This window comes from Rattus norvegicus (genome assembly GCF_036323735.1).
Source record: "Rattus norvegicus strain BN/NHsdMcwi chromosome 3 unlocalized genomic scaffold, GRCr8 chr3_unlocalized_1, whole genome shotgun sequence".
NCBI classification, from domain to species: domain Eukaryota; kingdom Metazoa; phylum Chordata; class Mammalia; order Rodentia; family Muridae; genus Rattus; species Rattus norvegicus.
Window position 1 is genome coordinate 1,336,654 of NW_026947362.1, and position 72,089 is coordinate 1,408,742.

Below are 72,089 nucleotides of genomic sequence, written 5' to 3' on the forward strand. Positions count from 1 at the left end.
GAACTGAGATGTTCTCGGCGCCTCGCAGTTTCCCTGACTCCCAACGAGGGCTGCTGAGAATAAGTATGCAAAAATAGACTCTAGGATAGCTGCATGTGACACTCTCCTTGATTGTATTCATCAATGACATGAAGTTTTGTTTCTCACAAAGAGAATAGATCATCAAGCGTCTATGCTGACCATGGCCACACCAGGTCCGTGTGAGGGTCCACGCCCTCTCCAGTCTCTGTGGATGGAGCCAAGAGAACCTTACAGGGCTCAGTGAAGCACTGACTCTAATTCACATGGCCCTGATATGAAGAGGGCACATATTGATTCTACTTGTTGTTGCTATGACAAAATACAAAGCAAAAAACTTAAAGAAGACAGGAGTGCTTGTCGACAGGAGTCTGATATGGATGTCTCCTGAGAGGCTCCGCCAGAGCCTGACTGATACAGATGAGGATGCTTACAGCTAATCATTCCACTGAGCACCTGGACCCCAATGGAGGAGGACTTAAAGAATGGACTGGAGGAGCTGAAGGGGGTTGCAACCCCATAGGAAGAGCAACAATATCAACCAAACAGACCCCCCCAGAGCTCCCAGAGACTAAACCACCAACATAAGAGTATACATGGAGGGTCCCACGGCTCCAGCCACATATATAGCAGAGGATGGCATTGTCTGTCATCAATAGGAGGAGAAGCCCTTGGTCTTCTGAAGGCTCATTTCCCCAAAGTGGGGGAGTGCCAGGGTGTTCAGATGGGAGTGGGTGGGAAGAAAAGCATCATCATTGAAGCAGGAGGAGAGAGAATGGGAGAGAGGGGATCCAGGAAAGGGGGTAACATTTGAAATTTAAATACATAAAATTCCAATAAAGAAGAGACAGGAAGTGTTTATTTTGACGCATTGTTTGAGCTGGTACCACCCATCATGATGGGGATAGCAGAGCAACTCGAGTGTGATGGTCATATTGCAGACCTGGAGGGTGTTCAGCTTTCTTTCTTTGTTTCTTTCTTTGTTCCTTTGTTTCTTTCTTTCTTTCTTTCTTTCCTTCTTTCTTTCTTTCTTTCTTTCTTTCTTTCTTTCTTTGTTTCTTTGTTCCTTTGTTTCTTGGTATCTTTGTTTCCTTGTTTCTTTCGTTCTTTGTTTCCTTGTTTTAAATTCCATATATGGGTGTTTCCCTTGCTTTTATGTATCTGTATAAAAGATACATATACAGAAGCCACAAGAAACTTAGGGGAGAAAAGCAGATATAGCTGTCAATAAGACATGGGAGGCCACAGGGCTCAAGTCGGTTTCCCTCAAGACCACATGTGTATTCATCAAGACAGGAGACAGGAGCAGGGCACAGAACTGAACAAGAGTAATCAATGCATGTGAGCCACCATGTTGGTGCCAGGGTCTGAACTCAGGTCCTCTGCAAGAGCAGTAACAGTTCTCAACTACCAAGCCACCTCTCCAGTCACACACAATCATTGTTTATACAGCCCCCCAAACACAGCACCACTTGATGTGTGTGAACATGCATACTAGACGTGCAGTGTGATTTATTTGTGTGAATGTTCAGTCAGTGTGATACAAACGCTCTTGTATTCATAAATTTTGGCATCGTCGTTTTCACTTGGAGGTTCTCTTCATTCTCAGCTTTGGTGTTTACATATATCATCAAGAGATGAACCGACCTGTCAGCCTACCGCCGCCTCCCCCCCATTTGCAGCTATGCCTGCCTTTCTTCAGTAAGTTAAACACCACATCACACTCTACTCTTTCATTTTTTTCCGTGTAATAGACTCTCCAAAACCATAAAATGGAAACCCAGATGCAGAGGAAAGAAGTTTTGCTGTTTGATAATTCGTTTGCTTTTAGTTGCTTTTTCCCACTTCCACTGGTTTGAACTTGCGTCCCATTCAGTGGCAGGTACTTAATTCAGCCAGCATTTTGAGAAGGGCTGAGGGTGGAGTGTGATAAAAGGAAAATTACTGGAGAGAACTCACTGGGATTTTGACGATTAATACAAAGTATTTATTGACTTGATTTTTCAGTTACACAGAACCCTGGACGGCACTGAGTCGAACTAAAACTTCACATCTGACAATTTGCTCCAAGGAACTAAAAAACCTTAAAGACAAAATTGATCCAACAAAAAAAGCCCTAAGTTGAAATGACTAACCCTCTATAAAGAGAAGCATTGAACTTTTTTTTTTAAAAAAATGGTGATTATGATGTTTTTGTTTAACAATTTCATATACTTATATAATGAGTTTTAGACCTTCCCTTTCTGTATTTCCCTTCCCAATTCCCCTCCCCCATCCCCCTCCCTCATTCTCCCATCCCATCCTTCAGGTCTTCCTTGCTTCCTCCCTCATCCTCCTCCGTCATCCCCTCGGTCAACCCCTTCTCTCACGCCATTCCCTCTCCAATTGGCACCGATATTCTGAATAAGTCCCCCCTCCTATTTCATGTCTCCTTTCTGCGTGTAATCCCTAAGTTTAATTAATTACGTGAGTACAGAGGTATTCGACAGAACAACTTATCTACGGGTACAGGAATGAAGAAGGGAGTGAAGCAGAAATTTCTGGTTTCTTTGGAGACTCAACTGTGTCATGGATGTTGTTCTGGAAACTGTCTTAGGAGAGGATGTTTTGCTGAGAATAAACACATGGCATTTCTGGTAGCTGCCTGGGAAAAGGGCAAGTGATGTTTAGAAAGGCTACGAGTATAACCCTGGACAAAAGTGGGCAACACCACGGCATTGGCTTGCCTTGACACTCTTCACTGATGCTCAATGGACTTTGATGACACTGGCCTTCATGGACCATGCTGGGGCATTGGTTCACCTTTACTTCTTCACTGACCACTGTTTGTCATGGCTTTGTAGAGAGAAAAGCACCAGATAACTTCTTGTGGTGACATTGTGGTGGCTTCTTGCTGCCTCCTCGAACCCAGGCCAATTGGAAGAGCTCAGCAATTTCTTCTGGGTTGAACTGTCCTTGGTGATTCGTGAATGGTGTTTGCAAGTAGATCGACCTACCTCTGCTGATTCATGTCAACTGAACATATATCCTGATTATGAAGATTGAAATCGCCCCAGAGAACTATTTCTAAGCATGTCCTCAACGTCCTTTGTTTGCCCTATTATCCTTTCCTTTCCACTACCTCTGGTGGGTGGTGGGCTAGAGGAAGTTTAAAGGGTTTAAGAACTCTTACTAAAGTAGGTCTTGAAAAATCTAAGCCTGCAGGATTGAACCCTCCTCCAATAAATGTTGATTGCCAAGGGAGGGGAGGGTCTTCATGGCCTCTCTCATCTGTGATGAAGTGTTGAGGGGCCCAGTCTTGTGCCCGTGACCATAGCCGCCATCAGTTTAAGAGTTCAATGACTAGGTCCAATCTAAAAGATATCCTTTTGCTGTCCACTTCCCCATCTTCTGGTTCTTACATTCCTTGCACCCACTCTTTCATGATGTTCTCTGAGCTGTGGAGGAGAAGACTTAGCTGTCCTATTTCCACCTGAACAGTCCAACACCACTGATTCCCAGCACTTTGTCCAGCTGTATGCCTCTGCTCATGGTAGTCAGAGTCATCATCTCTGATGAGAGCTGAGTGCAACCCTGATCTATTGATACAAATATGGATGTTTGGAAGGAAGTTCGACAATGTATTTAGCATTAGGTTCTTTCATAGGGCCTATATCACCCTAACCATAGGTTCTTGACCAGTTTGCAGAACCTGGTTTGTATTCCCTCGTGTGCAAAATGCCTTGTATCTGATTGGAAAGCCACTGGTTACTCCCATGGCTGCGATGCCACTAACACATTAGGGGCACATCTTTCCTGACGTATTAGCTTGAATGGTTCACCCCCGAGTAAGGTTGTAGATGATTTTCTCCCCTGGAAGCGTACATAGCACTTTCTTGAACCAGGAAGGCTAGCCATTATAGAGGATGCTTCCACCTCAACTTCAGATTGACCCTTCTGTGACATGTGACCAAAAGAATTCAGTGTCCTCAGTGATAGGGTGTTACCATCAGGTTCTGGAAGGCTACGAAGAACAATGGAAACAACCTGTAAAATTGTGAGGGCTTTTGGGATCTCGCTGGTCAACAACTTTCAGGAAGACATCCCACATCTGGCACTGTGATTTTTTGCTTAATTTTGGTTTTCTGTTGCTCTGATAAATACACTCACCAAAGCCAGCTTTTGAAGTGAAAATTTTATTTCATCTTCTCTGTTCCAGCCCATCATCAAGGAAAACCAGGACAGGATTGTGAAACTGAAAGTACAGAGACTGCTCACTGGCTTGCTTCTAAGCTCACATTCAACTATCTTTACAGAGTCCAGACCCACCTGCATAGGGCGGTGCTGCCCACAGTAGACCAGGCCCTCCAACATCAGTTAACAGTCAAGGAAATGCCACCTGGACATAGTCAAGGCCAACCTGATGGAGGAAGCTCCTCGAGGGAGGTTCTTTCCTCCAAGACTAGCCATCACAAGAAATCAATGAAAATAAAAAAAGAAAAGAAATAAATAGCTTCAGGGGGAGCATGGCTTACCCATGGAGGCTGCCTCCATTTGAACTCAACAGCTGATCTTGTAGATATATTCTGTAACATGTTTTATAACCCCTCTCACCAAACCCTGTTCTAACCTAATCACCTAAGGGGAGATGGAGTGGAAAGTAAGTTTTAAAAAAATAATTGGAGCAGAAAGAAATGCTTCTTGGAAATAAAGCAAAAAAGGTAGCATTTCTGCATCCTAGATGCTTTCCTTGCATCACCTGTGCAAAGATAATGATAACCGTTACGTTCCAGGTACCATAATATCCAATGTTACAAATCATATAAATAATACTGCTTATCATTCATAAAACACATTGGCACTAATCATTTTGATGTGTTTTTCTAACTCACTCCTAAAGTAGATCTGATGAACTGGAATTGTTCGCCTGCTCATTTATACATGAAGAAAGTGAGGTTTAAAGGTCGAGCCAATTTCCCAATACTCTAAGCTAATAAATGGCAGAGTAAGACAGCCGCACTTTCTCTGGCTTCATGGCGTGGCCTCCTGAGAAATGCAGGTCAGGGTACCTTGGCAGGGAATCCCAAGGATCAGTACATGGCAGCTGAAAGTTGTCTTGGATGCAAGACTGGGAGTGAGGCTCAAGTCAGCCGAGCCTCAGCTCTGGATTCCTGAAACAGAATACCAGAATATGTTAGAGAGCGAGGAGACTAAACTAAACATCTGGGAGTCCTCAGCAGATTGTACAGATCCAGGGCTGAGGGTTCATAAGTATGTTGGTCTTTGTGGGGGTGTAAAGGAACACTTATTTAGATCCACACCTCCTACTATGTGCTACTACGGTGGAGGCAATGCCTTAAGACCAAGGTTTTTTGTTTTGTTCCTGTGTGTGTGTGTGTGTGTGTGTGTGTGTGTGTGTGTGTGTGTGTGCATACATGCACGTGCAGTGTATAATGTAGGGACTAATCCATTTTCTCTTCTACCTTATTCATTGAGGCAGCATTTCTCAGGCAAACCCAGAGTTCACCAATATGACTAGTCTTGACAGCTATTTTGCTCTGGGGATCTTCCCTATCTCTACCTCCCTGGACTGGGATTCTATGTGGGCCACAAAGCCTACCCATCATTTACCTGAGACGTGTGAGCCATCTCCTCAACTGCTAAGGTTCAAGTCCTGGTGTTGGTCCCGTCTCCTTTACTTTTGTTTCCTTATTCTTTTTTTTTTTTAATCTTGGTCATAATATCAGAACCAGGTTAAGGTATGACTGGCTCACTCAAACAATCACTCAAATCCCTCCACACAAATGTGTTCTAATAAGGAGGAGGACCCTGCTGACTCTCTGTCCTGTAAAGTCTTACATTAACAGATGAGTTAAAGGATGGGATTGTCCTAGTGGGTGATTGTGGATGCTGTTGTTGATTTTGAGGGAGGCTGGCAAATGAGGGGCCACAGCTGAGTCACTTATAATAACAGATACAAAGCTGAGTGTGGTAGTGCATACCTATATTCTCAATACTCGCGAAGATCCCAAGTTCAAATCCAGCCTGGGCTACATAGTAAGTCCAAAGACAGCCTGGGCTACATCATAAATCAAGGCCAGCCTGGGCTGCAGAGTAATTCCAAGGCCATCCTGGGCTACATAGAATGTCCAAGGTCAGCTTGGCCTACTTACATGACTCTTCTCCAAACAACAACAGGTTTTTTTTTTCCTTTTTGGTTTCTGTCTCTCCAATTTCCTCTACACTGATACCAGTGCTGTCGTTTGGGGGTGTGTGGGAGAAGTTTCGTCATGTCTGATGGTCCAAGATCTCCCAAGCAGCACAGCAATCCAAACAGTGCAGCAAACAAGTCTGTTTCGACTTTTGAAGAAAAATATGACACATGGGAAGTGCTTTCTGAGGAAATGGCTCTAAGATGGGACAACGCCTCGGGAGACTGGGCTAGGATCTTGTGCTAGTTTCCTCGTTTGAAAAACAATGATGTTCTCAACCAGAGTCTTTATTGGGAATACAATGCTGTGCTTCCATTTCAACACTGCATAATTTCCATATGGCCACCCTGGAAATCTTGTCTGATATTAAACAGATTATAGGAGAGATAAGTTGAGTATATACACTGTCATTAAAAAGTGTTTAAATGATGAACATTTTTTTGTTAAAATTTTTGTCTGTGGTACCAGGTTCAGTGTTCTGCATAAACTCTAAAACACGGCAATTTCATTTTTTTTTAAATCGCCAAACAGAATGGACTTTATATTTTTCTATCTAGGTCTAATCGAGACGTAAAAATAAGATTCTTTGCTTTAAAAAAAAAACTAATTGTCTTTCATTGGCTTTTTTTTTGTTGTTAATTTCTTATTTTTAGTGTTTTGTGTTGTGGGGTTCATTTTAACAATAATTTTTTTCATTGAATTAATTACTTTCTTATTTTCTAGTGTAGATAAAAATTTAGGTTGCTGGTCTTTGTTTCTAATTAAGAATTAGTGTTGTAAATAAAGTTTCCTCTTAGCACCGTCACAGTTATGTCTCACACATTTTGACAGTATGTTTCCTATCTTCTTCTTTTTTTCTTACTGTTACATAGTGTCATTATTTCTTGACATATGTATTACTTGGGAATGTGTGATTTAATGTTTCTGGACTGGGAGACTCCTGTTGTCTCTCACTGAAGACATCTATTTTAGTTTTGTTGTATTAGCAGAACACATCCCGAGGGGCTGGAGATGCAGCTCAGTGGACAGTGTGCTCACTTGGCTCTAACACAGCTCTGGGCTCCACCTACAGTACCTCATCAGCCTGGTGTGGTGGTCCATGCCCATACTCCCATTACCAGGAGGAGAACCAGGAGTTCAAAATCATCCTCGGGTGCATAGTGTGTTTGAGGCCAGCCTGGGCTACATGAAACCTGTATAAACAAATATGTCCCACAATAAATCTTTTCTTAGGCATTTGCCACCTTTTGTTCTGTGGTTTCTGAGTGTCTGAAAAGTCCCGGGTACTTGAAGGTAAAGAACATCTTGGTGCTACTAGGGACTGTCAGTCAGAGACATTGGCTGGTGACGCCATCTCATCCCAGCTGGTTTTCCACCTGCTTCTGTTGCTGATGGGCTGATGCGTGTCCACAGCTTTACTCATGATCTTCCTGCTCCCTTTTTAGCTGTACCCATTCTTGCTTCCTGCTGAGACTGTGATGGAGTTAGTGACACAGAGAATTGGGGTCTCCTTCCAGCCCACTGATTCTCTCAACAATACATTCTTTCTCTGTAGAAATAGTTTCTCTGTTGCCTACATTATCAGACATAAATATAACACTCTTTTGTGTTTTATTTTGAAACTGGGTTTCATGATGTAGGTAGGGCTGGCCTGAAACTCACTCTATAAACCAGGTAGGCATTGAACTCACAGAGATCAGCTTGCTTCTGAGTGCTGGGATTAAAGGGGCATACCTGGCTCCTTCTTTTTTTAAATTTTTTTTTAAAATTTATCTCTATGGTGTGTGTGTGAGTGTGTGTGTGTGTGTGTGTGTGTGTGTGTGTGTGTGTGTGTGTGTGTCGGCTGTCCAGGCTTAAAAAAAATCCCCAAGGCTGTAAATCTCAGCAGGTGCCTAGGAAGGAAGATGAAGGGGAGAAAAGGGGGGAAAATCACGTCCTTTGAGTTAACCCCTCATTGAGGTCAGCCACATAGTCGACAACAGTCACATAATGGCAGAGGAGTCATAAGAGCAGAGAGAGAGGAAAACTCAAAGTGTGAAGGAAAATGTGCTTAAAACTACGATAGAAGATAGAAAAAGAAGACGGTGCACTTAGAAAAGAGGACAGATTTTAAAAAGTTGCCATAAGTTGTTAAGCTCTAAGTACATTTAAAAAAAATTATAATGTAAAAGTGTAAGGGAATTACTGGGAAGAGGGAAGGGAGGGTCAGAGTGTGGTGGGGACAGGGGAGGGTTCTGAAAAGAATCCTTTTGAAGATCTGAAGATCTATGTGACACAAACAATTAAAGTGCCCTGTAATTTAAAGGTAAATTCCAAACTTACCTGCATCCAGTATTCTGTCTACCCATATTTCAAAAATAAAATTAGCTCATCTATTTCATCCTGTTTTGCTGCATTTGATCTAATAAATTTCTTGTAACCAGAAGTGCTGGTAAATTTTAAAGACATTTAAAATATGACGGGTCGATATCGGGTTTGTCGTCAGTTTATCCCGACTTTGGAAGCAGGTCCAGGAGCTAATTTTTCCTCGCTCTTTGCAAAGAATCCATAATTCAGGATTGCCATTGACTTCAATACAAGGTATTTAATCCTGTCAAATTACAGCTTTGTGTGAATAAAAATGTCCCTCCTCTAATTGTTGGTTTGATAAAGCTAATTTTGGGGTGCTATCCAGCGGGCTGCCTCGGAGGGAGAGACTACCAATATTTCCGATACGGAGAATTGCTTAAAGATAACCAAAGGAAAGATAGGAGCTGGGAAAATAACCACCAAGGATGTTGGTGACTCAGAAACCAAAGACTTTTTCAGAAAAAAAAATGCATGAAAAGAGCTACATGGGCAGATTGTGACTCCAGTCATCAGAATATTTGGGTGGGGACTTTATTTTTGGTCTCCAGGAGGCTACATGAGAAGTTAAAACCTAGATTCTGGAAGTTTCTAAGCGTAACTAGGGAAGGAACTGGGCTGAGAGGACTTCTATGACGTAAGCAGAGCCTGGATTATGTCACAGAGCACTGGGCGGAGGTTGCGCTTCTCTTCCACTTGGGGGCGCTAGACTCCCTTGAAGGTGGGTTCACTATCTTCCCAGCGGGGTGTGAAAGCCAGTTCAGCTCCTGAACCCCACAATTGTTCAACAGGCTTTTGGTGCCTGACCGGTTTCCGAAGACAGAATCTGGACGACTAGGACATTTTCTCTCGGTAAATACGTTTATGAAGATAACTGGGACCCTTGTAGCCCAGAAAGCTAAAAGATTTCCCTCCTACAGTGCGTAACCGTATGTTCTGATGTCTTCCACGTTTGAGAGCTCGGCGGCTGGTCTAGGCTAGTCAGTCTAAGAGTTTATTATCCTTTGCTAACAATATCTAATTCATAATCCTACTAAAATGCCAAAGCTCCTCTCTGTGCCTGTGCTTTTTAGGAGATAATGTTTGTTTGTTTGTTTGTTTGTTTGTTTGTTTGTTTGTTTGTTTGTTTTTTCGGAGCTGAGGACCGAACCCAGGGCCCTGTGCTTGCTAGGCAAGTGCTCTAGCACTGAGTTAAATCCCAACCCCAGGAGATATTATTTCTAAATGGTTGTTGTTGCCTACACAAAAGACTCTAGTTGCGGTCGAAGATGCAGCAGCGTCGCGGAATAAACCTGGGGCTGGGTCAGCATGCACAGTACAGAAAGCCAGTGAACTGGTGTGCTGTGTCTCTTTGCAGACAGTTGTGGATGTTGCCACATAGCTCATAGTTAGAGGGTAGAAGAGGGGTGTGACCACCCTTCTGGCTCCTTTGCTATCCTTTCTCTGTTCTGCTTGCTTAAAGTGGGGACAGGGATACTTAATACCACACTGACCTCGCCATTCAAGGAGAGGTTCCTCAGCAGAGGCAAAGTGCCTCGGGCTGAAGAAATGTGTCTGAATATGTTATTCTGAGCTGTAGAGAACCATTTGTTCATTTCCCTTTGAACTTTAGATTTTGATTTTTGAGACAGGGTTTTTCTGTGTGTAGCTTTGGCTATCCTGGAACTAACTCTGTAGACCAGGCTGGCCTTGATCTCACAGAGGTCTGCCTCCCTCTGCCTCTTGAGTGCTGGAATTAAATTGTGCTCCACCATTGCCCAGCCCTCCTATGAACTTCTGATTACAACAGAATTAGATTCAGATGCTGATCCCTGTCTACCATCGCCTTCCTCACCTGCACCAAAGTTCTCTTAGACAAGAGCCCTGGTCCAGCGCCCTCCCCCACCCCACCCCCATTGTTCTTGCAGGCACTCACATGACAGAGGCAACAGCATTGTGTCTGGTTTAAGCAGGCGAGCTCCTCAAACCCAGGCCATGGGCAAGTATGAAGCCTGAACACAGAACGATACTCACAAGACAGTTGACCAGGATGTCGTGGCCTACCACACTAGGTCTAAAGCCAAGAAGAAGAGGATGTCTCTGAGGAGGATGAGCACACCATCCTTCCAGAAGTGGAGGAGGAGGAGGCCTTCTTCCCAGGCCCTGGGGAACATTGTGGGCTGCAGAATTTCTCACAGATGGAAGGAAGGTGATGAGCCCGTCACCCAATGGAAGGCCATCGTTCTAGACCAACTGCCAACAAATCCCTCTCTCTATCTGGTGAAGTATGACGGAATTGACTGTGTCTATGGACTGGAACTTCACAGCGATGAGAGGATTTTAAAGCTTAAGGTCTTGCCTCACAAAGTAGTGTTTCCTCAAGTGAAAGACGCCCATCTCGCAAGTGCCATGGTTGGCCGAGCTGTGGAGCATAAATTTGAGGGCAAACATGGCTCTAAGTACAACTGGAGGGGGGTGGTCCTAGCCCAGGTGCCGATCATGAAAGACTGGTTTTACATCACCTACGAGAAAGATCCAGCTTTTTACATCCACGAGCTCCTGGATGATTACACAGAAGGTAACCTCCGTATCATTCCAGAGATTCCCCCAGCAGAGGTGAAGTCAGACGTTGACAGCGACATCTTAACAGGTCAATGTGTGCAGTTCACCAGAGACAACGGGTCCAAAAAGATCGGCAAAGTCATTTACCAAGTCCCAGCTAAGCCTTCCATGTACTTCATCAAGTTTGATGGCGACGTCCACATCCACGTCTATAATCTGATGGAAAAGATCTGTTAAGGTGAAATTCACAAAGTGAGGGGGACATAGATGGGGAATTTATAGGATTGGGAGGAAATGTTTGTTTTTCTGTGTTTCAGATACCCACGGGCATTTGACAACCCCAGTATCTTTTCCAGTGGAATTTTGTTTTTGCTCTAAATATTAAAATGTGCGATGTGACGTGTTGTGTGTGAACACTTTGGTGGAGGAGACGGGCTGTGGTGCATGGAACATGGAGAGGTAGCAAGAAAGGTCAAGGCTGTGAACAGTAAGTCTGATGTCACATAGACTAAAACAAACAGGACTGAGCTGGTCTGGTCTTTAGGGAGAGAAAAGAACTGGAGATGAGGCTTAGAGGAGCAGGGATGGCACGGAAAAAAAAGATGGATGTTTAGGAAGCAGAGGAGAGGGGCCAGACATAGATAGACTCTCTGAGGTGAAGTTTGAGGGAGAAACAGACTGTTGGGGAAAGAGTGGCAGGTAACAGGGAGGTGATCTTGGAACTCAAGGGGAAACCCAGTAAACTGATCCAAGCAGAATCAGAATCAGAGAAGATCAGGTTTTCTTTGACTAACGGAACCTAATGAAAACTGTTTCTTATCTGTAGATGTATTATTTTTAATTATGTGGGTGGGGGCAGGGCATGAATACAAGAGACCACAGAGAAAAGAATAGTCAGTTCCCCTGGAGCTGGAATTAAAGGTGATTTGGAGCCACTGGACATGAGCTCAAAGAACCAAATCTAGGTCCTCTTTCAAAGCAGACAAGCTCTTGATCCATTGGTCATCTCTCCAGGCCCCTAAAGTCATCTTTTCCTGTAAAACCAATCTTCACATGAAGAGAAGAGACCAGGATGAGGGTAAGAAAGAATAAATTGACGGTGATGTGGAAAAAAGACTAAAGAACACATGAGGGAGTAGAGGACACTGAGGGAGGAAGGAATTCCAAATGGAGTTCTCAAAAAGTGAAGCAGGAGATTCAGGAAGAGTAGAAAGGGTTTAGAATGAGTTGAAATTGGGCCGCATCCATATTGGTCTCTTTGATTCCTTAAAGTACAGCCAAGCCATCACTACAGAAGGTGGATGTGAGGTGCAGGCTTCCCCGGAGGACATTTTGTCGAGGATAACTCAAGAGTAGTGAATGCCAAACCAATTTATATCTATTGATTCCTGAAAGTATCATAAAGCCCATTATTTTGTATGATCAGTAAAAAGTAATTTAAATGGGAAGATGCGGATGCCGTGAGCTTCTGTCAGGTGTTACGTGGATCCTGTTTTTAGTTTCCCTGACAACTGTTTGCCTCTGTTGCATCCTGTAGTATTTTTTAGGTCTCTGCTCAATGCACCTAGATGACCACAAAGAGCTCCTGCACTGGCTTGTCTTGCCTGGCTCTCCAAAGCCTGGATGGCTTCCCCCATACCTGTGGGCCCTGTTATGGTATCTAGCCCCAGAAAGTTCCCGTCTTTTACTCACATGTGAGGTTATCCTCAGAAAACTCTTGACGGTGACTCCAATGCAGAGGTGCTGCATTGAGCTCTTTCCTATGCCGTTTGCAATTACTTTAAAATCCTTTGTGGTTCCTGAACATGTAGCTCTCTTCTCCTGAGAAGCCCCTGTGCACTCCATGGCGTCTCGCTGAGCCACATCTACACTCCAAGAATGTCTTTGGAGGCAACCTTATCATGGACTCATTCATTACTGTTTCTTCTCTCAAGAATAAGTTTCTCACTGCAGGACTTGAAAATATTTTCTATCGTTGAAGAATTCTGCTCTTTGGGGGTTTTTATACTGGCTGGTTGTCTGACGGTTTCATTGCTGCAAAAAACATCATGACCAAGGCAACTTATAAGGGACAACATTTAATTAGGGCAGGCTTTCAGGTTCAGAAGTTCAGTCTACTTTCATCAAGGCAGGAATCATGGAAGTGCCTAGGCAGACATGGTGTTGGAGAAGAAGTATATCACCCCCACAGTGATATGCTGCCTCTAACAATGCCACACCTACTCCCACAAGGCCACACCTCCTACTTGTGCCACACTTCCCATGGGACAATCACATTCTAACCACCTCCCTGATTTTATGCCAACTGGACACAAGCTAGAGTCATCAGAGAAGAGGGCGCCTCAGTTGAGAAAATGCGTCCGTAAGATCCAGCTGTAGGGCATTTTCTTAGTGATTGGTGGGGAGGGCCCAGCCCACTGTGAGCGGCACCATTCCTAGGCTGGTGGTCCTGGGTTCTATAAGAAAGCAAGCTAAGCAAGACATGAGGAGCAAGACGGTAAGCAGTGCCCATCCATAGCCTCTGCCTCAGTTCCTGCCTCCAGGATCCTGTCCTGTTTGAGTTCCTGTCCCAACTTCCTTTGCTGATGAGCAGCAACGTAGAAGTGTAAGCTGAATAAACCTTTTCTCCCTAACTTGCTCTTTGGTCACCGTGTTTCCTTACAACAATAGGAACCCTAAGTAAGACAATTTCTTATAGAAACGGTAAGTCTAGTAGAGCCACAGACGCTTACCTCATAACCACAAATAGAGACATATAGACACTTTGTTTTAATTTAAAGGTAAGAGTTGCTCATGTTCTGACCTGTGACTTTCTAGTTTGCTTCCTTCTTGTCGTGATGAATGCCATGATCAAAACTAACTTTGGGAGGAAAGGGGTATTTGCCTTACAGGTTACAGACTATCACTGAGGGAAACCACAACAGGAGCTTGAAGCAGTAACAAGGGGCACTGGTTGTTGGCCTGCTCCCTGTCTCAGTCATTGTTCTTTGCCATGAAGATACACCGTGGTCAAGGCAACTACTATAAATGAAAGCATGTAATTGGAGGCTAGCTTATAGTTTCAGAAGTCTGGTCCATCATCATGGCTGGGAGCATAACACTGGACCAATAGAGGGCTACTGCTCTGTAAGCAGAAAGAGAGGAGAGAGAGAGAGAGAGAGAGAGAGAGAGAGAGAGAGAGAGAGAGAGAGAGAGAGAATTCTGGCAAAGCATGGGGCTTTTGAAAACTGAAACCCCATTCTTGTCAACACACACACTTCCTCCAATGAGGCCACACCTCTTAATCCTTCTAATCCTTGAAAATACTGTCACTCCCTGTTAACTAAATATACAAATATATGACTGTGGGAGCCTTTCTTATTCAAACCGCCATACTCCCCATAGCTTGCTTCCTTACTACTTCTTACAGCCTTAAGCGCTATTCTTTTTATACATGACTACTGATGAACTTGCCCAAAATGGTGGGCCCTCCCACAACAATCATTAATCAAGAAAATGTTCCATAGACTTACCCAAAGACTAATCTAATGGAGGCAGTCCTTGAATTGTTCTCTCTTCTCAGTTGGATCCAGATTGTCAAGTTGGGAAAAAAAAAAGAAAAGAGAGACCCAGCACCATAATAATTCTCTTACTCCATGTTACATACTCACCACCAGCCACTCTCTTCTCTCAGTGTATAGACCCACTTCCGTGTATGGCAGAACTGAAGAGTAACTACTGTCACCAACATGAATTCTCGTGGATATGTGACAAGAAATGAATACATTCTACAGCTCCCAACGCCAAGCAAAAGCATTTTAGTATGTGCTACACGTACTGGGAGACTGTCAGTCACTGGCCATTTAATGGGTCACAGTAGACCACAGAACCCCAAAGTCACAACCTACATTCCATCTCCTCTCAGCGGGAGACATAGCCCTTTCTCAAAAGCCATGAATCTATCTGTACGCTTAGATTTTTTCAAAACCTACTTTTTTTAGGGTTCTTACACACTTCAACCACCCTTCTAGCCCACCAACCAGAGGTAGCAGAGAGAGAAAGTTAATAGGAAAAGGGAGAGAGTTGTGGACCTATTTAGAAGTAATTCTTTGGGGCAACTCCAATCATCATTGTGCAGTACGGTCCAATAGCAAACGCAAAACACGAATCAGTAGCAGTGCCTTGACTTGCAGAGATCAGAAGGATCTAACCAACAAGATGCAGCAGAAGCAGCCAGAAGCAGCCCAAATAGCACAGTCTCTTTCGTACATTTCTCACTATGGAACGAAGACCAGCAAAGATCATCGAAGCCTTGCAAGGTGTAACAATGTAAAAATGTCCTCTCCCTCTCTGTGGGATTACATTTATGTTCTCTGTAAACATCCTGTCCCCCTTCAAGCATGTGCTCCAGCGAAATATCACATGCCTTCTCATGTGTCAGCTTCAGCAAAACATCCTCTCCTAATATAGCTTCCAGATAAAGATCCTGTTTTACAAGTGAGTTTCCAAAGAAACAAAAATTTTTCTACTTCATCTAGCCTTGTCTCACACTTGGCCGTGACATCACAAAACATATAATCGCCATCTTTCAAGGGTGCTAGCATCAGCTCCACCAGTCGCTGGAGCTTCTGCAATTGCATTCCGTGAGTCTCAGACCCTTTTGTGAGCACAACCTTCAGTTATCCCTGTAAACATTGGGCTCTCTACATCTTTGCTCTCAGCCAGTAGCTGTCCAACTTCCAGCCCACTAAGATGTTACCAGAAAAATTCTAATTAAGGATGCCAATGAATTTGACTTGATTTATTTTCCCTGACAGAACAGAGTGTTTTCTCTGCATGGGTACACTGGTGTCTGCATCATCTGTAATAAAACCCACTACTATTAAGATAAAAATCAAAGGAACTATGGACAAATAGCAAATCACATGACAAGCATCACAGATGGCCAAGCCTTTTCTGCAGCTTTATTGAAGTATAATTTACATACTTAAAAAATCCATTTATTTTAAGTGTATAATTTAATGATTTTAAAGCAAAATTTATAGCTTCCTTCCCTTTTTTCATACTCATTTCCCACTAGTTCATATGCTATTGAAGTCTATTAAAAACATAGAAGTGAAGTCAGGAGAAGGACCAGAGCGGGAAGCAGCAAGATTCTTGATTTGCTAATACAACAGATACATTGGCAGAATCTTCTTCATAAAACCACTTGGGACACATTGGGTCTTCTCTTAGCATGTAGCCTCCAGACAAAATGTTTAAAGGATTAAGTCATGGGTCCACCTACATCGAATCCGGACCTGACCTGGTATGGTCAGCATCACTTTTGGCCACTTTCATGTTAATCACATTCATCACTCTTACAAGTTGCCTAGCAACTGACATAGTAAAGAAACTTCTTTTGGTTCATGATTTCATATGCTTCGGTCCATGGTCACATGACCATGAAAGGGGCATGATAGAGCTCAACTGCTAACCTCACTGTCATCCAAGAAGCATCAACACAGGAAGAGACCAAGGACAAAAAAACACCCTCCAAGACATGTCCCAAATGACCAAGTCCCTTAATTTCCTATCTCCTAGTTTCCTGCCACCTTCATACACATCCATCAACAGATGAACTCATTGATTACAGCCCACAGGGTCCAATTGATTTTCATAGTCCACCTTTGAACATTGCACTGGGACAATGTGTATATTAAACCCATAGGGCAGGGCCAGAAGGTTGTGTCAGAGGTCTAACCTTCACCTCACACTAGAAACAGCTGGGTAGGTTTCTCAACATCCCCTATTTCTTTCTGGGACTGAGCTACACCATGTCTGCATTGCAGCATTTTGTCTGGGGTGAGATACTGTCAGCAGTCAATTGTAAAGACGCCACCCACCATGTGTGTGCTTGAATGTAAAATGGGACATCTATAATATAGTCACACACGCATATACACAGACTTGTAGAGAGAGGCAAAAAGGGAAGGAGTTGAGTCTTAGGAACCCTAAAGGAAGAGGGTGTGGAAATATAAGATACAGCTCTCAGCGAGAACCAGAACAAAGCAGTGTCTTCTATACACGACAGGACCACAATCCCTCTGCCCTAGCTGACAGGAAAGGGAGAGTCAGTTTTCTACAAAGATATAGCTGGTGATAAGCTGGCCAGGCTCCAGGGGCTTGCCCAAGGCCCATGAATTTATGGGCAGCATAAATGACTTGAGTGGGTTATTACAAAAGGCAGAAAGAGAGCTTGAAGTTGGGAGAAGTGATGGGGTGTGGGTGGATCTGAGAGGAGTTAGGAAGAGAAGTGAGAAGTAAATTCAATCAATATATAATGTACAAAGTTTTCAAGGAACTAATAAAAGTCGTTTATAAATACCATATCTGTACTGAACACATACAAACCATTTTTCTTGTCATCTCCTAAATAACAGCCCCTCATGATTTCATTTCATTAAGTACCAAAGTAATGCAGAGATTATTTAAAATGTAGGAGGGTCTGGGGAGACGGCAGAAGGTTAAAGCCAAGTGTGTGGTCACACATGCAAACACCAGTGCTTGGTATGGGAACAGGAGGATGACTGGGACTTCCTGACAGTGAGCCTCACCTCAGGTTCAGCAGGGGACCCTGTCACAAGGGAATACAGTAGGGAGTGAAGGAGCAGAACACGCTCTACACTCCCCCAGCCTCTGCACTTACATGTCTCTATGCACACACGCACACACACACACACATGTAAATATGACTAGAGTATACAAGAGGCTTGCATAGGTTATATGCAAATGCAGTGTTGCTTTATCCAAGGAACCTAAGGACTTTTAGATCATTGGGAGTCCTGGGGCCAACTCTCAGAGGCAAAGATATATCTCCTTATTGTGCAAACAAATCCTTTGGTGAGTGTGTGTCAGTGACTCCACACAGTTCTCCTCATCTAGTTTCCTGTGTATCACAGAGAATGATCTGGAAATACTGAAAAAAAACTAAACTAAAGGCTTTGTTGGGGTTTCTAGGCTTGCGTTAAAATCATATTTATCATGTTTTATTAAATGGAAGGGAAATCTTCATCTCCCAGCAACAATAGACTCAATCATGTTGGCTTCTGTTTTATCCCATTATGAATAGCAATTAATTGCACATCAATAACTCCCCATGCTTTGAACTAAATCAGGATGAAGGGATATGTTTCCGTAACCCCTATGTGGATAATCAAGTAGAAAGGGGGGAGGTATGATGCCTTTGGCTTATGGGAGAGTGATGGCTTGATTGGATACTTGTTATGCAAATAACCCTAACCTTTGAGAAATGAAATGTAATGATAAAATATACTACCAAATTGGATGGACACTCATTACTTGATTTCTTTTAAAAGAAAAAAAAAACATACTTTAGGATTTTGAAGAAGTGTGACCCTCAGAGGTTCAAATACTTGATTGTGTTTGGTTTCCAGTTGGTGGATTGTTTAGAAAGGATTGGGAGTTGTGTTTTTGTTAAAAGAGATATGTCAATGGGAGGTGGGGGCCTTGAGATTTCAAAAGCCCACCAGGCTACTCTCCCTCTCCCTCCCTCCCTCCCTCCCTCTCCCTCTCCCTCTCCCTCCCTCTCTCTCCCTCTCCCTCTCCCTCCCTCCCTCTACCTTCCTCCCTCCCTCTCCCTCCCTCCCTGTCCCTCTCTCCCTCTCTCTCTCTCTACCTCTCCCTCCCTCTCTATCCCTCTCCGTCTCCCTCCCTCCCTCTCCCTTCCTCCCTCCCTCTCCCTTCCTCCCTCCCTCTCCTCCCTCCCTGTCCCTCTCTCCCTCTCTCTCTTCCTCTACCTCTCTCTCTCCCTCTACCTCTCTCTCTCCCTCTCCCTCTCTCTCTCTCTCTACCTCTCTCTCTCCCTCTACCTCTCTCTCTCTCTCATCTGGGGAGCAGGATGTGGGCTCTCAGGAACTACTCAGCCAGGCCTGCCTGCCTGCCAGCCTGCTGTCAGGGTGTCTACCACGATGGTCCACGGACTCCCCCTCTGAAATTGTAAGACGGCAATTAAATGTTCCCTGTCATTAAGTGGTTTGGTCACGGTGTCTCTTCACAGCAATAGAACAGGAACTAAGGCACTCATCTTCCTGTCTATTTTTCTAATACTTCTGTATTTATTTCATTAAAGTTACCTGTTGTCCATGGAACAGTTTTATGAATAAGTTTCAAGTTTGAAGACAAATAGTGACAAATAGGAGTGGCACTGCTAGGGGGTGTGGCCTTGTTGGAGTGGGTGTGGCCTTATTGGGGTCGGTGTGTTACTGTGGGCGTGGGCGTTAAGACCCTCACCCTAGCTGCCTGGATCCCAGTCTTCTAGCAGCCTTCAGAGGAAGATGTAGAACGCTCAGCTCCTCCTGCACATGCCTGCCTAGATGCTGCCATGCTCCTGCCTTGATGATAATAGACTGAACCTATGAACCTACAAGCCAGCCCCAACTAAATGTCCTTGTAAGGCTTGCATTGGTCATGGTTTCTTTTCATAGCAGTAAAACCCTAAGACATACATACATATATATATATATATATATATATATATATATATATATATATATATATACAACTAGGTTTACACACACACACACACACACACACACACACAAACACACACACACACACACACACACCATTTATAGGGATTTTAGATCTAGCCAGGGCCCCTGCAGGTTCGTTGGTCCATCTGATACATGTGTTCATGGAATATGTCTCTCTCTGTTTCTTGTTCTAGGAAGTACGTGGACAACATCTGCAGACTCGCTTCATTTTACTTTATTCTCCTCTTCAGCCTTAGAAATCTCAACTTACAGAGAGGGGAAGATAGGAACTTGGTTCGATAGCTCTTTTTGTCTGTGGGGAGCTTACATCTCAAGTCACAAAGGAAAATAAATATAACAGGAAATAATAATACACATCCAAACCGTGATGGGAAGTTCATATCCGTTCCCCTTAATGAATGTCAACATTGGAAATTGGAATCCACAATGAGATGAGACTTTTGAAAAATCCTAATTCTCAGGCAGGCTTTGGTATTTCTCTTTCCCTGAAAAGGATCACCACTAGAAAAAGACAGACGGTGGGTTGCTTTTGTCCACAAATTGAATCAGAAGCATTTGATAATGAGCATAGAGGGGGCTCACCCCATGTTTACCAAAGAATAAAGTAATATGGCGGCGGGGAGACATCTAGAGAACAGTTTGTGCCTTATTGGTATTAAAAAAATAATCCTGAAGTCAAGAAATAATATTTCACAAGAGAAAAAAAACTAGGTTTTCATTAGGCAGAACTGTTTTTAAAATTGCCTTCATTTTAGTCATGGAAAGAGGGGGGTGGAGCAGGTCAGTCTGTAGATAACTAAAGTCATTCCCATCAAAAAATAAGAATAATGTGGATTGTTAATGGACTTGAATAAAATTAGAAATTTTAGCTTTCAAAGGGGAAAAATTGTGTTCCAGAGAGAGAGACAAAGGAGTGTCCAAACTCATACTTGATTCTTTCAATAAATCTACTGGTAACTCATGTGTTTGTTGATATTAGGATTAAAACGCAGGTTGGATATCTCGACTCAAGAGTGTAATGTGTGGGGCTGGGGATTTAGCTCAGTGGTTAGAGGGCTTGCCTAGGAAGCGCAAGGCCCTGGGTTCGGTGCCCAGCTCCGAAAAAAAGAACCAAAAAAAAAAAAAAAAAGAGTGTAACCTGTGTGAATAGCTGCCAGTGGAAAGACTTGTCCTCGGATTTCTCAAAAGGCATGAAAAAGCCGCCGTGGAGTTACTGGATTTTGTTTCAAAGACTTTAGCTCCTTGACTGCAGGGTTGCAGATCCTCAAAGGAAGGGCCCGAGACATCCTAAGAGGTAGCGTCCAACACCTGAGGCCTGCGCACAAAGGGAAGTGGCCTTTCTCAGAAAATGGAGCTACGAGAGCTAAAAAATTTAGGCGACACATCGATCAAATCACTGTAGTAGAACGACGGCAGCCAGTTCACAGAGCGAGGCAGCTGTCAGCGACTCGGCCAAGAACTAAGAGGATTTAAAAAGATAATAAAACACAGAGCTCACAGAAGCCACTATAGACTCATGGGGTCTGCGAATTTAATCCATGTGCTCTGGGCAGAGAAAACAATCCAAACCAGAGATACCTCTTGCTCAGCCTGACGGAACGCTGTGCGGTGCTGCGGATGTCCCATGTCAAGGACTCAACCTAGATGCTGGAATCCTGTGAGAAACCAGAACTACTTCATTTCAGTGCTGACACCGGAAATGGCTCAAGTCTGCACCTTCATTGGAAGGAGAAAAAAATAAGTCACACAGCACCGGAAGTAATCCTTGTCAGGGTCTGTGTAAGGTCGGAAGTGTACGGCGCCATGATCAATCAGTAAGCACTGCCTACACGTGTTGGGTGAGCCCACACAAATGAGGAAATGATTTTTAAATTTAAAGACAATGTCTAATAACTAGTAACTTTTAAAAGTCCAGTTTTTGCACAAGCTTTCAGATTATGTAGTTTCTCAGGCAGAAGAACGCACCACAAGAAGTGAGTTTGAAACTTCGGAGGTTCCCACTATATGACAGAAAACTAAGAAAAGCATGAAGGTGGGGTGTGGTAAAATGAACTAGAGGAAATGTGTAAAACCAAGGAAGGAGAATTCAAAAGACTTGTAAGGGAAAGGCCAGCAACAGGGAATGGACTTGGAAGACCATCATCGTTTTCAGTGTTTATTGCCAGAGACTGGTAGCAAAATTGCGACTTGTCCCTGAGGACAATCTCTGAACGTTCTCACACACACACACAAACACACACACACACACACAGAGAGAGAGAGAGAGAGAGAGAGAGAGAGAGAGAGAGATGGAGAGAGAGAAAGAGAGAGAGAGAGAATGAGAAGGGGAGGGGCAAGGGGAGGGGAAGGGGGAGAGATCCTTCTAGATCCAGGGTGTCTGCAGCAGGCCCTTTCAGCCACAGCAGCAAGAATAGTGACTTACACGGGACAGGGGCCACCACTAGAAAGCATGCAAAACCATTGCCTTTTTTGCTGAAGGGGAAACTGAGGCTCAGAGAGAGAGAGAGTGAGAGAGAGAGATGGAGAGAGAGAGAGAGAGAGAGAGAGAGAGAGAGAATGAGAAGGGGAGGGGTAAGGGGAGGGGAAGGGGGAGAGAGGGAGACAGAGACAGACACAGAAAGAGAGACAGACACAGAGACATACACACAGACACACACATGAAGATATATACAAAAAGACACACACAGTCAAATTGAGGATTTACAGAAAGATAGCCATCAAAGGACCCGAATATTTGGTGCTAAATTAGGTGAGCTTTGTGGAGGAATGAGTGCCAACCAAATTTTGCAAGTTCTGCAGCCACCTGCATGTTTCCGCACCCCCTTAGCTGTAGGGGTATTGCATACATGGCTGTCACTCCTGCTTTCTTCATTTGTATTTTACTGTGAATCTCCCTTCTCCCCTGTTCAATGTGGCCAGCGGTTTTCCATGTGGAAGGACCTTACACTGCACTGTGTCTAGGGTGGCAGGGAAAACAATTTGAAAAGAGGCTCAGTGCCAGGCAAACAGTACAAGCAATTCATACTTCACCTCCAAAGGAGGGGCTCAAAGAACACAGAGGCTCTGGCTGGCGCACAGGGCCGAGCTTACAAAGTTAGGCCCCACAGCATCCCTGGGACCCAACCAGCAGCTCTCATTCAGCCCTCCATGCTAATGACTCATTCTCATCTCTTGAGACCAGAGGAAGAAGCATTTGGAAGATCCTCTCCCTAAAAATGAAGCTTGTGTGGAAACTCTTACAAAACTTAAGAACAATTTTCAATAGGAAAGCCCACACACAGTAAAAAAATAAATGGCAGATTCGACAGCCTTCTCTGTGATACCATCATGTACACACACACACACACACACACACACACACACACACACACACACACAAACACACGGGCTTAAATCATCACTATGGTACAAGGGTATATTTGTGACAAAACACAGTCACAAATACCCAAGTGAATCTCATAACACACATACCAGCCCAAGAACAGACAAAACTTTCTGCATGTACACCATTAGATCAAGTACCACTGCAAGTTTCAGAAGAGGCTCTTGAGAGGTCCACACCCATGCAAGATGTGGTAGAAAATTCTGAGTCTACCCAAGGGATTCTTGGGCCTTCTGCACATAAAAATTGTGATCTAGCACCCTCACCATGTACCCCAGGGCTTCCAATGTCCGTATACAAGAGAGAAATATTCAAATATCCTCTACCATCATCAAAAGAGCCAAGTTTTTCACAACACACAGTAAATGAGCCATGTAGACTCCATATCTTTACAATGTGTAGAGAAGATAAAACATCCTCTATCTCCTCAGGGGACCCTACCCCATTCTGTCCTGAAAGGAGAGTCTCCAAATTTCCACATATACATCAGAGATGCTAGAATTTCCCAAAACTGAGATGGATTCTCTGAGTAGTACTCTATTTCATAAAGAGGCTGTAGGACAAGAAACATCTACAAAAGGACTTCTACCCACAGCCACATCTATAGAGATGGCTTGAGGATGTGTTACATGTACAAAAGATGTTCTAGGACATATTCCATATGTAGAGAAGTTTACAGATACAGCCATTTGTGAACGAGGAGTAGGGGTACATGATATGCAAACACCAGTGTCTGTACCATCCTCGACATCTGAGGAAAGGGATTCCTTAGATTCCATTTGTGTAAAAGAATGAATGTGACCTCCGGAAACTTAATAGGAGACTATAGAAACTTCCTTATCTCCTCAAGATCAGCCATCATCCCCAACTACAGAAGATGCTACACACTCTTCCAAATATGCACAAATGGTTGCCAGTCCTTCTTTATACACACAATCTGACCCAGAACGTCTGCCAAATTCATCAAAGTCTCTGGATTTAACCTTATCTCCTGAAGGGGCCTTGGAACCTGTTTTGCCTATCAAGCAGGCTAGGGAACCTGACACTTTTATACGAAAGTCTGTTTCCACTTCTCCAGCAGAAGAAATTTTTCTTGGAACTTCCACAATTACACAATGATATCTAGAAACATCCTTATCTGGTCATGAGGCTCCCAGACCTCTCACATATGTCCATGATGCTCTAGGAGAGGTCACATCTTCAGAGGTAGCTCTAATACCTACTCCCGTTTCTGACGTCACAGTCAGGATTTCTACACATATACACGGTACATTAAGACCTTCCTCATCTGAGAAGGATGTCTTAGGATCTACTGCATCTGAACAGCATGCTTTACAACTATCCCCATCTACCCAAGTAGATTTATTTCACATCTCCACTCTGGGGAGAAATAGTCGACATTCTCCCTCTACCAAAATGGACCACAGGCATCCAGTTTCTAGAAACACAGGGTTAAGATTTGATCCTCCTGATGGAGTCTTGAGAAATTTCTCCTATAAGGAAGACAGTTTCAACCTTCCACCTTCTGCCAAAAGGGATCTTGTGCCATCTTCTGCTGCCAAAGAGACATCAAAAGCTACAACTACTCCTCAGGTGAGGCCCACCCCTTCTTCATCTGTACAAAGGGCCTTGGAATCTTCCAAAAATGATGAAGGGTTTGTGGAAAGTTGCCAAACTTTACAAGGGCATGCTGGATATTCCATATTGTCCCAAGATGCTCAAGTATCTCCTTCTTCTACCACTTGGCTTTTGGAATAAAGAAATGAATGGTATAAGCTCTCTGATTTCCAGGAACCATAAAAACAGAGAAGTCCAGATGCTTCTGAGAGGCTCCCAGCTCCTGATTCCCATATGTGGAAGGCTCAGATCAATGCTTTCTGTTGAGCAATACCACTCAACCCTACCAAGGAGTCAGTGAGCTTTCCCAAGAACACATATTTCTTCGTTTTTTTAGACGAAGACAGAAGGTCATCTTCCTTCTCCCCATTTCTGATCTCTTCATCCTCATTGTTCTCACTCCCAAATTGCTGTTTACTCTGAATTAGATGCCAATTACTAGACCTTATAGGTATTGAAGGAATACCTGAGAGGCAGATGCAGTCATAACAACACTTGGGACATCACAGAGATAAAGCTATCAAGGTTATAAGAGATCAGAAAGGGCCTGATGATGACTTCACTGAGAACTACCATGGCCTAGCTGCTAAGCAGCTTTCCTTATATTTTGACCAGATTTGAGGGTGCTCTTTCCTGGTATGTGTCCTGTGATACAGTGAAATATAGTTCAATTTTGGAGTTTTTCTCAGTTTCCCAAAGGCCAGTATTTTCCCTATAGACCTTCAATGGAATGAATATTGTACTTCACTTTCTTATTGTACATTCCTCGATATGGGACTTAATAAATATTGCTGAATGTGTACTAAAAATTCTGTTTTCAATTCCATTTTCTGCAATGATTTTGGTAACAAAAGTGGCCAGGCTATAGAATGAGTATAACAGTGTTCATATTGTGAACATACTTGAAATGATAAATTCCCAAATCTTTATTTTATCCCAAAATTACCAGACATCCATAAAGCAAAGATAAATATGGACTATAGAATTCATTTCTCTAGCCCCATTTGATATCAGTTCTGCATTATCTACCTTAATGTGTTCCCAGAAAGAAACTTGAGTGTATTGGATGTTTTACCATGATTCTTTCTTCAGGCCAAACATAAGTTTCAGGAGGATGTGTAGGATGAGGAATGGCTTGAGGTCCAGTGAAACCTCAGCTTCATTAGGTGCATAAGAACAGGAGAGAGTCTATGTGGCACTGCCATTTGTGTATTCTACTTTCTTGACCATGATTCCCAGAAGCCTTGTTAAAATTCCAAATAATCTCATAGCTGTAGGATATATATATATATATATATATATATATATATATATATATATATATATGGCGATAGATAGGTAGATAGATAGGTAGATAGATAGATAGATAATCAGCTACCAAAACTAGATAAGATTGATTAACCTTGGAATTGCATGATTAGAAGAAACGTATATATTTCTTTCCTGAGAGACACAGCTAGAGCATGTCAAATACAGAAGTGAATGGTAGTGGCAAAGCAGTGTACTGAAAACAGACCTCTTGTTGGTAGATTTTGTGAAAGGATTAGAAGAGCTGAAGGAGCTTTCAATCCGATAAGAAGCAAACCAGAGTTTTTGGTCCTATACAAATATTCAAAGATTTTACATTATAAACCTATGGCTCCAACTGCATATGTAGCAGAGAATGGCCTTGTTGGGCACCTATAGAAGGAGATGACCTTGGGGGCTGGGGATTTAGCTCAGTGGTAGAGCGCTTGCCTAGGAAGTGCAAGGCACTGGGTTCGGTCCCCAGCTCCGAAAAAAAGAACCACGAAAAAAAAAAAAAGAATGAGATGACCTTGGTGTAAACTAGATTTTATTACCAATTGAAGGGAATGTAAAAGTGCAGTAAGGGGGATTATACAAGAAGTGTAGGGAGACCAGATAGCGATGTTATGTACAGGAAACAGAGAAAAGCCAAAATATTTGAAATGTAAATAGGGATAAATCAAATTAAAAAAGCCAAAAAAATGCTAAAAAATAAAAAAATTAATAAGTTAAAAATATGAAAACTGTCAGCTAATCAGACATATCGAATGAGAAATCTAAAGGGTAACTATCAGGCAATGGGAGTCAGAGTAATACTATTGGAAAGACTGATATGATGAACTAGAATTACATCTCTCTCCCAAATACCAGTATCAGACACAAACTGCACTATAGGTATCCAAATAATTGAGGAGTTTACTCTGAGCTGAGGACACAATACTTTTCTCTCACTTCTTCCTTAGGACCTGGGCAAAAAAATAAGAGCTATGAGCTCTAAGGAAAAGAATAGTGTCTTTCCCAACACCTGGATTTTAGGATGAAGATATTAATGATATAAACTCTCTGACTTACAGGAACCACTAGAAGGAGGGAAGTCCAGATATGGCTACCTTCCTGTGTTGACATGGCCAGACTTGATAGGTTTTATATGTTTTACCATGATTCTTTCTTAAGGCCAAATATAAGAAACAGGAGGACGGGCAGGGCAAAAAAAAGGCTTGAGGAACACTGAAACCTCAATTTCAATACCTTCATAAGTAGAGGAGGGAATCTATTTGATATTGTCATTTGTAAATTCTACATTCTTGACCTAGTTGCACAGAATCAATGTAAACATTCTACGTAACCTAATAGGTGTAGGAAGCATCAAAAGTGTATATATATATATATATATATATATATATATATATATATGTGTATGTAAATGTATATACATATATATATGTAAATATATATACATATATATGTATATATATTTGTAAATATATATATATATATATATATATATATATGTTTATATATTCAACCACCAAAACTGGATAAGATTGATGAAGCTAAGAAGTGTATTCTGCCAGGAAACGGATATAGATATTTCCTGAGAGACACAGCTAGAGCGTGTCAAACTAAAAAGTAAACTAAAAAGTAAACTGGAAATGGACTTCCTGTTGGTAGATTCTGAGAAAGGATAACAAGAGCTGAAAACTCTTTCAACCCATAAGAACAATGCCAATGAAACAGAGCTTTCTGGTACGCGACCAATATTCAAAGATGGAAAATGGAAATACCTATGGCTCCAACTGCATATGTAGTAGAGGATGGCCTTGTTGGGCACCAATGGAAGGAGAAGTCCTTGGTCCTCTCTTGGTTTGAGTTGCATTTAAAGGGAATGTGAAGGGAAAGTAAGGGTGGAGGATATAGAAGAATTGGAGAAGGACCTGTTAGGGATATTATGTTAGGAAATTCTTAAAGGAAACAATATTTTAAATGTACATATATAAATGTACATTTTTAAAAAATAAATACAATTTGTAAAAAATTGAAAAAATATAAGAAATAAAATAAAAGAAAACTACCAGCTGATCACAGCTATGGCATCAGAATTCTAATAAGTCACTCTCAGGGAATGGTAGTCAGAGAAATAATAGTTAAAAGAGTGAGATGGTGATATCTCAATTAGAAGCACTTCTCTCTCCATAGTATCAGTGTCAGACACAAACTGCACTATAGATATCCAAAGCATGGAGGCGTTTACACAGAGCTAGGGATCCAATACTTTTCCTTCCTGTCTCCTTTAGGTCCATTTTCTTGTCAAAAAGAATAAAGGCCATGTGCTCTCAGGAAAACAACTGTGCCCTTCCCATCACTTGACTTTTGGAATGAAGAAATGAATGATATAAACTCTCTGACATCCAGGAAGTATAAGAACGGGGAAGTCCAGATGCTTCTGAGATGCTCCCAGCTCCTGATTCCCATATGTGGAAGGCTCAGATCTGTGCGATCTGTTCAGCAATACCACTCAACCCTACCAAGAACTCACTGAGCTTTCCCAAGGACCACGTATTTCTTCCATTTTTTATACCAAGACAGAAGGGCAGCTTCTTTATCCCCATCTCTGATCTCTTAATCCTCTTTGTTCTCCCTCCCAAATGACTGTTTACACTGAATTAGATGCCAATTAGTAAACCTTAGAGGTGCAGAAGGAATATATGAGAGGCATTTGCAGTCACAACAACACTTGTGACATCACAGAAGAAGCTAGTAATCTCCGGGTTACATGAGAATTTTCAGAGAGGGCTTAAGGATGATGTCACTGAGACTTGCCATGACCTACCAGCTAAACAGCTTTCCTTACATTGACAAGATTCAAGGATGCACTTTCCAGGTATGTCTCCTGTGATACACACTCCATCTCTCTAAAGCTACAGACTTTTCTTTGCTTCATTAGTGGTTACATGCTTTGAATTGAAAAATGTAGTCAAGAGTTTGGAATGGGTAGAAAAGATATTGTAACATGGAGTGGAGGAGATTCTTCTGGATAATAATTTTACTCTCTGGTACATTTCGTGAAATAGAGTTCAATTTTCTAGATTTTCTCTGTTTCCCAAAGGCCAGTATTTTCCCTTCAGACCTTAAATTGAATGAATATTGTATTTCACTTTCTCATTGTAAATTTCTCGGTACAGGACATGATAAATCTTGCTGAATGAGTACTCAAAAATTCTGCTTTCCAATTTCATTTTCTGCAATGATTTTGGCAACAAATGTGGCCCAGCCATAGAGTGAATATAAGAGTGTAAATATTCTGTACCTACTTGAAAAGATACAGTCCCAAGTACTTATTTTAGGTAAAAATTGCCAGTCATCAGTAAACCAAAGGACAACATAGACTATAGAATTCAATTCTCTAGTCCCATTTGATATCAGTTCTGCATTATCTACCGCACTGTGTTCCCAGGGCCAGACATGAGGGTTTTGGGTGTTTTACCATGATTCTTTCTAGGGGAATAATACGATGCAGGAGGAAGGGCAGGGAGAGGAATGGTTGAGGTGCAGGAAGTTGAGGTGTAGTGAAACCTCAACTTCAGTATGTTCATAAGAACTGGAGGGAATCTGTGGCATTGTCATTTGTTGATACTCCATTCTTGACTTCTTTCACAGGAACCATGTGAAAATTCCACCTATCCTCATAACTGTAGGAGCCACCCATGTATGTATATATAAATGTATATATATATATATATATATATATATATATACATATACATATATATACACACACACATACACACATCACTCACCAAGACTATATAAGATTGATGAAGCTAAGAAGTGCATTCTGCCAGGAGCAAGGATATAGATATTTCCTGAGAGACAGAGCTAGAGCATATCAAATACAGAAGTGAATGTGTCGTTGTAAATATATAAAAATAAAAAAGTAAAGTTGTCTTTTACCCTGCTAACGCTGGCACTGAAGTGTCTGAATTTCTCTGCTAGATATATTGGTAGAAACACATACCCACTCGTCGGATTCCCAATGTTTCGTGTCGACCACACTTTCCTATACACAAACCCTCACATAAAGAATACACAACACAATAATCTTTGATCCAGTTGATTAGATATAATTGCCCACTTAGACATACAATTAATGTGATCCAACATGCAAACAAACTCAAAGATAAGGACACATGATCATTTCATTAGATGCGGAGAAAGCATTTGACAAAATTCAGCAACGATTAAGGATAAAAGTCATGGAAAGATCAGGAATTGAAGGCCCATATCTGAACATAGTGACAGAAATATACAGCACACCTCTAGCTAAGATCAAACTAAATGGAGAGAAACTTGAAGCAATCTCACTAAAATCAGGGACTAGACTAGGCAGACCACCCTCTCCCTAGTTATTCAATACAGTTCTCCATGTCATAGCTGAAGCAATCAGAGAGCAAATGGAAGACAAAGGGATACAAATTGACAGGGAAGAAATCAAAATATCACTATTTGCACATGATATGATAGTATACTTAAGTGATCCCAAAAGTTACACCAGAGAACTTCTTAACCTGATAAACAACTTCAGAAAAATGTCAGGGTATAAAATTAACTCAAATATACCAGGAGCCTTCCTCTCCTCAATGTATCAATGAACAGGCTGAGAAAGAAAATAATGAATTCACACATTTCACAATAGTCCCAAATAAAGATATTATCTTGCTGTTAGATTAACCAAGGAAGTGAATGATCTGTATGACAAGAAGTTCAAGAATCTGAAGAAAGAAATTGAAAAAGGTCTCAGAAGATAGAAAGAGCTTACATGTTCATGGGTTGACAGTATTAATATAGTAAAGATGACCATTTAGCCAAAAACAATCTACACATTCAATGCAATATCCATCAGAATTCCAACTCAATTCTTTAATAGATGATGAAAGAGCAATGTGTAACTTCATTTGGATTAAGAAAAAGCCAGGATAGTGAAAACTATCCTCAACAATTAAAGTACCTCTGGGGGAATCATCACCGCAGAACTCAAGCAGTATTACGGAGCAACAGTGATAAAAAATGCATGGTGTTGGTACAGAGTCAGACAGATTGACAAGTGGAAATGATTGAAGACCCAGAAATGAACCCACACACCTATAACTTGATCTTTGGCAAAGGAGATAAAACCATCCAAAGGAAGAAACATAGCATTTTCCAAATAGATGGCTGGTTCAACTGGAAGCCAGCATGTAGAAGAAGGCAAATTATCCCATACTTATGACCATGTACAAAGGTTAAGTCCAAGCTAATCAAGGACCTACACATCAAACCTGATACACTCAAACGAAAGAAGAAAAGGTTGTGAAGAGTCTTGAACACATGGGCACTGGAGAAAATTTCCTGAACAAAACACCAATGACTTATCCTCTAAGATCAAGAATTGACAAATAGGACCTCATGAAATGGAAAAGCTTCTGTAAGGCAAAAGATACTGTCATTTGGACAAAACTGCAACCAACAGTTGCACCTAAATAAATATTCAACATACTTAGTCATCAGGGAAATTCAAATCAAAACAATCTTGATTCCACCTCACATCAGTCAGAATGGTTAAGATATACATCTCGGGTGACAGCAGATGCTGTCGAAGATGTGGGGAAAGAGGAACACTCCTCCATCGTTGGTGGGATTGCAGACTTGAACATCCTTTGTGAAAATCAGTCTGAAGGTCCCTCTGAAAATTGGACATTCCATGACCTTAGGACCCTACTATAACTCTCTTGGCATATACCCAAAAGACAGTCCAACATACAACAGAGAAATATATTCGACTCTGATCATAGCAGCCTTATTTATAATAGCCAGAAGTTGGAAAGAATCCAGGTGCCCTTCAACAGAGGAATGGATACAGAAATGTGGTACATCTACACAGTAGAATATTACTCAGCTGTAAAAACAATGACTTCATGAAATTCTAGGCAAATAGAATGAACTAGAAAATATCATCCTGAGTGAGGTTATTCAATCACAGAAAAACACACTTGATATGCATTCATTAATAAGCAGATATTATCCAAAAAGCTTGAATTACCCATCATGCAATGCCCAGACAACATGAAACTCAAGAAGGATGAGTAAAATGCAGATGCTTCACTCCTTCTTTAAAGGGGAACCAAAATACCCATGGGAGGGGATATGGAAGCAAACTTTATAGCAGAGACTGAAGGACCTGCTGTCCAGAGCCTGGCCCACATGTAGCCCAGACATATACAGACACCAAAACTAGATAAGATGGATGAAGCTAAGAAGTGCAGGCTGACAATGACTGGATATTGATCCATCCGGAGAGCCACAGCCAGAAAATGTCAAATACAGAGGCAAATGCCATCAGCAAACCACTGAACCAAGAATCAGACCCCAGTTGGAGGAATTAGAGAAAGGATTGAAAGAGCTGAAGGGATTTGCAACCTCATAATAATATCAATGCCAACCAACCAGTGTTTCCAGTGATGAAACCACAACAGAAAGACTGTACAGGGACTGACTCATGGTTCCTACTGCATGGAGCAAAGGGTGGCCTTGCTGGAAACAATGGAATGAGAAACTCTTGTTTTTAACAAGGTTGGAGCCCCGGTGTAGGGGAATGTGGGGACGGGTGGGGAGGCCTTGGGTGGGGATGTGAACTCCCTTACAGAAGAGTAGGGGGAAGGGTTAAGGGGCTTATGGACTGGAAACCTGGAAAGGGAATAACATTCGAAATGTAAACAGGAAATATCCAACAAGGAGAGAGAGAGAGAAGGAGAGAGAGAGAGAGAGAGAGAGAGAGAGAGAGAGAGAGAGAGAGAGAGAGAGAGAGAAGAAGAAGAAGAAGAAGAAGAAGAAGAAGAAGAAGAAGAAGAAGAAGAAGAAGAAGAAGAAGAAGAAGAAGAAGAAGAAGAAGAGGGAATTGAAACAGAAAGAAAACTAAAACTAAAACTAAACTTTCATTCTCCCCATTTCCTGTCTTCCTCAGCTGTTGCTGAGGCAGTCGTGTTAGTGAGACCTTATGAGTGTAATTTCACACACGCTAACCCTGAACCCATCTTGTCTTCAATCAGCACTAACAACCTAGTCCTTTCTGCCAGCTTCGCTTTCCCGTATGACCCGGCTGTTCACAATTCTGAGGGATGTTCACGCCTGTATGGACAGAATGGCACCAATTGGCTAGTCTATAATGACGCAGATTCTGTATGATTCTGATTCAGAAGCCTGTAAATCGGAGATGAAGAGACCATCGGCAGAGGAAGCAGTTCTTGTGGGATGTTGTCACCACAGAAGGGATCTAATGGGGTCGGAAGACAAGAGAGGGAACCAAACTCCCTTTCATAATTTAATCTTTTACCACAATAGCATCATTAATGGATCTTTATTTGTAGGTCGCATCCCTCTTGACCTAATCAATTCTTCACAACTACATTCCCACTGGGGATTAATCTTCAGAAAATTACCTTTGGGCGATCATATTCAAACAAGAGATGTCGGTGAATATTTGGATATCTATAGTGGGGGTGGGCATTATTCTTCCCACATCGTGTACCCGTAAGTTCTCTAATTACCTCCTTCCCCACGTTAGCCTCACTGAATGACGTGAATTCCGGGTGATTGATGAGGTACAGACACCAAAGCTCATTGCCTTATCCTGTCACCAGTATCAAGCTCGAAACAGCAAGAGCCACCTGTGGGAAGGAAAATACGAATAAACTTTACGGTATCTCTAAACTATAAACCCCCAATTTAATCAAAACATTGTTTTAGACTCAGTTCTCTTATATCGATGTGCTTTAAATGTACAAGTCAGTGGGCTTGCTGTGACTCCTTGTACAGGTTTATACTGTACATTAGCCATCTTCATCCTCACAACTCACCTGCATTTCTACCTGCATACACACACACACACACACACACACACACACACACACACACACACACACACATACACACACCCTGCTGCTCCCCTTCCTCTTCCTAAATGTCCCCTTTCACTTAAAGCCCCTTATTAAAATGTAAATTTCACAATCATCTGCTTGAGTCTGGCTTGTTTCACTTAACATATTGTATTTTACACTCCATCCGTTTTTCTGAGAACAAAACCCTTTCCTCTTACACATATATGAAAATCACATCAATGTATATCACATTTTTTAAGCCATTCATCCAGTGATCAACAGCTAAGGTTATTCCAATGACTTGTCTATTGCACACAGTGTGGCAATCAGAATGGAAGTGCAGGGTCCTGGTTAGTTTTTATTATCAGTTTGACTCAACCTGGGAAGAAGGAGCCTCAGCTGAAGAATTGCCTCCATCAGATTGTCCTTTGGCCTCATCTGTAAGGAATTTTATTTTTGATGGTTGATGTGGAAGGGTGTAGTCCACGATGGGGAGTGTCATCCCCTATGAAGGTGGCCCTGGGTTGTATGAGAAGGAGAGAAAGCTGAGTAGGTCATGGATAGCAATCCAGTACCCAGCATTTCTAAGATGTCTCTGCTTCCTTTTCTGCCTCTAGAGTCCTGCCTGAGTTCCTGCCCTAACTTCACTCAGTAACAGACGGGAACCTAGAAGATAGAGTGAGACAAACTCTTTCCTCCTCAAGTTGATGGCTATGATGAGATTATTCTTCTTGTTGCCTACTTGCTCTTCACTTTTTTGAAAGTTGTCTCTGTTTATTGTTCTTAGAAAAATGATATTACATGTTTTCTCATGGGCTCTCTGTCTCTCTCTGTGACTCTCTCTGTCTCTGTCTCTGTCTCTCTCTGAATTTGTGTGTCTGAGTGTGTATATGTGTATGTATGTGTGTGTTTGTGTATTTGTGTATGTATGAGTGTTTCTCTCTCTCTCTCTGTGTGTGTGTGTGTGTGTGTGTGTGTGTGTGTGTGCTCTTTCCAGGTTTAAAAAAAGATCCCAAGGCTGTACATCTCAGCAGGTGCCTAGAGAAGGAAGATGGAGGGAAGAAAAGGGGGAAAATCATATCCTTTGAGTTAAACCCACATTGAGGTTAGACACATAGTAGACCAACAGTCACATAATGGCAGAGGAGTCATGAGAGCACAGAGAGAGGAAAACTCAAAGTGTGAAGGAAAATGTGCTTAAAACTAAGATAGAAGGGAGACAAAGAAGATGGTGCACGTAGAAAAGTGGACAGATTTTAAAAAGCTGCCATAAGTTGTTAAGCTCTAAGTACATTTAAAAAAATTATAATGTTAAAGTGGAAGGGAATTATTGGGAAGAGGGAAGAGATGGTCAGAGTGCAGTAGTGAGAGGGGAGGGTTCTGAAAAAAATCCTTTTGAAGATCTGAAGAACTATGTGACACAAACAATTAAAGTGCCCTTTATTTTACAGGTAAATTCCATACTTACTTGCGTCCAGTATTCTGTTTACCCATATTTCAAAGATAAAATTCCCTCATCTATTTCATCCTGTTTTGCTGCATTTGATCTAATAAATTTCTTGTAACCAGAAGTGCTGGTAAATTTTAAAGACATTTAAAATATGATTGGTCAATATCCAGTTTGTAATTAGTTTATCGCGACTTTGGTAGCAGGTCCAAGAGCTAATTTTTCCTCCCTCTTTGCAAAGAATCCATAATTCATGATCGCCATTGACTTCAATACAAGATATTTAATCCTGGCAAATTCCAGCTTGGTTTGAATAAAAATGGCCCTCCTCTAATTGTGGGTTTTGATAAAGCTAATTTTGGTGTGCTATCCAGTGTGTTGCCTCAGATAGAGAGAGGCTACCAATATTCCTGATATGGAGAATGGCTTAAAGATAACCAAAGGAAAGATAGGAGCTGGGAAAATAACCACCAAGGATGTTGGTGACTCAGAAACCAAAGACTTTTTCAGAAAAAAAAATGCATGAAAAGAGCTACTTGGGCAGACTGTGACTTGAGTCATCAGAATATTTGGGTTGGAACTTTATTTTGGGTCTCGACGAGGATACACGAGAAGCTAAAACCTAGATGCTGGAAGTTTCTAAGCGTAACTAGGGAAGGAACTGGCCTGAGAGGACTTCTATGACATAAGCAGAGCCTGGATGATGTCACAGAGCACTGGGCGGAGGTTGTGCTTCTCTTCCACTTGGGGGCACTAGACTCCCCTGAAGGTGGGTTCACTATCTTCGCGGCGGGGTGTGAAAGCCAGTTCAGCTCCTGAACCCCACAATTGTTCAGCAGGCTTTTGGTGCCTGACCGGTTTCCGAAGACAGAATCTGGACGACTAGGACATTTTCTCTCGGTAAATACGTTTATGAAGATAACTGGGACCCTTGTAGCCCAGAAAGCTAAAAGTTTTCCCTCGTACAGCGAGTAACCGTATGTTCTGATGTCTTCCACGTTTGAGAGCTTGGCGGCTGGTCTAGGCTAGTCAGTCTAAGAGTTTATTATCCTTTGCTAACAATATCTAATTCATAATCCTACTAAAATGCCAAAGCTCCTCTCTGTGCCTGTGCATTTTAGGAGATAATATTTCTTTTAGATGTTGTTGTTGTTGTTGTTGTTGTTGTTGTTGTTGTTGTTGTTGTTGTTGTTTTCTTTTGGATCTGAGGACCAAACCCAGGGCCTTGTACATGCTAGGCAAGTGCTCTAACACTGAGGTAAAATCCAACCCCAGGAGATATTATTTCTAATTGGCTGTTGTTGCCTAGACAAAAGTCCCCTGATGCGGTTGAGGATGCAACAGCTTCATGGAATAAACCTGGGGCTGAGTCTGGATGCACAGTACAGAGAGCCAGTAGACTGGTGTGCTATGTCTCTGGGCAGATACTTGTGGATGTTGCCACATAGCTCAGAGTTAGAGGGTAGAAGAGGGGTGTGGCTATCCTTCTGGCTCCTTTGCTATCCTTTCTCTGTTCTGCTTGCTTAAAGTGGGGGACAGGGATACTTAATACCACACTTACCTAGCCATTCAAGGAGAGGTTCCTCAGCAGAGGCAAAGTGCCTCGGGCTGAAGAAATGTGTCTGTATATGTTATTCTGAGCTATAGAGAACCATTTGTTCATTTCCCTTTGAACTTTTGATTTTGATTTTTGAGACAGTGTTTTCCTGTGGGTAGCTATAGCTATCCTGAAACTAACTCTGTAGAGCAGGCTGGCCTTGATCTCACAGAGGTCTGCCGCACTCTGCCTTTTGAGTGCTGGAATTAAAGGTGAGCTCCACCATTGCTCAGCCCTCCTATGAACTTCTGATTATGACAGATTTAGATTCAGATGCTCAAACCTGTTTACCATTGCCTTCCTCCCCTGCTCCAAAGTTCTCTTAGACAAGAGCCTTGGTCCAGCGCCCTACCCACCCCACCCCCATTGTTCTTGCAGGCACTCATATAACAGGGAATAGCATTGTATCTGGTTTAAGAAGGCGAGCTCTTCAAACCCAGGCCATGGAAAAGTATGAAGCCTGAACACAGAACGATACCCACAAGACAGTGGACCAGGATGCCGTGGCCTACCACACGAGGTCTACAGCCAAGAAGAAGAGAATGTCTCTGAGGAGGATGAGCACACCATCCTTCCAGAAGCGGAGGAGGAGGAGGCCTTCTCCCCAGGCCCTGGGAACATTGTGGGCTGCAGAATTTCTCACGGATGGAAGGAAGGCGATGAGCCCGTCACCCAATGGAAGGCCATCGTTCTAGATCAACTGCCAACAAATCCCTCTCTCTATCTGGTCAAGTATGATGGAATTGCCTGTGTCTACAGACTGGAACTTCACAGCGATGAGAGGATTTTAAAGCTTAATGTCTTGACTCACAAAGTAGTGTTTCCTCAAGTGAAAGACGCCCATCTCGTGAGTGCCATGGTTGGCCGAGCTGTGGAGCATAAATTTGAGGGCAAACATGGCTGTAAGGACAACTGGAGGGGGGTGGTCCTAGTCGAGGTGCCGATCATGAAGGACAGGTTTTACATCACCTACGAGAAAGACCCAGTCCTATACATCTACCAGCTCCTGGATGATTACACAGAAGGTAACCTCCGTATCATTCCAGAGACTCCTCCAGCAGAGGTGAAGTCAGACGTTGACAGCGACATCTTATCAGGTCAATGTGTGCAGTTCACCAGAAGCGACGGGTCCAAACAGATCGGCAAAGTCATTTACCAAGTTCCAGCCAAGCCTTCTGTGTACTTCAACAAGTTTGATGGCGACGTCCACATCTACATCTATAATCTGGTGGAAAAGATCCGTTAAGGTGAAATGCACAAAGTGTGGGGGACATAGATGGGGAATTTATGGGATTAGGGGGAAAATGTTTGTTTTTCTGTGTTTCAGATACCCACATGCCTTTGACAACCCCAGTATCTTTTCCAGTGGAATTTGTTTTTGCTCTAAAAATTAAAATGTGCGATGTGACATGTGTGTGAACACTTTGGTGGAGAGACGGGCTGTGGTGGATGGAACATCGAGAGGAAGCCGGAAAGGTCAAGGCTGTGAACAGTAAGTCTGATGTCACGTAGACTAAGACAAACAGGACTGAGCTGGTCTGGTCTTTAGGGAGAGAAAAGAACTGGAGATGAGGCTTAGAGGAACAGGGATGGCACGGGGGGGAAAAGATGGATGTTTAGGAAGCAGTGGAGAGGGGCCAGACATAGATAGACTCTCTGAGGTGAAGTTTGAGGGAGAAACAGACAGTTGGGGAAAGAGGGGCAGGGAACAGGGAGGTGGTCTTGGAACTCAAGGGGAAACCCAATAAACTGATTCAAGCAGACTGAGAATCAGAGAAGGTCGGGGATTGTTTGACTAACGAAACCTAATGAAACCTGTTTCTCATCTGTAGATGTATTATTTTTAATTATGTGGGTGGGGGCAGGGCATGAATACAGGAGACCACAGAGACAAGAACAGTCAGGTCCCCTGGAGCTGGAATTAAAGGTGGCTGGGAGCCATTGGACATGAGCTCAAAGAACAAATCCACGTCCTCTTTAAATGTAGACGAGCTCTTGATCCATTGGTCATCTCTCCAGGCCCCTAAAGTCATCTTTTCAAATAAATCCAACATTCCCATGCAGAGAAGAGACAAGGATGAGGGTAATAAAGATTAAATTGATGGTGATGTGGAAGAAAGAGTAAAGAACACATGAGGGAGTAGAGGACACTGAGGGACGAAGGAATTCCAAGATGGAGTTCTCACAAAGTGAAGCAGGAGACCCAGGAAGAACAGAAAGCGTCTAGAATGAGTTGAACTTGGGCTGCATCCATATTGGTCTCTTTGGATCCTTAAAGAACAGCCAAGACATCACTACAGAAGGTGGATGTGAGGTGGAGGCTTCCCCGGAGGACATTTTGACGAGGATAACTCAAGAGTAGTGAATGCCAAACTCAGTTTATATCTATCCATTCCTGAAAGTATCATAAAGCCCATTATTTTGTATGATCAGTAAAAAGCAAATTAAATGGGAGGATGAGGATGCCATGAGCTTCTGTCAGGTGTTACGTGGATCCTGTGTTTAGTTTCCCTGAGCGCTGTTTGCCTTTGTTGCATCTTGTAATATTTTTGAGGTCTCTTCTCAATGCCCCTAGATGACCACAAAGAGCTCCTGCACTGGCTTGTCTTGCCTGGCTCTCCTTCGCCTGGATGTCTTCCTACACACCTGTGGGCCCTGTTACCCTATCTAGCCCAAGGAAGTTCCCGTCTCTTACTCATATGTAAGCTTATCCTCAGAAAACTCTTGATGGTGCCTCCAATGCCGAGGTGCTGAGCTCTTTCCTATGCCATTTGCCGTGACTTTAAAATGCTTTGTGCTTCCTGACCATGTAGCTGTCTCCTCCTGAGAAGCCCCTGTGTACCCCATGGGGTCTCCCTGAGCCACATGTACACTCCAAGAAGGTCTTTCGAGGCAAAATTATCATGGACTCATTCATTGTTCTTTCTTCTCTCAAGAATAAGTTTCTCACTGTAAGACTTGAAAATACTTTCTAGCATTGATTAATTCTGCTATTTGTTGGTTTTTATAATAGCTAGTTGTCTGACGGTTTCATTGCTGCAAAAAGACATCATGACCAAGGCAACTTATATGGGACAACATTTAATTAGTGCTGGCCTTCATGTTCAGAAGTTCTGTCTATTTTCATCAAAGCAGGAAGCATGGATGCATCTAGGCAGACATGGTGTTGGAGAAGAAGCATATCTCCCCCACAGAGATATGCTTCCTCCAACAAGGCCACACCTACTCCCACAAGGACACACCTCCTGCTTGTGCCACACTTCCCATGGGACAATCACATTCTAACCACCGCCCTGATTTTATGCCTACTTGACACAAGCTAGAATCATTAGAGAAGAGGGAGCCTCAGTTGAGAAAATGCCTCTATAAGATCCAGCTGTAGGGCATTTTCTTAGTGATTGGTGGGGAGGGCCCAGACCACTGTGAGCGGCACCATTCCTAGGCTGGTGGTTCTGGGTTCTATAAGAAAGCAAGCTAAGCAAGACTTGAGGATCAAGACAGTAAGCAGTGTCAGTCCATAGCCAATGTCTCAGTTCCTGCCTCCAGGATCCTGTCCTGTTTGAGTTCCTGTCCCAACTTCCTTTGCTGATGAGCAGCAATGTAGAAGTGTAAGCTGAATAAACCTTTTCCTCACTAACTTGCTCTTTGGTCATGGTGTTTCCTTACAACAATAGGATCCCTAAGTAAGACAATTTCTTATAGAAACAGTGTGTCTAGTAGAGCCACAGACGCTTACCTCATAACCACACATAGAAACGTATAGACACTTTGTTTTAATTTAAAGGTAAGACTTGCTCATGTACTGACCTGTGACTTTCTATTTGCTTCCTTCTCTACATGATGAATGCCATGATCAAAACTATCTTGGGGAGGAAAGGGTTATTTGCCTTACAGGTTACAGACCATCAGTGAGGGAAACCAGAGCAGGAGCTTGAAGCGGTAACAAGGAGCTCTGCTTGTTGGCCTTCTCCCTGTCTCCGTCATTGTTCTGTTGCTGTGAAGAGACACCATGGTCAAGGAACTACTATAATGAAAGCATGTAATTTGAGGATCCCTTACAGTTTTAGACGTCTGGTCCATCATCATGGCAGGGAGCATAACACGGAAGCAATAGAGAGCTACTGCTCTGTAAGGAGAGAGAGAGAGAGAGAGAGAGAGAGAGAGAGAGAGAGAGAGACAGAGAGACAGAGAGAGACAGAGAGACAGAGACAGAGACAGAGAGACAGAGAGAGACAGAGAGAGAGACAGAGAGAGAGACAGAGAGAGAGACAGAGAGAGAGACAGAGAGAGACAGAGAGAGAGACAGAGACAGACAGACAGACAGAGACAGAGAGAGACAGAGAGAGACAGAGAGAGAGACATAGACAGAGAGAGAGAAAGGGGAGAGAGAGACAGAGAGACACAGACAGATACAGAGAGAGGGGAGAGAGAGACAGAGAGAGACAGAGAGACAGAGAGAGAGAAAGAGAGAGAGACAGAGAGAGACAGAGAGAGAGAAAGAGAGAGAGAGAAGGAGGGAGAGAGAGAGGGAGGGAGGGAGATAGGGTGGGAGGGAGAGAGAAAGAGAGAGAGAGACAGAGAGAGACAGAGAGGGAGAGAAAGAGTGAGAGAGAGAGGGAGGGAGAGAGAGAGATTGGGAGGGAGGGAGAGAGAGAGAAATTGAAAGAGAGGAGGGAGAGATAGAGGGAGGGAGAGGGAGGGAGGGAGAGAGATATAGAGAGACAGAGAGAGACAGAGAGAGAAAGAGAGAGAGGGAGGGAGGGAGGGAGTGAGTGAAAGAGAGAGAGAGAAACTCTGGGAAAGCATGGGGCTCTTGAAAACTCAAACCCCACCCTTGTCGACACACCCACTTCCTCCAATGAGGCCCACCTCTTAATCCTTCTAGTCCTTGAAAATACTGTCACTCCCTGTTAACTAAATATTCAAGTATATGACTGTGGGAGCCTTTCTTATTCAAACCGCCACACTCCCCATGGCTTGCTCCATTACTATTTTTTACAGCCTAAAAGGCTATTCTTTTTACACATGACTACTGATGAACTTGCCCACAATGGTGGGCCCTCCCACAACAATCATTAATCAAGAAAATGTTCCATAGACTTACCCAAAGTCTATCTAATGGAGGCAGTTCTTGAATTGTTCTCTCTTCTCAGTTGGTTCCAGATTGTCAAGTTGGGGGAAAGAGAGAGAGAGAGAGAGAGAGAGAGAGAGAGAGAGAGAGAGAGAGAGAGAGAGAGAGACCCAGCACCGTAATGTTTCTCTTACTCCATGCTACATACTCACCACCAGCCACTCTCTTCTCTCATTGTATAGACGCTCTTCCCTGTATGGCAGAACTGAAGAATAACTACTGTCACCAACATGAATACTCGAGGATATGTGACAAGAAATGAATACATTCTACAGCTCCCAACGCCAAGCAAAAGCATTTTAGTGTGTGCTGCACTTACGGGGAGACTGTCAGTCACTGGCCATTTCATGGGTCACAGTAGACCAGAGAACCAAAACGTCACAACCTACATATCATCTCCTCTCAGCAGGAGACATAGCCCTTTCTCAAAACCCATGAATCTATCTGTACACTTAGATTTTTTCAAAACCTACTTTATTTAGGTTTCGTAAACCTTCTAGCCCACCAACAAGAGGTAGCAGAGATAGGAAAAGAGAGAGAGTTGTGGACCTATTTAGAAGTAATTCTTTGGGGTAACTCAAATCTTCATTGTGCAGTACGATCCAATAGCAAACGCAAAATACGAATAAGTAGCAGTGCCTTGATCTGGCAGAGACCACAAGGCTCAAACCAACAAGAAGCAGCAGAAGCAGCCAGAAGCAGCCCGAATAGCACAGGTTCTTTTGTGAATTTCTCATGACGGAATGAAGACCAGCAAAGACCACCGAATCCTTGCAAGGTATAGCAATGTAAAGATGTCCTCTCCCTCTCTGTGCGATTACATTTATGTTCTACATAAACATCCTGTCCCCCTTCAAGCGTGTGCTCCATCTAAATACCACATGCCTTCTCATGTGTCTGCTTCACCAAAACATCCTCTCCTAAAATACCTTCCAGAAAAACATCCTGTGACACAAGTGAGATTCCATAGATACCAAAATTTTTCCACTTCATCTAGCCTCATCTCACACTTGGCCATGACATCACAAAACATATAATGGCCATCTTGCAAGGCTCCTAGGCCCCAGCTCCACCAGCCGCTGGAGCTTCTGCAAATGCACTCCGTGAGACTCAGACCCTTTAGTGAGAACAACCTTCAGTTATCCCCGTAAACATTGTGCTCTCTCCATATTTGCTCTCAGCCTATAGCTGTCCAACTTCCAGCCAACTCAGCTGTGACCAGAAAACCCTCATTAAGAAAGCCGATGAATTTGACTTGATTTTTTTTTCCCTGACAGAACGGAGTGTTCTCCCTGCATGGTTACCCTGGTGTCTGAGTCATCTGTAATAAAACACACTACTATTAAGATCAAAGTCACAGGAACTATGGCAAATAGCCAATCGCACGACAAGCATCACAGTTGGCCAAGCCTTTTCTGTAGCTTTATTGAAATAAAATTTACATACTTAAAAAATCCATTTATTTTAAGTGCGTAATTTAATGAATTTGCAGCAAAATTTATAGCTTCCTTCCCTTTTTTAAATACTCATTTCCCACTAGTTCATACGATATCAAAGTCTATTAAAAACACAGAAGTGAAGTCAGGAGAAGGACCAGAGCGGGAAGCAGGAGGTTCTTGATTTTCTAAGATGACAGACACATTGGCAGAATTGTCTGGATAAAACCACTTGGGAAACATTGGGTCTTCTCTTAGCGTGCAGCCTCCAGACAAAGAGTTTAAAGGGTTAAGTCATGGGTCCTCCTACATCAAATCCGGTCCTGACCTGGTGTGGTCAGCATCATTTTTGGCCACATTCATGTTAATCCCATTAATCACTCTTACACGTTGCCTAGCAACTCACATACTAAACAAACTTATTAAGCTTCATGATTTCATAGGTTTCAGTCCATGGTCACATGGCCATGAAAGGGCCACGATAGAGCTCAACGGCTAACCTCACTGTCATCCAAGAAGCACCAACACAAGAAGAGACCAAGGACAAAAAAACACCCTCCAAGGCATGTCCCAAATGACCAAGTTCCTTAATTTCCTATCTCCTAGTTTCCGCCACCTTCATACACATCCATCAACAGATGAACTCATTGATTACAGCCCACAGGGTCCAATTGATTTTCATAGTCCCACCTTTGAACATTTTACTGGGACAATGTGTATCTTAAACCCATAGGGTTGGGCAAGATGGTTGTGTCAGAGGTCTAACCTTCACCTCACACTAGAAACAGCTGGGTAGGTTTCTCAACATCCCCTATTTCTTTCTGGGACTGAGCTACACCATGTCTGCATTGCAGCATTTTGTCAGGGGTGAGATACTGTCAGCAGTCAATTGTAAAGACGCCCCCACCATGTGTGTGCTTGAATGTCAATGGGACATCTATAATATAGACACACACGCATATACACAGACTCGCAGAGAGCGGCAAAAAGGGAAGGAGTTGAGTCTTAGGAACCCTCAAGGAAGAGGGAGTGGAAATATAAGATACAGATGTCAGCGAGAACCAAAACAAAGCAGTGTCTTCTATCTGTGCAGACTTTGTAGATGGGATCCTGGACACTGTGAAACACATGAAAACACACATACACACACACACACACACACACACACACACACACACACACACACACCACCAAAATTTCAAACCAGAGAATGCTTTTTAAAAGGTTACACAACGTCCTAAATTCAGTTCCTTGGTGGCGAAATATTTGAATTCCACACCAGATCATAGTACTATCTATATAAAATTAAATTATTCAAATGAATATTTTAAAGTTCAGCGGACCTTTATCTGTGAAATAGCACAGGCTGAACGAAATCAGTTGGTGCCAAACCTCCCTACGGCTGCACAAGAAAAATTGTAAATCAGTGTTCAAAAGCATGAATCCACAAGGGTGAGGGGATCATCAGAGATCGAGGACCTGCAGGATAGTGTACGGAGGCTCAGTAGACCAGACAGGTGGACCATAAGCAAAGAGCCTGGAAAACGGGTCATTCATACCTTGAAAACCTCCAAATCTAGGGGAAATGCAGGGATAGGTACCCCTCGAAGTTGGAATAAAAAAAACTTTAATACATTTACCAGACACATAGCTTCTAAATACAGTGTGGACTGGAATCTACAGTGTGAAAGGCATAGGAGTAGAAGTGTCCAGCTTTCCCCTTGCTGTGACAAAATTGTGTCATTTAGGTGCTGGGGAGATGGCTCAGCTACTCAGAACCCTTAGCATCCTCACAACTGACTCTGGCTCTGGAGTACTGCCTCCCTCTTCTGGCCTTTGCAGGTTCTGCAGCCACATGACATAACACAAAAAAGACCCACGAACAAAAGTAAAAACGAGAACTGAAAATGAGTCATTTAGTTGAGGTTAATGCACTGAGGTTGTAGAGAGAATCTCTTCTAAGCATCACCTGTCAATAAGAAAAAGTCTATGACCTTTTACCTGAGGCAGGAAATAGAAGGCGGGACACTGGCAAGAAGAGAGGATTCTGGGAAATAGTGTATAAAAGGAGACCCAGGGAGGGACGCTGCAGCAGATGCTAAAGGAGATGTTGAGGAAGATGCTAAGAAAGGGGATGAAAGCGCAGTAATAACCATGTAGAAGACACAGAATAGTTTGAATGGGTTAAATAAGTTAGTCCGGGAATGAGCCAAAGTTTGTGGCTCAGGAATTTGTTAATAAATAATCAGTTTCAGAGTTGTCATTGTGGGAGCGGGAGCTGGGAAGGAAAAAGTACTTTTTTTTCCAAAGGTTATTTTCTCCTAATTATTTTCATATGATTATGTAAGATGCTAATATATGGAAATCATGTGTAGGTTATATGGGAAATTGCAACTATCCTGGAGATTTCTAAAATAAATGTGTTTTTATGCAAACTCGGTAGTGATATTTTTTCCACTTCCATTTTTCAAGTCTCTTTCTATTCTAAAGTATATGTGTTTCTTTTATATACAGTAGAAAATGTCCTTGTGATGTAATGAAACATTAGTCAGCCCCACTAAGATGCTTTCTGGAAGACAGTTAACCTCAGGCACTGAGAGCTGTGATGAGTTAAGATGGGGCCAAAGCAATTTTGGGATCGCGAACTGATGAGTATGGGCTTGTGGTCACATTCACCCCAAAAGTGACCACACACACACACACACACACACACACACACACACACACAGCGGGCATCACTGACTAACTATACCTCAGCTAGAGCTGTGGCTTTGAGATCCTGGAGGAGGTAGCACTGGGTTTATATGGCCTTACACTTTGACACAGGCAGACAGCCACACTCACAACTCTCCCTCTGGTCCCCCTCTTCCTTCACAGCGGGTTCAAGCACAATTTGTTATTCCTGATTTTATCCATCCAGTCTGGGCATCCCTCTTCCAGATCTTAAATTTTTGCTCAGTATGTGTGTGTGTGTGTGTGTGTGTGTGTGTGTGTGTGTGTGTGTGTGTGTGTTTGTGTGTAAGAGAGACTCTGTGTGTGTGAGAGAGAGAGAGATAGAGAGAGAAGTAGTCACACAGTTAACACATGTGCATGCACACACATGTGAAGAACAAGGTATATTCAGGAAATATCCTTAATGTCTTGTCTGTCTTGTTCACTGTGGCAGCAACTCTCACTCACAGGAAAAGCTCCTTTTTGTGTGTGTCACCTTTCCAGACAGTGTGCTCTGGGCATCCTGCCTCTGCCTTCCAAGGTGGACTTATAGGATGGTCTCCACATCCACGGGGCGTCTATGTAAGTTTCTGGGGAGCAAGTGCTTAACTGCCAGACTCTCTCCCTAGCCCCTCCCAGAACTTTCTGTCCCAACTCCCCTTTACTTTCCTTTTTGAGATTTATCCAGTATGCATGACAAACGGAGACTGTAAACATTTGAAGTATGAGATGTAGTATTCTGATCACATTATACATTGAACAGATATTGTAAGATCAAGCTCATTCTCTCTCTCTCTCTCTCTCTCTCTCTCTCTCTCTCTCTCTCTCTCTCTCTCTCTCTCAGATCCACTGTCTTAACATACTCCACATACACAAAACCACAGTGACAATCAGTTCACTGTTCCCAGGCTCTGATGTGTTGTTCATCCCGTAACAGAGTGATGTTGAACATTCTGTCAAATCTACTCCTCAAAAGGAAAAATGAGCACACCAGTCACCCGGTTAAAACCCTCAAATGGCTCCATGTCACTGGGGGTAAGTTGGAAAGCCCCTCCGTTGAAGTCCCTCTGTTGATAGACAGATGCCGTTCCAGAAAGACCAAAAGCTATGACACACCATCCCGAGCCTGGGAAATCATAAGTTTAGCTTCTTGTTTGTAAACTGAACAGAAAATGGGGTTTACAAGACAAGGAGAATGTAAAATTTCGTGTTGCTAGAATACTCAGTCACATAGGTTAGACAGCAGCTGAACTCAGGGTTCGACAGGGGTGTGGTTGGGGGATTCATGTGTGTGTATGAGTTGAGTGCCTGTTCCCAAGTGCAAGGGCACATACGTGTGTACATACGTGCAGAGATGAGTAGAATGTGCATTTTCTTCCTCACTACTCTCCATCTCTCAGTGAACCACAGCCCACCATTTTGACTAGTGTGGCTGGCCAGGATGCTCTTTGCAATCCACCTGCCTCCACCCTACCATGTTGCAGACATGATTAGCCATGCCTGGAGTTTTACAAAGGTGCAGAGAGAATTTGAACTCTTTGGGCTTGCAGAGCAAAGGCTCTTGCCCACTGAGCTGTCTTCCCAGTACCCATCAGGATATGGTCTATCGCAAACTTCATGCCCTGCCTACTGCTGTGTGTGTGTCTCAGTGTCCGAAGGGATATTCTCTCACAGAAACGGCCTCCCCCCCCACATGGCTCTGTGCTTACACCCAGAACAGAGTGTCTCCTTTATCAGGAGAACTAATTCAGAGGTGGACATGCTCTGATTGCAGCCCGTGAGGTACAGAGAAGACTGGCTGCATCTTCAAGACTTGGGCTTTCTTACCCTGTGAACTGAAAGCTGGTGTCCCTCCCTGGAGGATGGAGAAAAGGAGAGAAGGATGAGGGAAAGAGGAGGCAAAGGTGTAGGGGAGAGGTTGATGTCACATTAAAAGTTCCAATTTAGCATCAAACCTGAAGAGTAGACAGGGAGAAATTTACAGTGTCACTGCTGTCACCACACAAACACACACACACACACACACACACACACACACATGCACAGGCACACACACAGACACACAGACAGACACAGACACACACACACAGACACAGTCACACACACACACACAGAGACACACACACAGACACAGACACACACAACACAGACACAGACACAGATACAAACAAACATAGACACACACACAGAGACACAGACAGACACAGACACAGACAGACACACACACAGATACACACAAACAGACACACACACACAGACACAGACAGACACAGACACAGACAGACACAGACACAGACAGACAGACACACACACACACACACACAGACGTGTTTACTGTGCCTCAGGTGTCATTCCCCCACTAAATAAAATGCTCTATTAAGCTTATCTGTCCCTCTCACGAGAAGCCTGTAATTAAATAACCATCTTTTAAAATCCCGCTAGTCTAAAAGAAAGCCATTTGAGCATTTTCCTTAGCTGATGAATTACACGGACCAGTGGTCCTTGATAAACAGGCCTGTTCTAAAGCAATGCATGAGAATAAGAAAACACGTCTAAAACAATTGATGGGGGATTAGATTCCACGTCTCAGGCCTCACTCAGTAGACTCTGTCCCCAGCAGGGAGCAGAGCCCAACTAGGACCAGCTGCAATACTGGTCTTCCAGAGGGTGTAAAATCCAGGAGGGCCACTTCAGGGACTCTGTCAGACCTCACTTTTCCCAGAACAAATTCTGTTGCTGCCCATGCTGAGCTACTGAAGCCCAAAGAGTGAGGACCAAACAGCTCCCTTTGGCAACCATCTCTCCTAAGGAAGTTCCCATCAATGCCAGAGGTTTCTCACTGCCACTTCAGGGCCTGATCATGGCTTTGATGGCTGTCTGTGGTGCTGACCTTTTCCTCATAAAGTTCTTTCTAAAGAGTAATTTGTCTCCTCTTCCTTCATATGGAACCCACTATGCCATTTACATAACAGATGTCAGCATATCTTTTTAAAGAGAACACAACTCAATCCAAGTCTACCCTCTGGCATCCAAAACGCTTGTCATTTTCATAGCCAAGTAGTTCAGAGTGCTGACACACTCCTGAATCAAAAATCTCATGTAAATCAGTTCCTGGTGAGACTCGGGTATGATTAACCATGGAGCATATCTCGGCACCATTTATGAGTCTACAGAATCAAGAAAACAAGATGCATGCTGCAGCTAGCATAAACTGGTCAAGTATAATCTCTGATCAACTCAGCATCACTTGAAGAGAGATAAACACAGACAGACAGACAGACAGACACGCACGTGATGGGGGGCTTAGCAAATGTCTTATTGTGTTATTGTGTTGGTCTGTGGACAGGCCTATGAAGAATTGCCTTGATTGTTGACTGACTTAGGAGGGCCAAGCCCACTGTGGGCAGCACCATTCCCTAGGCAGGTCATTCTCAGATGTATAAGAAAGCGAGTTGAGCTGGAACAAGCCATCAAGCAGAGTCCCTTGGTGGCATCAGCCTCAAGAACTTGTTGTGGTTCCTACTCTGACTCCCCTCCATGACCTGAAAGTTGAAGTCAAAACATTTTCCTCCCCTACACTACTTTCCATCCAAGCATTTTATCACAGACACAGAAAGGAAACTAGAACAGACTCCATGGGGCAGCAGGGAGGACTGAGGCCTCACAGATTCCCAGGAGCCTGTGCTTGCAGCTTCTGTCTCTTCTATCACTGTAAGACACAGTGACCTGGGCAGGCTCAAGAGAAGGAAGGACAGTCTGCATTACCCAGGAGATGACACAGTCACTTCTGTCCTTATTCCACGGACAAGAAAGAGTGCTGATGACCCAGCGGTTATAATGTTTAGCAGTGAGAACAGAAAGAGAGGGGGAACTTAACGCTTCCCACAGGGCCAACGAGAGGACCGGAGGTAGAGGTGAAGCTGGACTCTGTAGTACATTTCCTGTGTATGCTCCCTTCCCCCACCTAGTAACCAAACAGAAGGTTCTAAGTCAAGAAAGAAAGAAGAGAGTCACAAGACGAAAGAAACACAAGTATCTCAATAATGCCCATGCCTCAGAGGCACTGCCCAGAGGTTTGTGGGTCTGTCGACATGTCTATGAGGAACTGCTTTGATTGTTCCCTGATTAGGAGGGTCAAGCCCATTGTGGGCGGAACCATTCCCTAGGCAGGTGGGCTCTGAGATGTATAAAAAGACTGAGTCTTGGAGCATGTCGGCTGCTCACACGGTGTTTTCTCGGTTTTTCGTTTTCTAACTGACAGAGAGGGCTACAGTATGGCCTACAGCGAAGCATTGAGCCTGCTGCACAAAACTCAGCATCTTTCTGTAACAGAACTCAAGGAAAATTCCAGATCTCATTAAACAGATAGCGGCCACCTTCTCCCCTTCTCCAATTTCTAGTCATTAATGAATTTTTAAGCTCCTGTTATCCCACCTTAACCACAACACACTCTGATCTTTGTAAGACTGATGGCACTCAAGCAGTGCAAGCCACCAGACAGAGGACTGAAGTAACAAACCCAAACATCCACTGTAGTTCCCAACTCACATGCTTACAGAAGTCTTGTCAACCTTCAGTCAAAACAGGCATCACGTTTCTCTCATTACCTACCCTTTAATTGTCAAAACATTTGCACGTCTAAGTTCTTTCTGTTAAAGGAGTGGGGGGACTTCTTTCTACTTTATGAGCCATTTACTTTAGTGTTGTTAAGCAGAGAAGAGGACAATCCAGTCGAACTTTACTCTAATAGATGACTGATGTATGCATGAGGCTGTCCCTGTTTCTCCAGTAACTATAAACCTAGATGCCTTTTCCTTGCAGGATATAGGAAATGAGCCTTCTACCACATTCTTCATTTCTCATTCAGGAGTTCTCATGATCACTCTGGCATCCACCTCCTACCAGATCAGAAAGACTGAACACGATCCCTTCTGCCGTTAAGGATCAGACCCCACTGTGGGCTGGAGAGACGGCTCAGAAGCTAAAAGCACTGGCTGCTCTTGCAGGGGACTCAGGTTTGATGTCTTGCACCCACATGGCAGCCCCCACACATCTGTAACTCCGGTTTCAGGGAAGACCTTCTGCTGGCTTCCCTGAGCTCCAGGCATGCCCAAGGTAAATATACATGCATGCAAATTAAACAGCCCTACACACACACACACACACACACACACACACACACACACACACACACACACACACACATATATATATATGTATATATATATATATATATATATACATATATATATGCCTTAGAAGACACGGAGGAAAAGGAAAAGAAGAAGAAAGAGAAGAGAAGAAGGAGGCAGCCGTATGAAAGCCACAAAAACACTGCATTCAATTTTTTTTAGTTACTTCCTTTATTTATGAATACACTGTAGCAATCTTCAGACACACCAGAAGAGGGCTTCGTATCCCATTACAGATGTTTGTGAACCACCATGTGGTTGCTGGGATTTGAACTCAGGACGTCCAGGAAGAGCAGTCAGTGCTCTTAACCACTGAGCCATCTCTCCAGCCCCTTGATTATTTTAACTTTGTAGTCCATAAGTCAGAGCTCTTACTTTGAAGGAAATGCCGGGAGTATGTGTGCACACTGTTTATTTTTAATACGGTACTGATGTGTAGAGACAGGTGGATCCTGGGGCTTGGGGGGCCAGCCTATCCTGCCTAACTGGGGAGATCCAGGACAATGGGAGTCCTTGTTTCAGATGATGTGGGTGGTGTTCCCGACACTGACACCAGTCTTTCAGCCTCCACAAACATGTGCACACGACCGTGAGTACACGTGATGCATACATTACAAAAATGAAAAATGAAATGTGGAAATTCAATAAAGACAGCTCCTTTCCAGCTGGTGGGGTATAGAGAGGATTGCTTCTCCGAGTATAGTTATCTCTGAAGAGCAAGTCAATAAATGACTCAGACAAGAGCCTTTGAGATATCAGCTGCCAACCCAGGGCCCAGACCTCCTCTCTGGCTGCAATTACCTTCTTAACATGGCTCCACATTGTCTCCTGGGACCCAGGTTTCCCCTTCCCCATAGCTCTGCCCTACTTTGAGCCTAAGAGCCCAAAGAGCTTGCCAAGAAAGGAGGGGAGAAAGGACACGAGGGGCTGGAGAGGAGGCTGCCAGTAATCCAGTCATATACACAGACCATTGCATTGGCACTCAGTCCACGTATGCCAGGCAGTATCACTGAGCTGGATGCCCAGGAGGAAAGGCAGGGTTAATAATCAAATAGGTGGCAGTCTTTACCACAGTAAGTTCAGCTACCTGTGAACACAGTCTGAAAACAGAAGAAGATGACACCTGTCTGTGAAATGTGAACTCCTGAGAGCATCTGCATGCTTGTGTAGAAGGACTGTGTGTCTCTGTGTGTGTGCGCATGTGCATTGTTATTTAAGCTGGGTTTCTTTTTTTTATTTTCATATATAGTTAGTCCTGGGACTACTTCATGACTTAATAAATCTTACCAATATTTCTTCCGCTGTGACTGTTAGTTCTGAAAACCCCTGATGGTCACCTAATGATGTGCTTTACCTTGTCAATTATTTCAGGGGACTTGTGGGTGACACCCTTTCCGTGAAGTCCAAGAGACAAGAAGAGAACAGAAGCCCCACCTGGCAAAAGAAAGCGGGTACAATATTGTCTGAAATGATTCGGGGTGGGCGAGCACGCGGATAAAAGAACGTAATGTGAGAACTGAGCACAAGCTCGGCACACATAATGAGACATTCAACCTCACACAACCCCCCCGCCAAAAGGTGCCTGCGGGTTTAGGCTTAAAAGTACCTTCCACGGAGAGCCCAAAGGAATCAGTACTGAGTCTGTTGGGACATTGCGGAGAATAGAAAGCCTTTGCCTCTGCTCTCAGTAGAAGAGACGGCAGTAAAATGGGTTACGGATGTGTAGGGCTATTGGAAGAAGCAGATTAAAAGAAAAGAACTTGACTCATCGGCTTTGATTCGAAATCTTTATTATCACAAATGGTGGTTATTAGATAAAGATGCCTCACACATCCTCCGTTCAGTCACAATGGCACTTTCAGCCCATTTCAGCTGGTTATGTGTTCATGCTCTCTCTCAGGGCTAGGTAGTAGCAAAACTTGATGTATGGCCATTATCTGAAGCCTGGCCCAGAAAGATAATGGCCCAAGGTTTACAAGGCATGTGGGAACGATCAATTATACCTCCACAACTGACAGCACAGCAGAACCCCAACACTGGATGGGAGGAAGAGGGAGATGAAATTGTCTTGGATACCTCCCTCTTTTGGACAGGCAGAAAAAAATCTTTCTTCAGAAGATGTTTGGTGTGTCTCAGTGAGTCTTCTAATGCACCTCAACACCAGTGACATGCACAGAACAAAGCTAGCAAGATTGATTCAAATTAATCAGGAGCCTTCCGTGCATTAAAGGATAGAAAACCAATTATACTAATATCCAAATGAAACTGGCTATTTGCAGTGAGAATTTTTGTGTATTTAAAAACATAGAAATATTATAAGACTATGTTTTTGTTTTAATCCAGGTTGTGGGGTATGGGGTTGCTTCCAATTCTCAACAGTGGCTGACTATGATTTGCCTCGTACTCTAGCAGGGGCGAGATTTTGCGACCAGCAGATAGATTTTGCATGTGTGTAACATTTGGAATGCTGGAGACTTTTCAGAGAACATATAAATGCTAGAGCCCCATAGGAGGCTGATCTGATCTGTGACATACACTAGGTACACTGATAATTGAAGGACATTTTCTGATCTGTGACATAGAATATGTACACTGATAATTGAGGACATTTTCTCACCTGTGACTTAGACTAGGCAGAATGATAATTGAGGACATTTTCTCACCTGTGACATAGACTAGGGTAACTGATAATTGGAGGAATTTTTTTTTTGATCTGTGACATACTGTTCTTCTGTCTCTTGCCAGATCATGTCTGTGCAATGGAAACCTCTCTCACTTATTTTTTTGCATTTCAGGAAGGCAGTTGCCCTATGATGTTTAGACATAGTACCTCCTCTGATGTGTGATGTGCAGTGAGACATTTCCAAAGAGAGTCACTGTGACTTGGGTTGACAAGCAATCACCTTCTGCTACAGTCAACCATTCATAATCTAGCATGTCGCCTCGGCTCTTCCAATGCACTTCAGAATGTGGAATTTATTTTTATACAAATGGCCAGCACTGTAACTACATTTCATGACTTTCTTTATTCTGTCATTAGACTCGGGACAAGATTTTAGATTTATAAGGTATGTTTCAGTCTAGGTCAGAGAAGGTCTTTTATGTCAACTATAATATCAGGAACTTCCAAATCTACATGTAAAATATGCATTGGGTTAAGGAACCCAATGAGCCTTTTATTATTTTGATCATTCGTACAAAGAATGTCTGTTCCAACTAACTGATACAGACATGAATCGCACTGTTATTGTGTTGTTTCAGTGTCCCCTACTGCATTGCACCCAGACAGAGGGTTCACAATAGTCCAGTTCTGTAGCAAATCACAATGTTGCATCTCCAAATACAAAAGAATCCCCATCCTCTCTCCTTGAGTTTCTCACTATCAAATTTTGTGATCTATTCTTCAAATCAATATTTATTGTAGGCCAATTATTTACTGAATTCATCTTAAACATTTCAGCATTTTAAAATATAACCTTTATAAAGAAACAGCAGGGCAGAGGATGTTACCATTTGGTAATTAAGAAAACAATAAACGTAAAAATATACATAATCAAAAACGGGACATAAATATTTCTAACCATGCAACTTAGCTCTGATATGTCCTGAAATGACCACCACTATTTTTATATCAAATATTTATTTTTATTTATTTCTCAATATGTTATGCCATGTTTTAATTTCTGATTATGTGGAATCAGAAATAGAAAGTATTATTCTTTAACTCCAAGGAAATAAAATAACTTACTTTCTGAAACATAACCCTGAATATTCTACATTTTCATGAGGAATAAAATAGCGTATAGGTAAAATTATTGTGTCTGTATGTAGATTAGAAATTAAGTCTGTTATAAATATAAAGTTGGGACAAGAACTTACCTTACTGTGAAAGGCAAACTAAGCTTGAGTATCTCCTCTGAACTAAGATGCATCATCATCCTTTCTCATCTATAGGTCTGATTTATAGACACCATTGCTTGATTTTTCATGTACGGACATGAAAAAAAGTGAAATTAGAGTCTCAGTTGTTTTTTTTAATATAAACTATGTAGACATCCTGGAAAATATACTGATACATTTAAACTTCTTCACATCATTTCTTTAGTGGTAAATTAATTTGCTTTTAAAAGAAATGTTGGAAGGGAATTCAAATGGATTCAAGATAAGAGTAACTGTTGTGCAAGTTTCAGGACATCATTGGGTCCATGACTCGATGCTGGAAAGTTGGATTCTAGTTATCCACCTGTGAAGTGTAACATATACATGTTCAGACATATATGCAAATAAACATAGAGATGCACACATTCATACATGAAGGCACACACACTACAAAAAATCTATAATTTCAAAGGTGGTTTTGTTTTGTTTTATTTGCTTTGCTTTGCTTTCATTTACTAGTAATGACACATGCCTTTAGTTATACCATAAAATCTGAGAAAGGGCTGACAAGTAGGAGGCCAGAACTTCACAGGTGAGAGCTTCAGAGCAGTTAGTACAAGTTTAACATGAAAAACGTGAGAACTTTTCTCAAAATCCTAAGAGCTTGAAATATAGGTCAGGGCCTTCCTGGCACACAGTTGGTTATGTCTTTGATCTTCACAACTGAATTTTTTCATTCAAATTTCAGGTACTTCTCTATTGAATGATTTTCAAATAAGCAAACTGTGATTAGTTTTTAGAATTCGTTTTGTGTTCAAATGTAAATCTCCTTAACTCTAACCTTTATCTCTGACTTTCTAAACCAGAAAAAGCATAGGAACATTTGATATATCTGGCCTTATATGTTGTATATTTTCTTTTTAAATGGCTTTCTTTTATATCATTATAGTGTTCCTGGGATTTACAGATTACCTCCTTGGAATATTAGCAGATACAAACTTAGAACCTTTGGGTCAGACCTTCACAGGTTCTTTCACACAATTTATCATTCCTCTTTCAGATGACATAAGGAGCTGTTGCTGAGCTGTGGCTAAGACTGAGTGTGGATTACAATAGTGTCGACATCCTTCTCCAATGTGAAGCCATACATGTTCCTTAAACACATTCCTGAAAGATAGTTTCCATAATTCATGGACTTTCATTAGATAGCTACATTCTTTCATTTTTGGAGGATGTTTTTGAAGACTATTCTGTCATTTATGTCAATTGCTATCCCTCTTTCATGGGAATTTTCTGTTTCTTTTCTGGATGCTTCTACGAACTATGTTTCTACTATCGCAGGGTTCAGTTTGGACACCTGGGTTCAGATTTCTTTTTATTTATCATGTCTGAAATTTGTTTGGTTGAGGATTTTATTGTTCTCATTCTACAATTCCTTCATTGTTATGCCTGCAAACTTTTCTCTTCTTATTTTGAATATTCCTCCTTTTAGTCTTCTGTAGACTCATGGGTCTTCCACCTGCATGGAGCCTGGGTATTGCTCATCACGGTTTCACGTGTATGAGCTGTTCTATAGAGTTATTAGTTTTCAATGTCTAAGAGTATAGATTCTAGTTTTTGTGATTTATGAAATTTGCAGAGATCATAACTTCTAGAAAACCATGATATCCTTACCTTTTCGTTTTTTAGTTTTTCTGGGATGATTAAAATAAACAAGTTATAGAGAATAACAAGCATAAGAAAAATGTATATTGTGAACATATTTCTGCAAGAGGTCTCATGTATTGATGCAGCTGAAATAACGAGATATGCCATGCTCTCTGTGACTGCCCCCACATCTCCCTTCTCCTTTCCCTACAGTGATAGTATTTACTCAATTACTTTTCTTCTTCCCTTACATTTGTTTATTCATTAGTTGTGTGGTCAAATGATACAGTATTCTAGTTATTTGAGAGGACAATTTTCAGAAGTGACTGATTAGCTTCTTCCATGTGGGTCAACGGGATTGATATCAGCTGTTAAAGCTCAGCTTGGCAAACAACCACCTTAGCCAGGGAACCATTATGCAATCCCCAAATTTAATATTTCCTAATACTATCTGAGAGCATTTCTATGAATTCAGAATTATTACCTGGACTATTTTAGTCGAAAGTGATTATGTGGGAATTAATTTTGTACATTATAGCCACAGTGCTATAATGCTACCCATTCTTCTATATTTATGCACTACTCATTACACTTGTATATGTGTTGTAAAATACCCTGATTAGCAAACAAGCACAACCTCTGCTGATAGTATTATGTAGCTTCCTTATGTTGATGACTATATCTCTACATCATTTTATGCTCACTGTTTTGGCATACTGATTTCTCTTTAATTTATATTTATGATGCACATAATGGAGACCCTCTGGTTTTGGCTGTTTGGATGATAGTGATTTCTCTACTTTTATTTCATTGAGGACACAAAAACTTACCAAACATTCACATACTTACATTTATACTGTATATTTTTGTCTGGTGATTTGACTATACTATTATCGTGAGGCAGATTCTAATCTCTAGTGAAATAAAAGTCAAACAGCGTTTAAAAAATTGACTACCTCTATTCTTTTTATTTATCACTTATTTTCATAGTAAGATACAAAGAAGCCTCTCTCATCCTAGTATTTACTCTGACTTACATAAAAATTTAATTATCAAATTCATTAAAATTATTTTAGTACAGTAGTTTTTCTATGCTTGTAATACCTAGAAGTAATACATTAGACATGTGCTTTCTGAACTCTCATGCATACTATAGAGTAAATATATATATATATATATATATATATATATATATATATATATATATATAATGCATGAGATCAACACATAAGAGGCTACAAAAATACCTCAGCTGTTAACGGCTTGTGACCCAACCAAAATATCAATGAAAATGAAATTAGTCACCGTATATTAGGTTTTTGTATTGAAATAGTCACATATTAGCTCTTTGTAATTCTCTACATCATATCAGGTCTAATTATAATGATAGTGAATCTATCCAATTACAAAATTAACCGTTATATCTAATACCATATTTGAATTATTTAACATGTGTTTTGGTTTCATCTTCATATTCTATACCAAAGGAAGCATAGTTAGTGCTCTCCTATAATCAAATAGCCACGTCGTCTGCGGTAATCTGGTATATTAGTATAATATCAAAATCGATTTCTTTAGTTCATTTACTTTTGAGAGATCTTTTCTCAGCAGAAATGCTTAAATTAAATGTAAATTAAATAAACTCAGTGAATAAAATATAAATCTTTATAAAAGAAAAATGATATAGTAAAATAAGTTATCAAACACAAAAATAAATCACAAAATTCAAACTCAGATTACCCACAACTAACACCCAGCTCACTGAAAATAAAGACCCTGGACCCATTTTATAAGTAAGTACCCGTGAGCACATGCTTGACAACACTCTATGTTCTTTCTCTACCTTTACATTCAGGGAGCAGAGATAATGGTTTCCCCTAAGTTCTCAGAATTATCCATGGTTCTGGTTAAGATGCAAAGAAAAATCTAGAATTCCTGTTTATGGAAGATGAGTTTTTTTATTTTATTAGCATCCTTAATATATCATAATCGATGAAATTCTAGATGCCTATTGAAGATGTGTTATATAAATAAATGATGAAGAAGATTCAATTTAAAATTATATTATGTTTATTAGAAGAATGTTTCCACTCAATTTCATAATCCATTTTATATAATACAGACTCTGTCATTCTTCTCGACAGATTCCAGTCAGGATGTATCTTAATACACCCCGCTTATTCACGTGTATTTTGTATCTATTTGAATCCACCTCCCCATGACAACGCCCTCAATATATATTTCATATAGTGAAAATGCCTATCCTGATATTTACATTTATTAGAATGATACTCTCTAGAAGATACAAGCTTCCTGTTTCTGGATGCCCCCAGAGATGACATACTACCATAACTCTCTGTACCCAAATTCGGTGGGGGAGAAAGCTGGACTCCCAGAATCATGGACAATTCTGATAATTTAGGGGAAACCATTACCTCTGCTCACATTTCTGTGCTTGGAGGAAGCTGCTTACAGCCCAATGTATACAGGAACATAGGAAGAGTAAGGGAGGGAATCATTCCAGTATCTACCTGTGTCCACAGATGAAAGCCAGCGACCAGGAAAAGTAACACAACTGAGAACACAGGCAAGACCAACCCTTTGAAGAGGACAGGGCAGCAGATGAGGATAGGGATAGAGGGCTTATGGATGGAGGCCACACACTTACAGCCTTTATATTTTTCTATGCCTTTAACAGCTCAATGGCAAGGCCACTTCCTAACCTCCAAGTGGCTGAACTATCCCACACTGATATTCCCACGTTATTATTTGCTAAAATCTGTATCCCATCTTTCTTGCCCTGGACAACATTGGGCAGATCTCCTGAGTCAGCTTATTCTCATGGTCTTCTATGTCAGCTGCTTCTCTGTCCTGAAAGTCTGTCCTGGAGAATCTCCATGCCTCCTCCCACTCTGTACCTTTGTCCACGCATCCTGAAACTCCTGCTCTGTCTGTCCTGCCTAGACACTGGCTATCAATATCTCTATTTTCCAATCAGAACCAACTGAGGCAGGGTCCCTGATTCATAAGTTTAGAACAGTATGAGAAGCATGAGAATAAAGTCAACTACAATAAATATTTGTATATGACTTTCTGGGAACAATATTTCCCAAACAAGAAAGAGATACCTGTTAAAGTACTAGAATCAAAGAAAATATCAAGTAGACACATAATAATAATAATAACAATAATAAAAACAGTAAATATTAATAATAATAGAATTAATATAATAAAAGTGATGATAAAATAATAATAACTATAATTATAATAATTATAATAATGAATAATAATAAAAATAAAGTCACCATCATCATAATTATCATCATCAAAGCCTAATGAACAGAGAAATAAAAATACAAAAACTGTGAAGGAAAAAGACTAAGTCACACGTAAAGCTGATCACATGAACTAACACCTGAATTTTCAATGGATATCCTAAAATATACATGGGCTTGGATCACCTTTCAAAACGTTTTCAAAGAATACAGATACTAGACTAGAATTTATTACTGAGGAAATGTATCAATCACATCAACAGAAGAGGAGAAACTTTACACAGCATAATCACCAGGAAGCCATGTCTCTTCAGCGATCTTAATCTAAAAATGGGAAACCGCATTCTGAAAATAAGGGATATTCTCAAGAGGACAGGAATGGTAAATAACCCTGTAGTAATTCTTCGGAAGAGGGAAAAAGTATGTGGCAACAACAAAATAAAAAAGACCGATGAATACTCCTCCGTAATAACGCTAACCATAGGGGTTGGGGATTTAGCTCAGTGGTAAAGCGCTTGTCTTGCAAGTGCAAGGCCCTGGGTTCAGTCCCCAGCTCCAAAAAAAAAAAAAAAAAAATAACGCTAAGGATTAACTGTCCGACACGAATAATATACAGGGTATCAGCTTGTATAAGAAAACAGGTTTATTTCTCCTGCATCTAAATAGTACATTTGTTTTAGATACAATTGCATACTCCAGTTTAGAATGCAATTCCCCACATTTCTTTTTTTCTTTTTTCTTTTTTTTTCGTAAGTATATTTATTGTTCATTAATTTTTTTATAAAGATCTAGAAGATTTACTGTTTAATTGTAAGTATAGAATTTTCATGTAAATGTATTTTTTTCTTTTTTGGGGGGGCATATTCCCGTCCCCATCATCCGCCCATTACCGCCCTCCCCCCAACAATCACGTTCACTGGAGATCAGTCTTAATAGGAACGAGGGCTTCCCCTTCCACTGGTGCTCTTACTAGGCTATTCATTGCTAACTATGAGGTCAGAGTCCAGGGTAGTCCATGTATAGTCTTTAGGTAGTGGCTTAGTCCCTGGAAGCTCTGGTTGCTTGGCATTGTTTTTCATAAGGGGTCTCGAGCCCCTTCAAGCTCTTCCCGTTCTTTCTCTGATTCCTTGAATGAGGGTCCTGTTCTCAGTTCAGTGGTTTGCTGCTGGCATTCGCGTCTGTATTTCCTGTATTCTGGTTATGTCTCTCAGGAGAGATCTACATCTGCTTTCTGTCAGTCTGAATTTCTCTGCTTCATCCATCTTGTCTAACTGGGTCACTGTATATGTATGAGACGCATGTGGGGCAGGCTCTGAATGGGTGTTCCTTCAGTCTCTGTTTTAATATTTGCCTCCCAATTCCCTGCCAAGGGTATTCTTGTTCCCCTTTTAAAGAAGGAGTAAAGCATTCACATTTTGATCATCCATCTTGAGTTTCATTTGTTTTAGGCATCTAGGGTAATTCAAGCATTTGGGCTAATAGCCACTTATCAATGAGAGCATAACATGTGTGTTTTTCTGTTGTTGTGTTACCTCACTCAGGATGATATTTTCCAGTTCCCTCCATTTCCCTATGAAATACATAAAGTCATTGTTTTTGATAGCTGAGTAGTATTCCTTTGCATAGATTTACCACCTATCATAAGGCAATATTTTATATGCTAGAAAGTATACTTTTGGGAGAACATTATTTTGTATATTTAATTCATCCGTTTTCATTAATTTTATCTGAAAGAATATTATTTGCTTATATGTTTAAATTATAGGTAACTCTGTGTGTTTGTGTGTGTGTGTGTGTGTGTGTGTGTGTGTGTGTGTGTGTTTGATAATTCAACTCTAATATGACCAGGAAAATGCTTTAGTGATAATGATAATTTATGGGCACTGAGAATTTTTGTATATACTTTATATATAAACTATATATATATATATATATAATATACTTTATATATATATGAAAATATATTATGTATATTTTTTCAAAGCACAGTTTAGATATGTATACTAAATTAAGCCTTCTATTTGCAGTTTTAGCTTTTTCTAACACTAATTTTATCTTATTAGTGTCTAGAAAGAAATACATGGAAGCATGAATCATCTCAACTTCAAATGTAGGTACACTCAATGTTATGTCTTCCTTTTAAACATGATTCTTCATCTTTGGTCCATAATATATATATACATATATATATATATATATATATATATATATATATATATATATTGCTCTATTTATGTTAGAAATTGTGCTACTTTGTATATATGTATTCATTGATGACTTCCTTCTTTGAACAAATTTTAAGAATAAATGACTTCTGTACATTATTATAAAATCTAAGATCATTGAGATTTTCCGAAATCAAATACCATAATGCATAAATATAAGAATCATTTCCTGTCTGTGGCTATTAACAAAAAAATTTAATAAAAAAACTCCTATAAACAAATTTTGATATTATCCATGAAAGTTTCTTCAAGGAGTTGTCCAACTTTTAAAAAAGGGAAGTCACCAATTATGTCAATACATTTTTCATTCTATATTCCTTTAAATTGTAAAATACACTTTTATTTATATAAGTCATAACAACAAGGGAAATATTATATAGATAGCAAAAGAGACCTAAGGAAAATAGTACCAAACTAATATTTGGATCAATATGAGAAATGGCAAATGATAATTACTGTATTATCAATTTAATGAGACAAGATATCACTTTTATTTAATAATTTTTCCTGAATATTTTATGTATTTATATTTCAAATGTTATTTCCTTTCCTTTTTCTCCCATAACATTCCTGCCCGTCTTCTGTGAGGATGTTCCAATTCCCACCAATCAACTTCAACCTCAATTCTCTGGAATTACCCTACATTGGGGATACAAGCCTTTACAGGATTAAGGTGTTTTCCTTTCAATGATGTTTGAACAAGCAATCCTCTGCCACATATGTGGCTGGAGTCATGGGTCCCTCAATCTGTACTCACTAGTGGGTGTTTTAATCCCTCGAATTTCTGGTGGGTCTGGTTGGTTGATATTGTTGTTCTTCCTGGGGTTTTGCAAACCCCTTCAGCTCATTAAGTATACTCTCTAATAACTTCATTGAATCCCCCTTGTTCAATCCATTGTTTAGTTTCATTCATCCTCACCAGTGTCAGCAGGGTTCTGTCAGAGTCTCTCAGGAGACATACATATCTGACTCCTGTCAACAAGGACTTGGTGGCATCAGCAATAGTGATTGGTTTGTGTGACTGCATATGGGACAGATCCCCACATCGGGCAGTCTCTGGTTGACACTTTCTTCAGTCCCTGCTTGACTCTTTATCCTTGAATTTACTCCCATGAATATTTTTTATCACTCCTAAGAAGGATTGTAACATCTGCATTTTGGTCTTCTTCCTGCTGGCTTCACGTGGCCTGTGAATTCTTTCTTATGTTTTCCATACTTATGGGCTGATACAAACTTCCAATAAATATATACAATTTGTGGTCTTTTGTGAGTGGGTTACCTTAAACAAAATGATAATTTCTACTCTATCCTAAGAATTTAATGAAAACATTGTTTTTGATAGGTTAGAAGAACACAGGTGTGTAAATGTACTATTTTTCATTTATCCATTACTATGTTGAGGGACATCTGGTTTATTTTCAGCTTCTGGCTATTATAAAAAAGAAAGGTTGCTCTCAACTTGTAGCATCATGTGTCCTTCTTATATGTTGGAACATCTTTTGCGTATATATCAAAGAAATGGTATTGTGGTATCCACAGGTAGTACTATATACAACTTTGTGAAAAAATTCCAGACTGATTGCCAGATGGTTATACCAGCTTGCAATCTGACCAACAATGGAGGAGAGTTCCTCTTTCTCCACCTCCTTGCCAGAATCTGCTGTGAATTTCTTATCTTAGCCATTCTGAGTGGTCTGCTGTGTAACCTCAGAATTTGTTGATTTTCATGTACCTGATGGCTAAGGATGTTGATATTCCTCAGTAGAGAATTCTTTGTTTAGTGCTATTCACCATTTTTGAAAGGACTATTTGATATTCTGGAGTCTAACTCCTTGAGTCTTTGTATAGATTGATTTTAGCCCTCTATCAGACAGAAGATTGGTAAAGATCTTTTCTTACCCTATTGATTTTACCTTTTTCCAAATTCCAGTGTCCTATGAGTTACAAAAGCTTTATGAAGTCCCATTTGTCAATTCTCGATCTTGGAGCAAAGCCATTGGTGTTCTGTTCAGTAAATTTCCCCACTTTTTCTTCTATTAGTTTAAGATTATATGTTTTTTGTGGACATACTTGATCCACTTCGACTTGAGCTTTGTACAGGGCGATAAGAATTGATTGATTTCCATTCTTCTACATGCTACCCTCCAGTTTAATGAGAACCGTTTGTGGAAAATGTTATTGTTCCATTGGATGGTTTCGGTTCATTGTCAAATATCAAGTGGCCATAGGTGTGTGCCTTCATATCTGGTCCTTCAATTATATTCCATTGATCTTTCTGACTGTTTCTTTACCATTCCCATTCAATTTTTATTATTATTGTTCTGTGATACAGCTTGAAGTCATCGATAGTGATTGCCCCAGAAGTTCTTATATTGTTGATGAACATTTTCTCTATCATGGGGTTCTTGTTATTCCAACTGAATTTTCAAATTGTTCTTTCTAACTCTGTGAAGAATTGAGTTGGAATTTTGATGGTGATTGCCTTGAATCTGTTGATTGCTTTAGGCAAGATGACAATTTTTACAATATTAACCCTGCACATGCATGAGCATGGGAAATTATTCTATCTTCGGAGATCTTCTACAATATTTTTCTTCAGAGACTTGAAGTTCCCGTCATACAGAACTTTCACTTGCTTGTTTAGAGTCAACCTGAAATATTTTTTTATTAATTGTGACTATTTTGAAGGCTGTCATTTCCTTAATTTCTCCTCAAACTGTTTATCATTGAATTAGAATGCTCTGATTTGTTTGATTTAAGTTTACATCCAGCCACTTTGCTGAAGTTGTTTATCAGCTGAAGGAGTACCTTGGCGGAATTTATGGGGTCACTAAAATATACAATCACATCATCTAAAATCACGATATTTTAAATTCTTGCTTTCTAAATTTTTCCATTTTCCCTCGAGTTTTTGTCTGATTTTTGTGGATAAGACTTCCAGTACTATATTGATGGGGTAAGTAGAGATTAGTCAAACTTTTCTAGTTCTTGATTTTTGTGGTATTGCTTCAAGTTTCTCACCAGTAAGTTTGATGTTGGCAACTTTTTTTTTGTAATATTGCTTTTACTGTATTTAATTATGGGATTTGAATTCCTAATATTTTCCAAGACTTCTAACATGAAGAAATACTTACTTTTTAAATTTTTTATCTGCATCTAAAAAGATGATCATTTACCCCCCCTCCCGGGAGTTTATTTACATAATTGATTTTTCTGTGTGCTGACATCCAGTTGAACCATAATTTTTAGCACCTTTGTCAAAGACAAAGTGACCATGGGTGTGTGCATTCATTTCTTGATCTGCAGGTTAGGATATATGGTGAAATTTTCAATTACCATGGATTGAGGAAACAAGGCATTCCATTACAAAGCCAAATGTACTAAATATCTTTCCACAAATCCTACCCTATAAATGACAGTAGATGGAAATGTTCAACAGAAGGAGGGAAACTACACCTTAGCAAAAAGTAGGGAATTATTCCTTCAACAAACCCAAAAGATGATAGCCACACAATTGTAATTACATTTCTTTTTTTTTTTTTTTAGCTTTTTTTTTTTTACTTGGGTATTTCTTATATACATTTCGAGTGTTATTCCCTTTCCCGGTTTCCGGGCAAACATCACCCTCCCCCTCCCCTTCTTTATGGGTGTTCCCCACCCATCCTCCCCACCTTGTCGCCCTCCCCCCAACAATCTATTTCACTGGGGGGTTCAGTCTTAGCAGGACCCAGGGCTTCCCTTCCACTGGTGCTCTTACTAGGATATTCATTGCTACCTATGAGGTCAGAGTCCAGGGTCAGTCCATGTAAAGTCTTTAGGTAGTGGCTTAGTCCCTGGAAGCTCTGGTTGCTTGGCATTGTTGTTCATATGGGGTCTCGAGCCCTTTCAAGCTCTTCCACTTCTTTCTCTGATTCCTTCAATGGGGGTCCAATTCTCAATTCAGTGGTTTGCTGCTGGCATACGCCTCTGTGTTTACAATATTCTGGCTGTGTCTCTCAGGAGAGATCTACATCCGGCTCCTTTTGGCCTGCACTTCTTTGCTTCATCCATCTTGTCTAATTAGATGGGTGTATATGCATGGGCCACATGGGGGGCAGGCTCTGAATGTGTATTCCTTCTGCGTCTGTTTTAATCTTTGCCTCTCTAATCCCTGCCAAGGGTATTCTTGTTCCCCTTTTAGAGAAGGAGTGAAGCATTCACATTTTGATCATCCGTCTTGAGTTTCATTTGTTCTAGGCATCTAGGGTAATTCAAGCATTTGGGCTAATAGCCACATATCAATGAGTGCATACTATGTGTGTTTTTCTGTGATTTGGTTACCTCACTCAGGATGATATTTTCAAGTTCCAACCATTTTCCTACAAATTTCATAAAGTCATTGTTTTTGATAGCTGAGTAATATTCCATTGTGTAGATGTACCACATTTTCTGTATCCATTCCTCTGTTGAAGGGCATCTGGGTTCTTTCCAGCTTCTGGCTATTATAAAAAAGGCTGCCATGAACATAGTGGAGCACGTGTCTTTTTTTATATTTTGGGGCATCTTTTGGGTATATACCCAAGCGAGGTTTAGCTGGATCCTCAGGCAGTTCAATGTCAAATTTTCTGAGGAACCTCCTGACTGATTTCCAGAATGGTTGTATCAGTCTACAATCCCACCAACAATGGAGGAGTGTTCCTCTTTCTCCACATCCTCGCCAGCATCTGCTGTCACCTGAGTTTTTGATCTTAGCCATTCTCACTGCTGTGAGGTGAAATCTCAGGGTTATTTTGATTTGCATTTACCTTATGACTAAAGATGCTGAACATTTCTTTAGATGTTTCTCAGCCATTCAGCATTCCTCAGCTCTGAATTCTTTGTTTAGCTCTGAACCCCAATTTTAAATAGCGTTATTTGTCTCCCTGCGGTCTAACATCTTGAGTTCTTTGTATATTTTGGATATAAGGCCTCTATCTGTTGTAGTATTGGTAAAGATCTTTTCCCAATCTGTTGGTTGCCGTTTTGTCCTAACCACAGTGTCCTTTTCCTTACAGAAGCTTTGCAGTTTTATGAGATCACATTTGTTGACTCTTGATCTTAGAGCGTAAGCCATTGGTGTTTTGTTCAGGAAATTTTTTCCAGTGCCCATGTGTTCCAGATGCTTCCCTAATTTTTCTTCTATTGGTTTGAGTGTATCTGGTTTGATGTGGAGGTCCTTGATCCACTCGGACTTAAGCTTTGTACAGGGTGTTAAGCATGGATCGATCTGCATTCTTCTACATGTTGACCTCCAGTTGAACCAGCACCATTTGCTGAAAATGCTGTCTTTTTTCCATGTGATGGTTTTGGCTCCTTTGTCAAAAATCAAGTGCCCATAGGTGTGTAGGTTCATTTCTGGGTCTTCAATTCTGTTCCATTGGTCTATCTGTCTGTCTCTGTACCAATACCATGCAGTTTTTATCACTATTGCTCTGTAATACTGCTTGAGTTCAGGGATAGTGATTCCCCCTGAAGTCCTTTTGTTGTTGAGGATAGGTTTAGCTATCCTGGGTTTTTTGTTATTCCTGGTGAATTTGCAAATTGTTCTCTCTAACTCTTTGAAGAATTGGATTGGTATTTTGATGGGGATTGCATTGAATATGTAGATTGCTTTTGGTAAAATGGCCATTTTACTATATTATTCCTGCCAATCTATGATCATGGAGATATTTCCATCTTCATAGGACTTCTTCAATTTCTTTCTTCAGAGTCTTGAAGTTCTTATTGTACAAATCTTTTACTTGCTTGGTTATTGTCACACCAAGGTACTTTATATTATTTGGGTCTATTATGAAGGGAGTTGTTTCCCTAATCTCTTTCCCAGCTTGTGTCTCTTTTGTGTAGAGGAAGGCTACTTATTTATTTGAGTTAATTTTATACCCAGCCACTTTGCTGAAGTTGTTTATCAGCTTTAGTAGTTCTCTGGTGGAACTTTTGGGATCATTTAAATATACAATCATATCATCTGCAAATAGTGATATTTTGACTTCTTTTCCAATCTGTATCCCCTTGACCTCCTTCTGTTGTCTGATTGCTCTGGCTAGAACTTCAAGAACTGTATTGAATAAGTAGGGAGAGAGTGGGCAGCCTTGTCTAGTCCCTGATTTTAGTGGGAATGCTTCAAGTTTCTCTCCATTTAGTTTAATGTTAGCAACTGGTTTGCTGTATATGACTTTTACTATTTAGGTATGGGCCTTGAATTCCTATTCTTTCCAGGACTTTTATCATGAAGGGGTGTTGAATTTTGTCAAATGCTTTCTCAGAATCTAATGAAATGATCATGTGGTTTTGTTCTTTCAGGTTGTTTATATAATGGATCTCGTTGATGGTTGTCCATATATCAAACTATCCCTGCATGCCTGAGATGAAGTCTACTTGATCATGGTGGATGATTGTTTTATTGTGCTCTTGGATTCGGTTTCCAGAAGTTTATTGAGTATTTTTGCGTCGATATTCATAAGGGAAATTGGTCTGAAGTTCTCTTTCTTTGTTGGTTCTTTGTGTGGTTGAGGTATAAGAGTAATTGTGGATTCATAGAAGGAATTCGGTAGTGCTCCATCTGTTTCAATTTTGTGGAAGAGTTTGGATAATATTGGTACAAGGTCTTCTATGAAGGTCTGATAGAATTCTGCACTAAACACATCTGGACCTGGGCTCTTTTTGGTTGGGAGACCTTTAATGGCTGCTTCTATATCCTTAGGAGTTATGCGGTTGTTTAACTGGTTTATCTGTTCCTGATTTAACTACAGTACCTGGGATCTGTCTATGAAATTGGACATTTCCTACAGATATTCAAGTTTTGCTGAATATAGGCTTTTATAGTAAGATCTGATGATTTTTTCAATTTCCTCTGAATCTGTAGTTATGTCTCCCTTTTCATTTCTATTTTGTTAATTTGGATACACTCTCTGTGTCCTCTCATTAGTCTGGCTAAGGGTTTATCAATCCTGTTGATTTTCTCAAAGAACCAACTTTTGGTTCTGTTGATTCTTTCTATGGTCCTTTTTGTTTCTACTTGGTTGATTTCACCTCTGAGATTGATTATTTCCTGCCTTCTATTCCTCCTGCATGTATTTGCTTCTTTTTGTTCTAGAGATTTTAGGTGCGCTGTCAAGCTGCTGACATATGCTCTTTCCTGTTACTTTCTGCAGGCACTCTGCGCTATGAGTTTTCCTCTTAGCACAGCTTTCATTGTGTCCGATGAGTTAGGGTATGTTGTACCTTAGTTTTCATTGAATACTAAAGAGTCTTTAATTTTTTCTTTATTTCTTCCTTGACCAGGTTATCATTGAGTAGAGCATTGTTCAATTTCCACGTATATGTGGGCATTCTTCCCTTATTGTTATTGAAGAGCAATTTTAGGCCGTGGTGGTCGGATAGCACGCATTTCTATCTTTTTGTACCTGTTGAGGCCCGTTTTTTGACCAATTATGTGGTCAATTTTTTAGAAAGTACCATGAGGAGCTGAGAAGAAAGTATATCCTTCTGCTTTAGGGTAGAATGTTCTATAAATATCTGTTAAGTCCATTTGGCTCATGACTTCTCTTAGTCTGTCTATGTCTCTGTTTAATTTCTGTTTCCATGATCTGTCCATTGATGGGAGTGAGGTGTTGAAGTCTCCTACTATTATTTTGCGAGGTGAAATGTGTGTTTTGAGCTTTCGTAAGGTTTCTTTTACGTATGTAGGTTTCTTTTACGTATGCCCTTGTATTTGAGGCATAGATATGTAGGATTGAGAGTTCATCTTGGTGGATTTTTCCTTTGATGAATATGAAGTGTCCTTCCTTATATGTTTGATGAATTTTAGTTGAAAATTGATTTTATTTGATATTAGAATGGCTGCTCCTGCTTGCTACGTCTGACCATTTGCTTGAAAAGTTGTTTTCCAGCTTTTCTCTCTGAGGTAGTGTCTGTCTTTGTCTCTGAGGTGTGTTTCCTGTAGGCAGCAGAATGCAGGGTCCTCGTTGCGTATCCAGTTTGTTAATCTATGTCTTTTTATTGGGGAGTTGAGGCCATTGATATTTCGAGATATTAAGGAATAGTGATTATTGCTTCCTGTTATATTCATATTTGGATGTGAGGTTATGTTTGTGTGCTTTTCTTCTCTTTGTTTTGTTGCCAAGACGATTAGTTTTTTGTTGCTTCTAGGGTATAGCTTGCCTCCTTATTTTCAGCTTTACCATTTATTACCTTTGTAGTGCTGGATTTGTTGAAAGATATTGTTTAAATTTGGTTTTGTCATGGAATATCTTGCTTTCTCCATCTATTTTAATTGAGAGTTTTGCAGGAAACAGTAACCTGAGGTGGCATTTGTGTTTTCTTAGGGTCTGTATGACATCAGTACAGTATCTTCTGGCCTTTATAGTTTCTGGCGAAAAGTCTGGTGTAATTCTGATAGGTCTGCCTTTATACGTTACTTGACCTTTTTCCCTTACTGCTTTTAATATTCTTTCTTTATTTTGTGCGTTTGGTGTTTTGACTATTATGTGACGGGAGGTGTTTCTTTTCTGGTCCAATCTATTTGGAGTTCTGTAGGCTTCTTGTAGGCCTATGGGTATCTCTTTTTTTAGGTTAGGGAAGTTTTCTTCTATGATTTTGTTGAAGATATTTACTGGTCCTTTGAGCTGGGAGTCTTCACTCTCTTCTATACCTATTATCCTTAAGTTTGATCATCTCATTGAGTCCTGGATTTCCTGTATGTTTTGGACCAGTAGCTTTTTCTATTTTACATTATCATTGACAGTTGAGTCAATGATTTCTATGGAAACTTCTGCTCCTGAGATTCTCTCTTCCATTTCTTGTTTACTGTTGGTGAAGCTCATATCTATAGCTCCTTGTCTCTTCTTTTGGTTTTCTATATCCAGTGTTGTTTCCATGTGTTCTTTCTTGATTGCTTCTATTTCCATTTTTTATTCCTTCAACTGTTTTATTGTGTTTTCCTGGAATTCTTTTAGGGATTTTTGTGACTCCTCTCTATGGGCTTCTATTTATTTATTTATGATTTCCTGTAATTCTTTCAGGGATTTTTGTGACTCCTCTCTATGTGCTTCTACTTGTTTATTTATGATTTCCTGTAATTCTTTCAGGGATTTTTGTGACTCCTCTCTATGGGCTTCTACTTGTTTATTTATGATTTCCTGGAATTCTTTCAGAGATTTTTGTGATTCCTCTCTGTAGGCTTCTACTTGTTCTCTAAGGAATTTCTTCACGTCTTTCTTGAAGTCCTCTAACATCCTGATCAAATACGATTTTGAAACTAGATCTTGCTTTTCTGGTGTGTTTGGATATACCGTGTTTGCTTTGGTGGGAGAATTGGGATCCGATGATGCCATGTAGTCTTGGTTTCTGTTGCTTGGGTTCCTGCGCTTGCCTCTCGCAGTCAGATTATCTCTAGTGTTACTTGGTTATGCTATTCCTGACAGTGGCTAGACTGTCCTATAAGCCTGTGTGTCAGGAGTGCTATAGACCTGTTTTCCTGTTTTCTTTCAGCCACATATGGGGACAGAGTGTTCTGCTTTTGGGTGTTTAGTTTTTTTCTATCTACAGGCCTTCAGCTGTTCCTGTGGACTGTGTCTGGTGTTCACCAGGCAGGTCACTTGCAGCGGAAAATTTGGTCTTACCTGTGGTCCTGAGGCTCAAGTTTGCTCGTGGGGTGCTGCCTACGAGCTCTGAGCGGCGGCAGCAACCAGGAAGATCTGCGCTGC

General features: G+C 41.3%; 1 protein-coding gene across 1 annotated transcript; it reads left to right on the forward strand.

Annotated features, from left to right (window-relative positions):
* The first annotated feature begins 10,471 nt into the window (after nucleotides 1-10,471).
* LOC134484534 (Y-linked testis-specific protein 1-like) lies at nucleotides 10,472-11,537 on the forward strand. Its single transcript, XM_063280686.1, has one exon. The coding sequence runs from the start codon at nucleotides 10,629-10,631 to the stop codon at nucleotides 11,331-11,333; it is 705 nt and encodes a 234-aa protein (XP_063136756.1). The 5' UTR covers nucleotides 10,472-10,628; the 3' UTR covers nucleotides 11,334-11,537.
* Nucleotides 11,538-72,089: the final 60,552 nt, after the last annotated feature.

Excerpts from the sequence above, each read along its gene's own strand:
- LOC134484534 (XM_063280686.1), top strand. The coding sequence starts at position 10,629 with ATGTCTCTGAGGAGGATGAGCACACCATCCTTCCAGAAGTGGAGGAGG.